Here is a 68,862-nt window from a genome sequence, read left to right as displayed (position 1 = left end):
AACTGGTTAGTTTTCAGTTAATTTGGATAATCAGTGTCCTACCGTAATTTTTTGAATTTCATATAATTTCAGTGGAGGCATTGTAACATAGTGCAATCACTGCTTTACTGTTGCCTTTTTTGAAGATTTCTTAAACAAATTTATGTATCATTTAATCATTTTTCCAAATAAAATAAAGCCCCGAGGGTGTGTTCTTGAATCTTACTTTTTGAAAAATGGTTAAGTGATGCTGAATAATGTTTCACTTCAAATATCTTGTTTAGTTTCATGTTGCTATATAAAAAAATTTCCAAACACATTTCCCCCTGTCAGAAATATAAAACTTCTATTCCGAATGGCTCCTAAATAATATTATTGTCACTCTTTTGGATAGAACTAGTTGTGAAAAATGAACTGGTTCCACAACTTATGGGTAAGTTTTAATAGTATTTTTAAATTTTAGTAACTCAGTCAAATCAGAATACCAAGATACAATCTTTGTCAACTTCTTTTACAAGTCCAATTACAGTGGACAGCCTCCCTCAAAAAATATTAAAACTAAAATATTGATAATATATGTAACATATATATATACACAGTAAAACCTTGATTTGATGGACTATCTGATGGTAAGGCTTGTCTGCTAAATCAGATTCTATTGAATTTAGTTTTACTTATAGTTTCTTCATAAGCTCAAAAGAAATACATATGGTCCCTATAATTGTCAGAATGTTATCAAAAAGTGCCATACTATGAAATAAAAATCATTAAATGTCATATAGTGACAGCAGAATCTCTTACTGAAGCTTATTTAGAGTCTGAAAACACTCTCAAGTACCCTTGCTGAAGGTTTAATTCCTTACTTATGTCTGATGTGTGACAGGCTGATGGAAGGTGATGGTGATGATGAAAATCCTGGTGCCCTGGCACTTTCTGTGATATGAATCTTTTAAAAGGTGCTGGATAAATGAATCTAGTTTTGTTTATAGTTTCTTCATAATAGCAAGCACACTAAGCAAAACTTAGGTATTACATTTCAACAAGTTACTTCAGTGATCATAAAAGAGAACAAAAATGCTTCATTCATTATATTGGATTTTCTCTCTGATTATCTGACTGTTTTGATAAATGAAAGAAAGTTAATCTCCTGATTAACTGTGACTTAAATATGCTTTATTGCTATTTAAACTGATGGTAAATGCTATCATAGTGAGGCATTTATGTCACTGGAATGTTTGTGTCAAACTGACAAAACATCTGGTTCGGCAGATGTTGTCCATTATTTCTGAAGTTTGTTAAATTGAGGTTCATTAAATCAAAAGTTTACTGTATATCATGAGAAGCAGTAGAGAAGTTATATTAGGAAAATCCAAAAGTTAGTTTTAAGTTTTAATAGTGGTTTCACATTTATATATCATTTTTTGTGATCAGTATAGCATCAGATTTCTTGAAATCATATGCTTCTCTATTATATATGCACTCTGAATCAAAAAGAATTGGTCACTACATGTTGACTGAACTTATTTGATTTCTGTTGTTTTGAGACATGTTAAATGGAAAAGGAATATTTATGAGGCCATGCCATTAATCTGTTTATTAATTGTTTTTGATTAGTTAATGAAATAAATGGAAATATATTGTATTTTTGTTTAAAGAAGGGAAAAGTAATGCCATTGTTTCTGCAGTTAATATTAACAAGTATGTGATGTTATTGATAACCTGTATTATCCATACAGGTAAAAGGGTGCTTGTTTAAAATCTTGATAATACAAGAGGTTAAAAGGCAAACACTTTCATACTAAACTTTGTTTACCTCTTCCCATACAGATCATTTTAGAGATAAATAAACAATTATCATTTTTATGGATTTTTTTGTTGTTATTATAAAGAGGAATCTTTCAGTTTTCATTGTATAAGATGACATTGCTTTGTGAATAAGTTAGCTATTTTATCGCTTCATCTCTAAAATGTTGTAATTTTTTTTTTTTTTTTTTTTTTTTTAGTTTTTGTGATATCAGACTGTAGGTTTACTATTTAAATACTTCCATTAATCAAACAGTTCTTTACCTCTGTTATACTCTAGTGACTCGTGTTATTAACTGTTTTAGAATGCTTATTGTGCCTTTTCTGATAATGAAATATTCTGTTATAAAAATATCACCTTGTTTATGTAATTGTTGCTTAAATATTTTATTTTTTATATGTTTAACAAATTAAGCACAATGTAATTAAAATATGTAAAATATAAATTTTATTTTCTTCTAGAATAGTATAGTGTGTATATATATATATATAAATATATAAATATATGTATATTGTTAAGCTGATATGTAAACTGTTGGTAATTTTATTAAATTTATATCTCAAATATGCTAGATGTTACATACTTCCATTATAGATTTCAGTAATAATAAAAATAATATCAGTATGCAAATCTTAAGTGAATCATATTTATTTTTTGTTTTAGAAATAAAAATGTATATCATTTTCCATACCTATAAAGTCAGTTTTATAATTAAAATATAGTTGTGAATATGCTGCAAACAGTTAGAATATTTAAAATAATATGATCTAAATGGCATTACATTTTTTACACTTGACTTACAAAGTTTACGACTGATATTGACCTAAAATTAAGAGCTTCATTAGTTCATACCTTGCACAGATGTTTTTTTTTTTTTTGTTATAAATAATTAAAATTTTTATGCAGTTAACTCTAAATTTCTACACATATCTGGTGAATACTCACCCCCCCCCCCCATTACTGCCACAGTTCATTACATTTGCGTGAAGGTTGACATTTTATTGATAAAAGGCTGCTTCACAAATATCACATGATTATAAAGAATAATAAGCATGCTCAGGACTTTGCAATTGCATATTATAATTTATTTACATAAAAGCAAAAAATTGAATAGCACAGTGCTATATAAGAAATTTTCAAAATTCATGAAGTGAAATATAGTAAATAGATTAATACAGCAGTGGAGGTAGAGATGAGGTGATGCTTTAGGTTGATTAGCACAAGAGCTGATATAGTTAGGCTTGTTAGAGAAAGGCAAGTATAATAGTCTGAGAATAATTGTAAGTTGTTAAAAGGAAGGGATTTGTACAATACATGAACTATATGTTTATGCAAATCTTTTTTTTAATAACCTATCAAAATCTCTCAGTTCATCATACAGTAAACCCTCTATATTCATTGGGGATGCATTCTTGGAAATCACTGTGAATATCAAAACTGAATATTTTGACCAAACTCTTATGGAAAAAAAAGGGAGATAGACCTTTCTTATAGAAATCAAGGCAAATATTTCATGATCAATAAGAATTAACATGTGGTATATGTAATAACCATGTTTATTATAACAAAAATAAATATAAACACAATGGATTTGTTTCATATGAAGAATAAATAAAAAATAAATTTTGAAATTTGAAAAATAAATCACTTAGCTCCCAATGATATCTGTTTTTGATCTGTAGACCTGATGAAGAATTTCAAGTCATCAGCTATATTATAAAGTTATTGTTATGGGATGCCAAAAAGGGTTAGAGGGTTTACAGCAAACAACACTAGAAGAGAACACCTCCTTGCAGCACTCCCCGAGAAATGGTGTATTATGCATTTAAATCTTCTTCATGAGATTATGAGGTGCCTTTTCTCCAGAACGTTATATAACATTTCCAAGGGATCGCCTTGTATTTTTAAACAGTGTGATAGCATTTGTTTAGAAAGAGCCATTATTGTCAAAAGCTGCTGATATATCTAGGAAGATAATATTGAACTATTGCTTGTTGTTGAGAGCTTTCTGCATCCAGAAAAGAGTTTCAAGGAGATTTGTAACTATTGATCTTCCAGTTAAAATGTAGTGCAAGTGCAGTGGACAATGCTGAAAGCAGTGTTTGGTAAGGACTGAGAGAAGAGTCTTCTCAAAAATCTTCAGGAAGGTGCATCTAATGTTTATGGGTCTGTATCTTTTGCATTTTTTGGTTTCTTTATTTTGGGAATGGGCCTGAATATATAATTGTTCCATAAATATTAGGAGAAAATATGTATGGTTTCATTGAAAGTGTAATGTAATACCTCATAACATAAGGGCTGCTGATTTTTGCTGTGAAAATAGGGAGGTTATCAGGGCCAACGGTTGCTCTATTTGGAAGTTCATTTATTGCTTTGATGAGGTTTTCTTTGGTAACAGAGAATGATTAATAAGTAATTTGAGTGGATATTTCCTTTTTTCTGTTATTTGGTGGAGATCAATTATTATCAATTATTCTGTTTCTGTTTTCTTGAGTTGCTGATTGGTTAGGTGTGAGAGGTTGTTCAAATGTCTTCTGGGATCACTTACCATTGGCTTAAGAATCCTTTTTCATTCCTTTGAGCTTTGAATGTACAGCTGCATAATGTGCTTGCCTTTTAAGCTATGGAAGGAAGTGGGTGTTCTCTTGTTTTGTACTAGATGTGGTCACTAGGATTATCGGTCTTCAGCTGTTTCCTAAAGCCTTTGTTTCTTTCAAAAGGCATATTTTATCTGTGGGTTGAAAACCAGTTTTTTGGTTTTCCCAGTTATCCTTATGACACTTTATTCTCCTTCAAAATTTGTGTTTTAGAGCCATTAGTACTTCCTCTGCTGGCTTCATGATGTCAGTTTTCAATTCTTGCTTTGTTATCAGTGTTGCTAATTCAAGCCATTTATATGCTCAAAGTTGTTTGATGATGATGTACTTACAAAGAAATTTGTTTTGTGAATGCCCTTAAAATTCTATCTTCCCCATATTAGTGTCTGCAACATTGAATGTAGTGTCAAAATTTATATTATTGAATAGTGACTTGACATAAAACAAAACAAATTATTATTTTAATCATGTGAGGCCATAAGTTTAAAATATCGGGACCTGGATAGCATTATATTTTAATTGGAGGTTTACAGGAGAAAGTGTAGTATAACCAAATAAATAAAGTTTACAGTAGAATTATTTTAAAGTATAGTTTAAATACAATTACCTATCAGAAGGTTACAGGAAATATACATGCAATCAAAACCAGGGACACCATGGAACTAGTTTTAATTAAAAGGGAAGGCAGTGGTCTGCTGTAATCCAAAAATATATTGGAAGTAAGAACAAGAGGGATGAATTAATTTATTGGATATTTGTTTTGATTCTAACTACAGACATTATGCTACATTTAGTTCTGTTTTGTAAATATATATACTTACTATAAAATATACATACTCAACAAATCCTTACTATTTGCAAGTTTGTTATTTGTGCTGTGATCATTCACAGATTTCCTCTCTCCCCCTTTGTTCTGTAGGTCCTTAATCCTGCCATTCACAATCCTGAAATGCTAACTGTACAGACCATAACACATATGGAAGTAACTAGGGAAGAATACATGTATATGCCATTTAGTATATGAATAATACCATATTTTACAGATGATAACACCCACCAGACCATAAGTTGCACGCACATTTTAGAAGGAAAATTTTGGGGAAAAATATTATATTGTATATATTTGAAATGCAAATTCACAAGCACTTACTAAACAAAATATCAGTTTAAAATGAAACTTTACTCATCATGTAATACTGATAATATGTTATTGCTATTGTCACAACTAATATTGTGGTCTGAACTTTCACTTTCTTTAAAGAATGCCTCATTGAATGTAGTGGCCTCTTCAAAGAGGCCATCACGGACACTCTGCTGATTCTACATTTCTTGAAAAACATGGAAACTGTTTGACTATTTATGTAACTGGCCTGAACTGTTGTGTTTCACTAACTCTTACAGATTTTTCACCCATTTGCACATCTAGGAAATGGGTGGTCACTTTACTCGTCCAAAGGGATCGAAAAATGAAAATCATGATTTGAAGCCTCCATCCCTTTGGTTCATCCCTCACACAGGAATACATTAAAGGGCTTCCTGATTGGGATGGCCAATGGCTGCATTTGGCTAAGGCCTCCTGGAATTACAGCTTACTTTGTTCAGCAACCATCCTTTTTTGTTGCTTGTTATGTGTAATCTGAAATGGTCATACAATAAAAGTTAGCTTTTTTTTTTAAAATGCCTTGGATTTTTGACCATACTCTCTGTAGTCATAGCTAAGATAAAGAAATCACTTTATGCCTGGTATACATTTAGACCATAAGATGCAGGGGGATTTTAGGCAGTATTTTCAAGGAAAAGAAAAGTGTGGCTTATTTACTGGAAGGCGCCTCCGTAGCCAGGTGGGAAGGAGCAGCAGTGCTTAGCACACGCTTCTTGATTAGACTGGGGTTCGAGCCCGTCACCACCAAATACGGAGGATGCGGAAAGGTCAGGGAATGACCACCGCATATCCCGGAGCAATATGGCCTTAGTTGCTAATGCTCCTAAAAAAAAAAAAAAAAAAAACAAATATTTACTGGAAAATACAATATATTTTTCTCTTATTATAAATTGCATATATTGCTTTCTTAGGGCATGAGCTAATGAAGTATTAGATCACCTTTGGCCTAAATCATGCTCTGACATGACATGGTCTGGAGACAACATTTGTTGGCACAATCCTCTGCCCACATTGCCACAAAATTGAGGATAGTTAGATAAATACAGTAAATCAAAATTACATTTTTATTTGTTTAAATAACTTCAAAACACATAGAAACTTAAGATATTACAGGTATATAACAACAACAATAATATATTATTCGTTTTACTAGAAAGTTCTGTGAGTTTTGATTGTTTTTTTTTTTTTTTTTTTTTGTAGCATTATTTCTTCTTTTATTTTTCTTATGTGGCCACGAATTTTTGTAAAATTTCGATATAATCTACATCATCTTGACTTTCCACAAATTTAAGTAATGTCTCTGCAGCTGTTAGGGCTTCATTACAACTTACTTTGCAAGCTGGCTGTAGTTCCTCATCATCGTCCTTGTCAGATCCTGCCTGCTTGTCAGATTCTTGCACACTTTGGATTAAGTCATCGTTGGTTAAGGCCTCCGTAGCCGAGTGGTCAGGAGCGGGAGTACAGTAGCACACACTCTTTCAGTAGACAAAGTTCAAGCCCCTGACCGGGGTTCAAGCCCCTGACTGCTGAATACGGTAGATCTGCCAACCCACACTGGACTAGTGTGGCAGATTATGGTCCATTTCCCTCAGCGTGAATTGTTGAGGAGGCTTCCATCCTGCAGTGGGTTGATAATGGCTGCACTTTACCTTTTTTTTTTTTTACCAGTTAATCATTTTTTCTTAGCCGGGTTCATTTTTGTCTATATTTAACCATTGATGATTAACATTTGTCTCACTTACGTCTTCGCATCCTTCAGTATTTTGAACTGAGTTGAAAATATCAGGAATGATTTCTACAGTGTTATTTGAGTCTCCCACTTCCAAATTATTTTCGACGTTTACAAAAAGTCAACAGGCAATATATTTTTTTTTACAATTTTATAATTGTTTCGCTTTTAACTTCCACCCATGCAGTAGAATCACCCCCCTGGTCCATAAGTTGTACCAGTGGTGTTGTGTTGGGTGGAAGATAAATGGCAACAATATCGTTATTTTCTACAGATAGTGTTTCCAGTGGAGGATGGGATGGAGCATTATCTAATAACAAAATTGCTTTGTAGGGGAGACCATTATGAGACATAAATTTTTTAATGTGAGGAACAAATTTGTCTGTCCACCACTTTTCGAATATATCCCTAGTCATCCATTCAGATCGGTGATTATAATAATCTGTTGGAATATAAGCCATATCCTTCAAACTTCTAGGAGATTTTGATTTTCCCACTATGGTTAATTTTAATTTTTCACCCCCTGAAGCAATTGTGCAGCATAAAATCGTTATGCTGTGCAATTTCTTGTGCAAATAACATGTACAGTGCATTTCTTTCTTGTACAGACACCAATGTGCGATTGGGCATTGCTCCCCAATAAAGTCCTGTATCATCTGCATTGTAAATTTCGATGGAACAAGACCCTTTTCTTTAATAATATTAGCTAATTCCTCACAGAATAAAGTTGCTCCCACATTATCTGTACTGAGCTTTCCACCCTGTATCTCCAACTCTCTTATACCATCCATGTCTTTAAATCGTTTCAACCAACCAGATGAAAATTAAAATGTTCCAGTCATTTCTAATTTGTCAAAAAAATATTTTGCCTTGCTTAAAATCATTGGTCCAGATATTGGAGTTCCTTCAGCTCTTTGTTGTAAAAATCACTTTATCATTACACTTTCAAGTTGTTCATTTGTAGCACCTTTGAGCGATTTTCTTTGTGAAGTGCAAGCAAGCATGTCACATTTAGAAACAAATTGATCTATATTGGGCTGGGTTTTAATGATGTCCTGTACAGTTTTCTGGCCAATTCCAATTCCAAATTCATCTGCAAGCATAGAAACACTTTCACCTTTTTTCACGTCTTTTAATTGCGCCTCCGTAGCCAGGTGGGAAGGAGCAGCAGTGCATAGCACATGCTTCTTGATTAGACTGGGGTTCGAGCCCGTCACCACCAAATACGGAGGATGCGGAAAGGTCAGGGAATGACCACCACATATCCCGGAGCAATATGGCCTTAGTTGCTAATGCTCCTAAAAACCAAATAACAAACAAACGTCTTTTAATAATTTCCAGTTTCTTTCCACTGTAAAAACAACTCGTTTTCATTTACCTGACATTGTTAGGCATTGAAATGTGAGATAAATATTACATACACACATGGCAAGCACAGGAACAAGCGTTTTTAGTAGACAAATGCAAATAGGTTACATTTGTATGTTATTTGGCATTAAAAATGCAGCAGGTGTTTCAAGGCACCTGAATTCGCATCTGCGGCATAAAAACATCTGATGAGATAGTGATTTCCTGTATGTACTTTAGGAATTCACTCACACAGATAAATAATATTCTTGAAAGGTTTGTTAAAATCGGAACTACATATATATAGAAGACCACGGTTAATCTGACCCTACGGATAATTGAGCCTGGATAACTGATGTTTTACTGTAGTCCAATATTCCTCATATAGCTTTTTGTTGTTTCCAGGCCATGTCATGTCAGAGCATGATTTAGGCCAAAGGTAGTCTAATATACCTTTCCGGTTTATCTCACAGCTCTTCAGTGGGATTGAGATCCAGAGATTTGGCTAGTCAGGACAGATGCTTGAAGTGTGCTGGTTAAGATTTTTTTTTTTTTTTTTATCATCTTCATATCAGCAGTTAATAAATTTAATGAAATCTTATGGTATTTGAGATGAAACGGCACTACATAGAATGCCACAATACATGGTGGCATACTTATTGACAGAAATAACAGTAAATTTTCTAGTTGAAACCAACAAGAATAGGTCTACATAATGCTTTTACTAAATTTCACTCTGTTTTTGAATTAGAAGAAAGTAAAGCTTTGCTTTTTTTCTAGAATCCATTTCCAGTCATCAGACTTATAAAGACATTACTATAGTAATCTCATGGTGTGCATCCTCTGTATATATGGTATAGTCCTTGCAGTAACCCTTGACATTGTTTCTGTCTCATATACGTATTCTATGGCTTTGGGACTGTGCTATTTACGGTCCCCTCCCCTTTACCAGATGGGTGTCTGGATAATTTGATAATTTTATACACAGCCTTTAAATTCAGCATAATGAAAGGGGAACATTGATACAAACACAAAAAAATAAATTCAGATATCAAAAACTCCTGTTTTACTGGGAGCGAGAATAACCAGTGAGAGATGTCTTGCACTCTTTAAGTGAGCCATTAAACTTTTTCTTAATTAAAGAAGATTATTTAATCATTATTTCGAAATAATAGAGTGCTCATAAAAAAAAATCAGTTTTATAAATTATTGCATTATCTTTTTATCCACAAAATAAACAGTCATGGAGAAACAGATTGATACATTTAAAAAGTTATAGAAATTGTGATAGTTTAATCTGAGAAAAATAGAAACTTTTATTGTAATGAACAAAAACCAGTTTCATATGGGAAACATAGCTTAATCAGATTTCAAATACAGCCAAAGCTCTATAAACGACCCCTAGGGAACGAGAAGAAGGTTGTTATATCAGAAGGACATTATATCAATTGTTCATAAAATGGTATTAAGTTAATGGGAAATTGGCTGGGACCAACCACATAGAATGTTATAATGTGTGGGACGTTAAAAAGAGGTCCTCTATAAAGAGTTCCGACTGTATCAAAAAAGGGCTTTGAAAGAAATAACAGCAGATGATCTGATTTTTAAATTTGCACATTTTGAGACTATTTGGCAGTTGAAACCATGCATTTTGGGATTTTACAATGTTGATAGGCCATTGCTGAAGGTGAAATATATTTAGATATCTTACTAAGTTACTTTAGGTTAATGAAAGATATGACTTTAAAATAATAATAATAAGACCAGTTGAACCTGCAGTAGTCTTTCAGTAATAACTTAGACATTCCATACTCTAGAACATAAGTACTTTACAAATTTGTGAATTTTCATGTTTAGAAAAATAAGGTCATTCTGCAATGCACCCAAGTAAGCTTTAAAAATGACTGTACCTGCAGTGAATGCAGGTTCAAAGATGCCAATACTGAAGGGGCATACTACACTAACATGTTGAGAATGCAAGCGATCAGGCAGGGGGTTTTGCTTTTTAGCTTGCACAACATGCATATTGGTCTGTGAACACATGCATGTACAGACATCATATACCGGTGAAATATGGCCTAACATACTTATGCTCTTTTAAACGAAAACAACATAATGCAAGGAATTTTCACTAATGGTAAGATTTTGTAAAGCTTAATAATAGCCACTTTGTTTTTTCACTTAACCATCTAAATTAAAATTGGCATCATCAAAAAACTACTTTGTTTGTTTAAAATGTGTGGCTTGTTCTTGAAAATGTTAGATCATATCCAATGTTGAAATTCTCAAAAATGTTTGAAATCTTATTGAAAAATATTAAATTGTGCTTTGTGAGAGATATGAAAAGCCTTTTTAGAACTCTTTAGTGTTAATCTGGTTTCATCCACTACATCATGCATGAACCACACTGTGTACTCAAATTTTTTATTGTACTTTTAACTGCAGAATTTGCACTACCATTTTTGTAGTACTTTTCACAGCGAAAACATTCGGCTCCATTTTGCAGAAAAGCATGGTTTGTATTTCAAAGTTTTTGATTTAAATTTCAAATACATACCTGGGATTTCAAATGTCTTTTAAATTTTTGGTTCCAGGGCTGCAGGGATTAGAAAAATTTATGCAACTATATAATATAGTTCTATGAATAAAAAATCATCCTGTACTTAGAAATGTTCCATGAAAATGAAGTTGTATTAGATTGATTTACCATATGGTTCTCTTTCCTGCTGGTCATAATTCAGGTATTCTTGTTTGATGGATGTGTTTGATTTTCTATGGGGTCTTGACCAAAAAACATTTGAAAGTACTGTACTGCAATTAGATTAACATGAAATTTAAAAGGCAAGTACAGAGAATGATAATTATAATTGGGCTGAACTGATTCAAAAAGGGATTCTTTAAAGACTGAATAATAAAGATGAAACTTTTGTATTATTACCTACTAAGATAAATATTAACAGTTAAAAATTTCTAAATTTATTTCATAAATATAAAAATGACAAATTTTTATATTTATGAAATTGCTCAAATTGCTGAGGCATTCATGACATATTTATGTATTTATTACTTTTTTTTTTTGTTAATAAAGTACTGTCTTTGCCTTTCTTCCAGAAGGAAATGTAAACAACTTAAGATTAAACATTGATATAATATTCATAATTCTGCTATCTGACAAAAATATTTTTCAAATGTGTGACAAATGAACTGCATATTAACCAAATAAGAAATCCTGTCCTTTTAATGATGACTGATGACAACTTATAGACTGTTTACTATTCATATCTTTAAAGGGTTTGTATTAAACTGTCATCAAGCTGAGATTGAAATGATGATAGGCAATACCCCATTTCAACCATTTTTTGAATGTCAAATGGTTTCCTTTGTAGATGATAAATGTGTTTATTACTCTATTGATTCTAAGTGATTTTCTCACCACATGACCCCATTTTAGTTAGCACAATGGTTATGATCACTATTCTTCCATATCTTTTGAAAAAGGCCAAGGTTTTATTCCTATCCAGATGGGTGGAATTTTTGTGGACATCTTTCACACCATGGCCAAGTTAACCAATCTCAGGTAAAGTTTGCTTAATTTTCCTTAAACTTTATTATTCATGTAGCAGAAACACAAAATACAGACAAAATATCCTCTCTACCTTATTTGTCTCACTGCAAATTCAAAATAGTAACAATCCTTCACATGGGGATGGAAGTGGTATTACTCAAGCTGAGTTAAAATTTGGAAACTTTTTTTTGGAAAGATGAGTAGACTAACTTCTCTCAGAAACTTAAAGCATAATGTGATTTCTTGATAACTCTACTACCTCAATTATGTTTTGATATTAATCAAAATAAAGCAAAGGATTTTATCTAGATTTAATATTAAAATTACAAAACAATATGGTTTAAATGTTTTGTGCCTAAACATCCCAGTCTGTGATTTTTTTTGATGGACTTGTGATATGTCATAGGTTAGCCAGGTATTAGGACTGGGCTGAATTTTTTAAACTTTCTTTACATGAAATTGTAGCAATTTCAGATGTTTCTTCTGTGCAGTATTCTGACATTGTTCATTTTCTTTTTAGTCAGAGAGTATGTGTCAACATGTGTAAATATTACATTTTTGCTTTGTAATAGTAAAGACAGAGAGAGGAATTCACTTAATCTCCATGAAACTCCAGTATATGAAAAACCAGTGAGGGATCTTGTATCTCTTAAATAACACAAATACATGTATAATATTGAAAAAGATATAATAGTCAAAGTCGTATAGGGTTTTTAATTCCTATTTTTATATAGTTTTTTTAATTATGTATTATGTTTATTTGTGCTCATTTGTTCATGTTCATATATATCATGCTATATTAAAAAACAATAAAGCAGGTTTCTTTGTAACTGTTATTAATTTTGCTTGAAATAAGTGATTCGTTTTGCACTTATGATGAAAATGAATTATTTATAGATATGAATTGTGTTTATTTATATGTAAAGCTTTATAAAATAAAAAAATTTTGTTAGCTTATTGAATTGTCATTAATTTCTAGTTTATTATGCACTATTAAAAGCACTTAAAAATGTTTTGAAATTATACTTAAAAACATTTATAAATATGATGTAATGGGACTTCAGCATATAATGTATCCCAGTATATGCAAAATTTCATATCACATTACTAAACAGATTTACTTTACTTTTCTAAAATTTTTACAGTTAGGATATTATTGTACGTGCAGAAGTGTATTAAAATGGCCTTTTAGCAGAACAGTACATAATCCACCCAAAGAACACCAAAGTTGACTATGTGCTTATCTGCTAATGTGCCATCCACAGTTGAAATAATATTAGAACTTCAAAGGAACAATGAGAGGGAGCCACTGTTCCATGATGATAAATGATTCTTACATGACCAACAAGTTAATGGTCCTTTTATCTTTCTAACTGTGGCCAAAGTTGTTACAAGCCTGTTGTACCATAGAAGAAACTAGCCCAAAATAAGTTTATAAATTAATTTAAATGAAATTTACTATGATTTCAGAAAAAACATCTTCCTGAGAAATGTGAAGTATTTTTAATCTTCACCAGATAAAGACATTGAATCAAAACTGTTTCTGATTGGGATGCTTGTGATATCTCATAATTATTTAAAAGCCTTTATTGCAAAGATAAAAATGCAAATTTTTCCCTTAATGTCACTTGATACAATCCTTTCCATGATTAAAATATTAGATATTCTTTTTGAAGAGATGGGGTTGGCCTGTGTGATCTCTGAGATACTTTATGAACTGATGTTTATGTTGGTAATTAGATGTACTTAATTGCCAACATAAATATCACTTCATAAAGTGTGATTAGTTAAGTAATGTATAATGTAAATTTCCCATTTTGTATATAAAACTGTGAGCTTGTAATGGTTTCTGGTATATTGGTGAAGGCATTTCTTATGTATCTTAAGAAATAAAATTTTTATGTATTTTAAATTTTAATACAGTTGATTTGAAATATATATTTTACATAATATATTATTTTACAGAATAATCTATTTTATATTTTATCTATTATGCATCAGTAATGTGTTTTAAGTCATCAGCAGTGCTATAATTTTGAAATGAAGTTTCATTAATTGTTCCTCATTGTACTCCATTTGCTGTTGTTTTGGAAATTGTTAAAAATAAAAACCTTTGAATTGCCAGTTTAATTAGCAAGAAAGTTTTAAATTTTTTAAATTTTAATGTTCGTCTTCATGAATTTATACGTGTTTAACCCATTGGCTATTATGAATGACTTGATCCGAATTTTACTGTGTATATGTATTCCCAATTCTTTTATAAGTAGCATTTTCAGTATTGTTGGCAGTTCTGTTCTTTGGCATATCTTGAGTAATAAGCTGTTTATCTGAATCTTTGTCTATTATTAAGATGTTTTAAATTCTTGACAAACTGAAAATTATAATCAGGTTACTCTGTAAACACCAAAGAATTATTCTTCAAAAAAAAAAAAAAACAAAGTGATATATATATATATATATATATTAATTTAGAAATAAATATACCCATTATTTGATGTTCATTGCTATTCATTTATTTTGCTGAGATTAAAAATTTATTGGTGTTAATTAAGGAAAAATAAATTTATTTTTCAAATTTCTCTATCTTCAAGTGGATACAAAATTTTGTGTAATCATTGTTTTAATGATCAAAGTTATAAAACTATTATTAGGAGTAATGGTTATGCTTTTAACAACTTGCTCTATATTTTAAAAATTCTACAAAAGTGACAACAGTCCTTGGTATAGTCCATCACTGAAATTCAAAAATAATACAAAATAGTAATATTAATAAAAATATTTATCCCACAAAAAATTAGCTATATTTCCCATGCACATAAGATGTATCATACAAAAAATTAAGTATGAAGTATAATTTACTAATTACAGGACTATTAGCCTAATTTCTCACACTAGCAAGATTCTTCTTAAAATCATATTGAACAGAATCTCAAGAAAACTTTAAGAAGAAATGCCAGAAGAGCAAGCAGGTTTCAGAAGGGGTAGAGAAACCAGAGATCAGATTTTAAGCCTACGACTGATTATTGAAAAATGTAAAGAATTCAATGTTCCAGTTGTTTTGTGTTTTATAGATTATGTAAAAGCATTTGATTGTGTTCAACATGGGAAACAATGACTATTATGGTTTTCCCAATCCACATAATTCAGCTGATTAAGCTACTGTACCAGGAGCAGGAAGGAACTGTGAGAACGAACATGGGAAACACGAACTTTTTTCACAATAGGTAATGGTGTCAGGCAGGGCTGCATTTTGTCACCTCACCTTTTTAATCTTTATGCTGAAGATATCATGCGTGAAGCTTTGGAAGATTTAGAGACTGGCATCAAAATTGGAGGACTGAAGATAAATAACCTTTGTTATGCAGATGATACTGTGCTTATTTGTAATTCTAAGGATCATCTTAAAGAAACTCTGAGGAGAGTATGTGAAGCAAGTAAGAAAAAAGGATTGTTTCTGAATGTGTGTAAAACTAAAATTATGGTGATTGGTGATAATCTCGATTCCAGTAAAGTGAAGGTTAATGGGCAAGATATCGAAGAAGTTGTGAATTTGATTACTTAGGGTCAAGAATAAAAATAGTGACTGCTCAAACGATGTAAAGAGACGACAGGCAATTGCTAAAACGTTGGTTGCTGATCTGATAAAATTATGGAGAGATCATGATCTGCCCCTAAAGACGAAACAGAATTGTTGATTTGTTAATTTTTCCAGTTGCCACTTATGGCTGTGAAGGATGGAATCTGAAAAGAGTTGACAGGAAGAAAATTGAGGCATTTGAAATGTGGTATTACAGGAGAATACTGCGTATTTATTTCTTGGATCGAAGAACAAATGAGTGGGTAGTGAATAAAATTGGCAGGCCTAAAATTCTTCTTCGTAGCATCAACAGAAGAAAACTCAAGTTTTTTTGGTCATATAGTAAGAAAGGAAAACTTTCTGTTGAAGAATATGATGGAAGAAAAAACCAAGGGGAAAGAGGAAAACCTGCAACTAGGTGGAAGGATGAGATCAGTGAACTTCTGGGTATGACACTTTGCAATGCTGCTTGTATAGCACACGATCGATGCAGTTGGAGGAATTTGTTGGTGGCCACAACAGCTCCTCAGAGGGCTATGTGACGAAGCAGGAAGCATAATTTACTCAGTAATCTGTTTTTCTTTCTTTTGTTTACATTTTCCCACATAATTATTCACCTTACAACAAAGTGAGCTGCTGGCAACAAAATTAAAATTTGAAAACTATTAGTAAACTAGTATTAAATGCTCTACTGGTTCCAGATAAAGCCTTTTCATTTATTCTATCCATATGACTTGCAGGACTGATTAATTAATTTGCCTTTGATTAATCATGACTTTAATTTTGCAATTTTTGGTGTGCTCTGGAAGTAAAATGACCGTCTTTTTTTTTTTTTTTTTTTTTTTTTCCTAACATAACTATCACTTCATAGTCATGCTTGTTGAACTGTTTTGTTTATTCCTACGGTACACAACACTATCCATTCTTTAGAAATTTGTAAATCATGATCTCTTAGAAAATTTGATATAACATATTTTTCACAAACTGAGTGGCCTAATTTTTTTTAACAAGTCCTTATTTTTCTTTAAACATTGTGTACCCATGCAATGTAGAATTTAAACTCAGATATTTCCTCCCCTCACTGCACCAGGTGGAAAAGTTGTAGGTTTGAATCCTGTAAATGATGTGAGGAACTTATGAATTGTTTTCACAATGGGGTTGATTTCGTCAATCTCAGGCAAAGGCTTGGGTTTTGCTTAATGCAAGTCACGAAAGAAATGAAATGAAGCCTTGTAGTCTTCATTTCTTTGGCACCTAACTCAAATCACACACACTATTCTTGCACATTGAGTGGAAAAGGACTGAGTTCAAATCCTATCAATGATGGGTTTTTATGGATTTTTCACAATGTGGCCGAATTTTTCCTCTCAGAAAATTGGATTTTTTTGTCTATCAAGCTGACCAACAAATTCATGCAATCAGACAATTTTTTGCATCATAGCTTTAGTTTCTTTGGTGTTTAACACACCTAATCTTACCTAGCAGTCAAATGTTACTCCATGAAGGTCCAAATGTACACCATGAAAATACTCCATGCACCGTTACATCATCACCAGCCTGCATTGTTGACACCTGGTGGGATGAGTCCATGGACTAATGCTGTTTTCACGTATTCTGCCCCCCCCCCCCATCAGTATGAAACAGCAGGAATTGGGATTCATCAGACCAGAAAAAGTTTTTCCAATCCTCCACTGTCCAGTGGTGATGTTCCTGAGTCCACTAACCATACCTTGCTTTCTGGCAAAACAGGATTTGAACTGCATTTAGTTGTCAGCTGTCACATCCCCATTTATGACAAGGTACAATGAATTATGTCCTAAAATGCCTTTTGGCCACCACTGTTGTACTGGGATGTTATTGGGGTAAGCAGCTTTTCTGTTACTCTCCAGAAGTGCCATCAGCCTCTGTTGGCCTATTGCATCAATGAGCTGTTGCCATTGAATGGATGTTATTGGACCAATCTTGACACACAAGACCTACCATACTTGAAACCCCAACAGGGTTGCAGTTTCCAAAATCATATGTGCTTGTCTGGTGCCGACTACCATGCCACTTCAAGTTTGCTTAAATCTTTCATCTTGCTTATTCTTACACTGAACTGTATGAAAACTCTAGCAGTAAGCTAGAGAATCTTGTAATAACTGAGTAAAGTGGAGGAGAAATTGTTGAAGATAAACACAAGAAAGGCACCTGGGGTGGATGGGATCTATCCAGTTATATTAAAGGAGGCAGCAGAGGAAGTAAGCAAACCCTTAGCCATAATTATGAGAGCTTCCTTGGACTCAGGGGAGGTACCCACAGACTGGAGATGTGCAAATGTGACCCCAATTCAAAAAGGATTATCAAAGGCTGACACAAGTAATTATAGACCTGTGAGTTTAACTTTGGTTCCAGGAAAATTAATGGAGGCACTAGTTAAAGAAGCACTGCAGGATCATTTAGACAAGACTTCAGTTATAGCTCGGACACAGCATGGTTTTGTTAAGGGGAAGTCTTGCCTGACCAATTTGATTGGATACTATGATGCAGTCGCAAAGGAACTGGATGCAGGGAATAACTTTGATATTATATACTTGGATCTTAGAAAGGCTTTTGATACTGTTGCACATGGAAGGCTGCTGCACAAATTGGAGCAGTGTGACATTGGAGGCAAATTGCTGCTGTGGATAAAGGGGTGGCTGAGGGGGAGAAGATAGAGAGTGGTAATCAATGGACACTGCTCATCGTGGACTAATGTTATTAGTGGAGTCCCTCAGGGCTCAGTGTTGGGTCCATTATTGTTTTCTGTATTCATAAATGATATTGATGATGGTATATCAAGCTTAATGTCGAAGTTTGCAGACGATACAAAGGTAGGCAGAGTTGTCAAGGACACTACTGACACATTGCTGCTGCAACAGGATCTGGAAAGGTTGAGCAGATGGGCTGAGAGGTGGCAAATGAAGTTTAACATTGACAAATGTAAAGTACTACCCATGGGAAACAGCAACCCCAGAGCAACATATCAACTCTGTGTTACTACACTGACAGTGGTAGAGAATGAAAGGGACCTGGGGTGGTTGTGCAGGCAGATATGAAGTTCTCTGAGCAGTGCAGATGGGCTGCAAGAGTAGCTCATGGTGTATTGTCAATGATATATAGGAATTTTTCTAGCAGGGATAAGGAAGTGATTATTCCCTTGTATAAGGCAATGGTCAGGCCACACCTAGAGTACTGTATACAGGTCTGGAGGCCTCATTTCAAGAAGGATGTAGAGCTGTTGGAATGAGTACAGAGAAGGGCAACAAGATTAGTGAATGGAACAAAGGGGTGCTCTTACGAAGAAAGGCTTAAGTTTTGCAAATTACAGTGTCTGGAGACTAGGCACCAGCGAAGTGATCTGATAGAGGTGTATAAAGCCTTGAATGGTTTAAGCATGCTCAATGCTGATGGGATTCTTCCTCTCGCTCAGAATAATCACCTGAGAGGGCATAAATTCAAATTGAGGAAAGACAGATGTAGGATAGACGTGCGGAAATTTGCCTTTAGCCAGCGGGTGGTTGGTTGGTGGAACAGACTTCCATCCCTTGTCGTGGAAGTTGATAGCCTAAATAAGTTTAAGGCTCAGCTGGACAGGTATTTTGAACGAACAGAGGGGTGAAGTAGGTTTTTTTTTGGCTGATGCTGCATAAGCTTGCTTTCTTGCATCAAATGCCTATGCTAATGCTAAAAACATACAGCAGCCTATGTATATATTCACCTGCCTTATATTGCATGGTTTGAACATGCGATGCCATTCATGAAAAGGGTGGGTAGATGTACCTAATAAAGTGGCCATTTAGTATAAATAGATATGTACAGTATGGTAAACCCCTGTTTAAAACAGTACAGTTTCTAAAAATTAGGGCCACCCACGAATTAATTACCTCATTAACTCGTGTATTATGTCTGTAAATTGTATGTGATGTCTGGTTGGCGAGAATATTTGCGGGATTTGAATCTGGGCCCTTTCTACCCAGTGTGGGGAAGATGGTGATTGTAACCGCTGTGCTACATGCTAAGATAAAATTCCCATTTATAGCGTTATTGCGTAATAAGTGGGAATATGTTTTTAAGTTTAAAACAGCTATTTAAGAATGATGCTATAATTAATTAATTCTGCAATAGCATAAAGTAAAAAGTCAGGTGGAAATGAAGCCGAGATCTTAGCAGCCCCAAAAAAAGCTCAATTTCTGCCCAACTTGCATTGATATGTGACATTTTGCTCCATTCTGTTGGAAATAACCCATTATATTTCCAACAGCATGGAGGTTTATAGTAAAGCAAATAAAGTGTCATATTAGGACAGCCTCTTCTCTGGTCGGTTTGACTGTATTGTTGGGCGAAAACCCAAAATTTCCAGTGGGGGGGGGACTTGTCCCTGGCTGAGACCAACCAATGCAGCCATACATTAAAAAAACCCATAAAAGTTCCTCACATCATTGACAGGGTTAAAACCCGGGCATTTTCTACCTGGTGTGAGGAGGAAAATGATTATAACCTCTGTGCTAACTGCGTGCAATCTGTAATAAGGGTCCTGGAAACTGCATACCCAATGTAAATTTCTTTGAGAATACAGAAACTCTTCGTGAACTGCATGGAAATTAACCATAGGCCAAGTACAATAAGTGTGTTTTGTCGGTTGATGTGCCTGCTAAAATAGAAATATGCTTCAATTGTAATTCACCTCAGATCAAGGATTCCTGTGTTTTGTTGGACAAATGGCTGGAACCAATTGCAATTAGCAGCACACTTTCTATTGCTACACGTTTCAATTCTTTGCACTTCAGACAGACTTCATGTCTGTCATGCAATTACATACTTTATGAAGCTGTAATTTATGGCAGAGCCACTCCTAACTGATGGTAATACTAGAAAGAGGATGCAATTGTGAAAGGATCATAAAACTGGACACGATTGGAAATGTCATACTTTCAGGCAAATCAACATTTTTTCCAACATCAAGTAGAGTTTACGTTTAATGTTTGGCAAATGCTAAGGGAATGACAAGCTTGACAGTCTTGTATGAACCGTCAAACATGGTGGAGGACTAATATCTTGTTATTCTTTAGGTCTTTTTATCACCCTTGATGGGTGAATTGCTGCCACGGATTACCATGATATTTTGAGTGAAGGTTCATCTCACAGCACAAACAGGATTTCGCATAAACAATGCCATCTTTCAAAATAGTGCTTCAATACACAGCCAGATGTGGTCAATCTTGGTTTGAGGAGCATGAAACTAAGGATAAGCATTTCCCATGACCTGCACAATCATCAGAATTAAATGTTATTGAGAGATTGTGGGCATATTTGGACACGAGAATGAAAGCAAATTTCTTCTGGCATCATCACCCAAGGAGCTTGAAACGTTACTTAATGAAGAATCTTCCAATATTTCTCTTAAGACAAGTTCAAGGTTTATTTGAATCTATTCCACATAAAACAAGCTATTTTAAAATCAAAGAGTGGCCAACACTACATTGATGCATACCTGTAACCCTTCTCACATGTGTTTCCATTATTTTGTTCAACCTTGTACTGGGTGATACTGACAGCCTTTTCTTTGTGTTATTAGCAGTTTCCTATGACATCTTGAACACTCCACCAGGTGGCAGACTTCATGATATACAGCGTGGTTTTCAAACTATGCCATAAACGTTGCTTTTCGGTGGTGCTTTCTCACTCCAAACTGGCCTTTATTATTATTATTAGCCATATGATGCAAGGGAGCCTGAGGCTTATGCTACACTTGTTCCAGTTGTTCACACAAGCCAGGACGAGTTCATTCAAACAAGGTAAGATAGGCTTGTTTGACGTAACCTCAGGTATTGCTATCAATTTTCATGTCATTTTATGCGTTAATAAAAGTTATCAAAATTATGGATTATATAGCAACAGAAGAGTAGAGATTGTAGAAGAGTACGAAGTCACTAAAATTATTTATAAAATAATATGCCAAATTAATATTATTTTCAAACTGGAAACTGATACTGTTTCATCCATCAAAACAAGCAAACCAATCAAAAATGCACGCAATTTCTTCGCATGCAAATCCACCACTGGGTTAAATGCCTTAGATGTCTTTGCACTATTCTAAAACAACTAAATCCTACGTTAATGCTTTAGATTTTCAAGGCGTAATCAAAAACACATTTCTGTTCGCTGATTATTATTTTTGAAAATTTTTATTTATTTATTTTTAATAATAATTTGGCGATTAGATAGGCTAATTTTGTAATTGTTGAATTTTCCGCCAGAGAAATTTTGTTACAATAGCAGCAGAAGTACGACTACAAAATGTGAATAATAAAAATGGATGCCACGCAACGTCCGTACAACGTTCCGAAAGATTTTTATGTTTACTCAGAAAAACATAAAGTACACGAAATGATTCAGGTAATTATGATGATTTATAATAGCAGATACTAAAATTTTTAAATATTATTATATAAATCCTTGTTTCTGAGTTAGTTTTCGTTTTTGTGGTGTCAAAGTGTTTTGAAATTTATTTCAGCTTTTACTTTATGATTATAATCAGCCACGTACGCAAGATTTTTAGCGCTTATGGCTAGGTATCAGAAATGCGCTTTTGCTTATTTGGAAAAACTCCAGATCTTGGGTCCATATTTCGACAAACTGACAGATACAAAGCAGTGATTGGCAGACGCCACTCACTGTTTTCTTCGCCCACTGTCCCAGGTTGATATGGCTAGGGTGTTTATCCTTCCACTTGTCACTGTTTTTAAATCGAGAACTCGTTTTCCGATTTTAAAACAGCGGGATGGAATGATCAGCCAAGCTAAGAACCCCCCTTCCCGCGACGACACAAAACAATCAGAAAGAAAACGCCTTCACAATAATCACCCAATCACAGAACTCGACCGTACAATCACTCCGTTCTACGACCACGCTCACTGCGTGGAGACCAGTGCCCAAATAATGGATCTTAGCCGCTTATTTTATTAGCAAATTATTATTTAAATAAAGAAATTTAATTATAAAATAAAATTATAACAGTTAATTGGTTTAATTAATTAATTAGGATGTTAATTAAAATACAAAAAATATATATATAAATTAAAAATTATATTTATAAAATTATAAAGCCTGTACATTTTATATAAAAGCTACAGGATTTATAATAATTGATTTGATAACAATCGTAGTAGTTTTTTAAACTACATTTTAAATTGAGTCATGCTGATTCTTTTCTTTAAATTCCATTCGGTAAATTGGCACCGAAGATCAGGACATACAATGGCGGACAAAAAAACTGCATCGCTTGTGAATTTGCAAATAATGTGTTTTGCTCTGCATTGCGGGTTGAGAAATGTTCGAAATGCATTTGTTAAATGGGATATATATCTCTGTGAATGAAATCCAATAAAAAGACTCCACCTGATATACTTAATTGCCATAAATATCTTCCCAAAGGGTAAAATGCGTAATTAATAGAAATATGAGAAATCATGCAAATGGCAATCATGACTACCAAAACATACATTTTATTGCATTTACATGTACTGAAATGACAAGTTAACGTAATAATATGTACAGTAAATCAGCAAAATAATTCCTCAATATTTTATTGTTCCTCCTCGAGCTGCAATGACAGCCTTGCTACGATCTGGCGTAGAGTTAATCAACTTCTGGATATACGGTTGCCCAATTTCGTGGTACGACACGCTTACAATGCTCTCCTACAGCTGAATCTTACTTGTTGGCTTCTGAGCAATTTCTGCGATATTATTATTAGCCATATGGTGCAAGGAACCCTGAAGCTTATGCTGCACCAGCCAAAAAAAAATTTCTGAATTACCCCGCTAGAGAGAGAGAGAGAGAGAGAGAGAGAGAGAGAGAAGTAAAAGGGAATCACCAAGAAAGAGAAGAATGATGATATCCAGCTCAGGACCTTATGTACCAGCAGTTTTCAATAGGGTTCAAATCTAAACTTTCCAGGCCAGTCCAACGCTAATGCCAGCATTTCTGAGGTATGACTGCACCTCCAGGGAGAAAAACGAGGGAAAACATTGCTGTAAGTATGTTTTAAGCCTTGTGAGACAAGAAGACAAACTCATCATTAAATCTAAATGGCTTACTAATTTTGCTGTGTGGCAAGGTGCTGAGTCCTGTTGAAAAATGCAGTTTTGGACGTCTGTGTGGCGATCCCTAATAACGGGTTTCACGCACTCCTCCAAGATTTCTGCATTCACCTTTCCTTTAATAAACTTAATTTGCCCCACCCCTTGCTTGTTTTGCATCCCCGGGGAACTTTATAGACGGTGTTATGCAGTCAGGATGGCATGCCTCCGATTTTCGTGTTCTGACATATCGTTTCCCATTCGAGCCATGCAGGTTGAATTTCGATTCGTCAGAAAAGGTGATAGTGTCCCATTGCTCTTTTGTCCATGAAACGTGCGTTTTAGCCCAAGCAAGTCGCTTCTTCCTCATTTGTTGGGTCAACAAAGGCTTCTTCTTGGCCGATAGGCATGCATACCACATTCAGAAAGCCGTCTTTGGATAGTTCGTGCACTTGTTTCAACACCATAGGCCATCTCAGGGGCTCACATCTGGTGAGTATGGGCTTGGCACACCCAGGGTCCTGAGCTGGATATCATCATTCTTCTCCTTCTTGGTGATTTCCTTCTCTCTCTCTCTCTCTCTCTCTCTCTCAGGGTAACTCGGGAATTTTTTTTTTTTTTTTTTTTTTTTGGATGGTGCAGCATAAGCCTCAGGCTTCCTTGCACCATATAGCTAATAATAATAATAATAATAATAATAATAATAAAAGTCCATATTTGGATCAGGAGCACTAGCACGGCGATTACGAAGGCGTAGCCGTTTCAAATATCGATCTTGGGAAGGCGTAGTCACTCTCTTACAGCCTGATCCAGGCCTTCTCTTCACATCACCGGTTTCACGTTTTAATTTCAGCACCCGTGATACTGGTGGCAGCCTATTTTATCATCGATAGCACGCGTAGAAAACCCTTCCTTGGACAGAGCAACAGCTACGCTTTTTTTTTTTTTTCTTGGTGTCAACCGAACGTACGGAGCCATGGTTGCACCTCCATAAAACAGGATACTAATCAGCGTGTATACTCTTCCAATGCCGTATTTATAGAAACGGCTGATGCAATAGAAGCGTTATCTGACGCAATACCTTTGCGACAAATAAAATGACTAATCAAACTACACTGGTGTGCAAAACTTAAGGACCAACACTATTTCTAAAGATTACAACCACAAAATCTTTACTTAAGGTACTCTTTACTGATGTAGATTCAGTCTACGTCAGTCAAGAATCTACTCAGTCTGCTGAGACTGAGTAGATTCAGTCTCAGCAGCGATTCTGGACGTCATCTAATCGGGCGAGAGGTTGGCACACGGTATTACCCCGCAAACATCACTAAAAGGGATCGATATGGCGGTCGAGGTGTTCTCGTCTGTGGAGGCGTTATCTTGGATGGACGTACACAATTCCAGATACTGGAAGGCGGTACTTTGACCGGTGCACGCTACTGTACTGAGGTAATCCTTTCCCATGTACGTCTGTTCCGAGGTGCCATTGGCCCCAAGTTTGTGTTTATGGATGGTAACACCACACCCCATCGCACTGCAGCTGTTGATATGCTTTTGGAAAGTGAGGACATTGTTCGTATGGATTGGCCTGCCCGCTCCCGCGATCTAAATCCTATCGAACACATATGGGACGCTCTGGGGAGACGCCTAGCGGCACGCCCACACCCACCAGAAAATGTTCACCAGCTGCAGATGGTGCTGACAGAAGAATGGACGATGTTACTGCAAGAACTTATCAACAACGTTGTTCTAAGTAAGGACAGGCGGTGCAAAGCCTGCATCGACATTAGGTGTGGCCATATCTCCTATTGAGGACTACCTCTTCCCTTTGAGCCATCTTTAGTAGTGATGCATCTATATCATGGCAGCCAGTGTTGCCATTTTTGAATAAAGTCCCTCTGTACGGTTTTCTTTCCGTTGTTGTGTCGGTGTTGTTTCCTTCATTTCTGCGCCTCAGGAGTTTCCTTTGTCATGCTTTTCCCATATCCAGGTCACTCCTATGAGAAGCTACAGGTGAAAACCTGACTGATCCTTATATTTTGCACACTGTACCTTATACGTATCACTACAAATGTTATTTTTTTTTAAGGTGATGCAGGTTTTTTGTCCGCCACTATTTGCCTTACTCCAGCTACACCACCAATTGCGATAATTAAATGATTAACATCAATGAATGCATATACATTATCACTGGTGTCATCCATCCAGTTCGTATCTAGAAGCAAATAAGCGCCTTATTTGCTTCTAGATCCGAAATAAAATCTGTATAAAATAATGACTAGCTGTAGGATAAGGTTTGCTATCCCTAGTTGAGATAAAGAACAAGAGCTTAGGTGGAATGAAGTATGATTTCATCCCTATAATAATAATTTGTGACTTATTCTGAGCAAATATAACGGAAACTTGGTAGCGTAGTAGTGTATTGCAGCGTGACTGGTGTAGCGATAAGAAAATAAAGGGTGACATTAAGAACATTCGAATTTTAATTATATATGATTAATGATGTAAACTTCATAGCATAACCCGGTGCATAGTGTTATTACTGCTTTAGATGTATTTGTTTAGTGAAGTATTTTTAATTATATTGAATTTGAATGAAAATCATTCCTCAGATCACAGCAGCAAAGCAAAGGACTCAAGCTAGTGGGAATGCTGAGGCTCTGGGGGAGGGGGAAGTTGTTCTTCCAATCACACCTTATGAGATGTACGGCTTGTTTGATGTTTGCAGGGCTATCAGGAACGGGAAATGATATTGCAAAGGGGATGTCTTTTTGGGCGCAGGATATAAGGAGTGCGAGGATATTAGGCGCCAACTCAGCATTGTTGTGGATCTTTATAATAGCTTGAATAGGGTGGATGCCCTCGAAGGAATTAAATTTGGGGTTCATCTCATCAAGCTCTCAGCTGCCTACATCAACGCCAGAGCTTGCACTTGATCATCAGACAATACAGCGGCAGCCCCCAAGGCACAATGGGATGGCCCACAGGAGCTGGTTATTGTCGGTAACCCTGTTCTCGGGTAAACGGGAAATATATTGTGCAAAAAGGATAGGTGGAACAGGTGCCAGGGGTTAAAGTCGATGACATTGTGGAGCAGATATCGTCTTGTGCTCTTAAGGGAACAAGATAATATCTGCTCATATATTTGTATCTGTACTTGTTTAGTGTACTTATAAATGTACACGTTGGCACTAATTACATTAAGTAGCAGGTTTGTAGGCATACTTAACAAGTACAGGGCAATGTTGTAAAGAAAGTCGCGAGTTAGGGTTAAATTTTAAAGTGTCTGCAATTCTGCCAGACTCGATAGGAGGAAATATATAATTAGAGCTTTATCAATCAATTCGATCCTGGAGAGATTGTGCAAAGCGCATGGGGTAGAATTTTTCTCAGAGTGTCTGTGCTTCTAAACAGAAGAGACTGCTGCTGAAGAGACTGAAGCTCTGGAGGCATTGTTAGTGGTCAGAAACTGCTAGCTTGGGAGGGGTTAAAGTTATTCTTGCACTGCTTCTATTGGAATCAGCGGCAGCCTCGAAAGCAAGGTGCTGGGGATTTCAAGAACTGCTGGGAACCATCATGAAACAAGTAAATATATGAGATGTATTAGGTTAACTAAGAGTGAGAACAGGTGCATACATACTCGCATGTAGACCAATGTTAGGAGTATAGTAAATAAATTTGATGAATTTGCTAGTTAAGACATCAAATGCAGACTTGTTCGGATTTAAGAGATGGGTACTCGTATATAAGGGATGCAGAATTTGAATCTGGTGAGTACAATGAATAGAGAAACAACAGACAAGAGGGGCTGGTTATGCATTATTTAAGAATGACATAACATCTACGCAATGCATCCAATTAACATGGGTGGCCAGTGCAATGTTGAGGCACTTTGGTATGACATACGCACTAGCAAAGCAAAAATAAGAGTAGGAGTGTGATATAGACCTAATGACTTTGATGAGTACAACGAACAGTGCCCTCATTGGTGTCTGTGCAGGGATCACAGTGGTATCGTTACCCTCCTCCCCACACCGGCTGGGAAAGGCCTGGGTTCGAATCCCGTCGAAGGTACGAGGAACTTTAATGGGTTTTTACACTCCGTGGCTGAGTTTGGTCTCAGGTGTAGAAAGCAAGTTCCCCACCCCCCCCAGAAACTGGGTTTTTTTTCGTCCAGCAAAACAGGCAAATCGACCAGAGAACAAATGCAATTTACAGACGTACCTCAGGGGCTCACATCTAATGAGTATGGGCTTGGCATACCCAGGGTCCTGAGCTGGATATCATCATTCTTCTCTTTCTTGGTGATTCCCTTCTCTCTCTCTCTCTCTCTCTCTCTCTCTCTCAGGGTACTTCCTTGCACCATATGGCTAATATTAATAATAATAATAACAATAAATGAAAACGGGTATATGTAAGAAATTACGGGTGGCCCTAATATAATAATTTGAATTTGCCCTCTTGGGTAGCACAGTTGATAGGATCGCCGTCCTCCCCACACCGGGTGGAAAACACCTGAGTTCGAATCCCATCGATGACGGGAGGAATTTTTGTGGGCCTTTTTCACAATGTGACTGAGTTAGTCGGTCTGAGGCGAGGGTAGTATGGTTTTGTCTGCCGAAACTCGGGTTTTTCATCCAGCAAATAGAAAACAGACCTCAGAACAATTTGTAGACAATATACACGGAGAAACATGGCCTTAGTCGCCGATGCTTCTAAAATCCAATAACAACGAACAGCTGTACAGATGAACAGAGTAGGCCAACTCAGCATTGTTGTGGATCTTTATAATAGCTTGAATAGGGTGGATGCCCTCGAAGGAATTAAATTTGGGGTTCATCTCATCAAGCTCTCAGCTGCCTACATCAACGCCAGAGCTTGCACTTGATCATCAGACAATACAGCGGCAGCCCCCAAGGCACAATGGGATGGCCCACAGGAGCTGGTTATTGTCGGTAACCCTGTTCTCGGGTAAACGGGAAATATATTGTGCAAAAAGGATAGGTGGAACAGGTGCCAGGGGTTAAAGTCGATGACATTGTGGAGCAGATATCGTCTTGTGCTCTTAAGGGAACAAGATAATATCTGCTCATATATTTGTATCTGTACTTGTTTAGTGTACTTATAAATGTACACGTTGGCACTAATTACATTAAGTAGCAGGTTTGTAGGCATACTTAACAAGTACAGGGCAATGTTGTAAAGAAAGTCGCGAGTTAGGGTTAAATTTTAAAGTGTCTGCAATTCTGCCAGACTCGATAGGAGGAAATATATAATTAGAGCTTTATCAATCAATTCGATCCTGGAGAGATTGTGCAAAGCGCATGGGGTAGAATTTTTCTCAGAGTGTCTGTGCTTCTAAACAGAAGAGACTGCTGCTGAAGAGACTGAAGCTCTGGAGGCATTGTTAGTGGTCAGAAACTGCTAGCTTGGGAGGGGTTAAAGTTATTCTTGCACTGCTTCTATTGGAATCAGCGGCAGCCTCGAAAGCAAGGTGCTGGGGATTTCAAGAACTGCTGGGAACCATCATGAAACAAGTAAATATATGAGATGTATTAGGTTAACTAAGAGTGAGAACAGGTGCATACATACTCGCATGTAGACCAATGTTAGGAGTATAGTAAATAAATTTGATGAATTTGCTAGTTAAGACATCAAATGCAGACTTGTTCGGATTTAAGAGATGGGTACTCGTATATAAGGGATGCAGAATTTGAATCTGGTGAGTACAATGAATAGAGAAACAACAGACAAGAGGGGCTGGTTATGCATTATTTAAGAATGACATAACATCTACGCAATGCATCCAATTAACATGGGTGGCCAGTGCAATGTTGAGGCACTTTGGTATGACATACGCACTAGCAAAGCAAAAATAAGAGTAGGAGTGTGATATAGACCTAATGACTTTGATGAGTACAACGAACAGTGCCCTCATTGGTGTCTGTGCAGGGATCACAGTGGTATCGTTACCCTCCTCCCCACACCGGCTGGGAAAGGCCTGGGTTCGAATCCCGTCGAAGGTACGAGGAACTTTAATGGGTTTTTACACTCCGTGGCTGAGTTTGGTCTCAGGTGTAGAAAGCAAGTTCCCCACCCCCCCCAGAAACTGGGTTTTTTTTCGTCCAGCAAAACAGGCAAATCGACCAGAGAACAAATGCAATTTACAGACGTACCTCAGGGGCTCACATCTAATGAGTATGGGCTTGGCATACCCAGGGTCCTGAGCTGGATATCATCATTCTTCTCTTTCTTGGTGATTCCCTTCTCTCTCTCTCTCTCTCTCTCTCTCTCTCTCAGGGTACTTCCTTGCACCATATGGCTAATATTAATAATAATAATAACAATAAATGAAAACGGGTATATGTAAGAAATTACGGGTGGCCCTAATATAATAATTTGAATTTGCCCTCTTGGGTAGCACAGTTGATAGGATCGCCGTCCTCCCCACACCGGGTGGAAAACACCTGAGTTCGAATCCCATCGATGACGGGAGGAATTTTTGTGGGCCTTTTTCACAATGTGACTGAGTTAGTCGGTCTGAGGCGAGGGTAGTATGGTTTTGTCTGCCGAAACTCGGGTTTTTCATCCAGCAAATAGAAAACAGACCTCAGAACAATTTGTAGACAATATACACGGAGAAACATGGCCTTAGTCGCCGATGCTTCTAAAATCCAATAACAACGAACAGCTGTACAGATGAACAGAGTAGGCCAGTAAATCAGAATATCTTATAATGGGAGATTTTAACTTTCTAGATATTGACTGGAACTTGTGGGTTGGTCATTAACACTCTAGCAAGACGTGTGGATTTATTGGATAACTGTTTTCTGTACAGCAACGTGTTAGAGAGGCAACCAGAGGGAGAAATACTCTTGAATATCAGCAGTGATTATTCATGCATTAAGAATCAGCAGATAAAAAAACCACTAGGTGGCAGTGATCACAGTGTATTGATTTGGGATTTAATTAATGATGTAACTACCATCAAGGGAAAAGGGAGTAGTTTTGTTTCACTAAAGATGACTAAAGTTGTCTCAGACAGTTTTTAATTTCTATATAGTATGACCAAACTGATGATGTTACCATCAGCAAATTCAAAATGGGAAGCATTCGAGGAATTAATCACAGAAGCTACTACTAGACTTTCCATGCCAAGATATAGGACTAAATGGATGTCAGATAAACTAATGAAATTCGTGGAAGAAAAGAAAAATGCATAGTATGTATGAAAATTGTCAGGTGACATGAAGCCTGTGTTAGTATAAACTAGTCTGTAATGAAGTCACAAAGGAGGTTATGCAAGCGAAGGCAGATTACGAGAAATTTTTCGCAAAGGATGTAAAGAAAAACAACAAAAACAAACTCTAGTCGGAAGGGGATGAATCAAATTGTTCCACATCATATATTGATGCTTCTACTGTTCATCACGCACATCAACAGCCGACAAACTGAATGAGTATTTGCCATCTACATTCACATTTGAGGAATTCTTAAGGAAGGGAGTGCCAGAAGTTTATCAAGCTCTAACAGGGAGCTAAATGATTTTGTAATAACTGAGAGGAAAGTGGAAGTGAAATTGATGAAATTAAACATAAAGGCATCTCGGATAGATGGGATCTATCCAGTTATATTAAGGGAATAAGAAAAACGAAGGAAGTAAGAAAAACGCTCTTAGCCATAATTAACGAGAGCATCCTTCGATTCAGGGGAGGTCCCCGCGGACTGGAGATGTTCGAATATATCCCCAATTCACAAAGGGGGTGGGGGATCAAAGGGTTACACGAGTAATTGCAGACCTGTTAGTTTGACTTCTATTCCAGGTAAAATAATGGAGTCACTTGTTAAAGAAGTAATGCTGGATCGTCTAGACAATATCAGTTAAAGTTCAGACACAGCGCGGGTTTGTTAAGTGAAAATCTTGTTTAATCAGTTTGATTGGTTACTATGATGTGGTCACAAAGGAACTGAATCCAAAAAATAATTTTGACATCATATACCTAGATTTCAGAACAGCTTTTGATACTATTGCACATAAAACACTGCTGTACAAATTGGAGCAGTACGACACTGTATGACATTAAGGGCAATTGCTGCTATGGATAAAGGAACAGTTGAGTGTGAAAAGACAGCGTGGTAATCATGGAAACTGCTCTTCTTGGATTTATGCTATTAATTGAGTTCCCTACGGTTTGGTGTTGGGCCCATGCCCATTGTTGTTTTCTATATTTATCAATGATATATTGATGAAGGTGTATGTAAGGTGTAAGGTGTATTTAGTGTCAGACGGCACCAGGGGTTTCCCCCATCTCCGCGTAGTTTTCATTGTGGGTGTACCAGTTCACTGGAAATGCCAGAGATTTAAAAGTGTATGGATATTGTATATGTGTAGTGCCGTGTACCGTTGTTCATCTGGTCGTTTAGCCGCTGGACCCCTGCTGAGGCCCAACGTTGCCCCACCTTAGCCCCGTGGAGGCAGACCAGGAACCCAGTAGACTTAAGTTACTCTGGCAGGTCCTGCCACCTAATTTCCTGAGATTTCAGTGGCTAGGACCTAAAAAAAAAAAAAAATAAATAAATAAAAAAAAAAAATAAAATAAAATAAAAAAAATAAAATAAATAAAAATAAAAAATAAAATAAATAAAGAAATAAAATAATAATAAAAGGATAAATAAACGTTAATCGTGGGGTTGACGTCACTTGAGTTGGGTGCATATATGCGGCATACAAGTACATATATACACACATGCACATATATGCACATATATGGACGCATATGTACACACAACGTGCATACACATACCAATGTCAATCGTGGGGTTGACGTCGCTTGAATTGGGCCAGAACGTGGGTGAAGATATTTTGGATGTATTTAAATTTAGGTGTGTGGGACTTCGCTAGCGTGAAGATAGAGAGGGGGGGAAGGCTGAAGACTGGGGGGAGAAAGACAGAAATATGGAGCCAATAGGGAAGACAGCCCCAAGTTTAGTGTGGCATGCCCATGCCCCACCAGAGTGGAAATGAGGGGAGGGGGGCGACGAGAGAATCGTCTCCCCTGGGGAGTAGGGTTTAAAGGTGAAGGGGGCTAGGGTGCCCTCTTCAGGCTGCCGTGAGGCTTTGGGAGCTAAGCTGCAGTTTGTTGTTTGTTGTCTCTATTCTTGTCCACTTGATTCAGATTGGGACACTCATGAGGCAATCCCTGTCCCCCTTTTTTTTTTTTTTTTTCTCCGTTGATTCTCTTTTCTTCTTCTTTTTTCCTTCTTTTCTTTATTCCTTTCTTTTCCATTCATTTTCTTTTCTTCCACAGTTTTCTTTTCCAGGAATTGTCTCTGTCTTATGCGATTTATGTTACTGTACTATCAGTCTCGATGTATGGCAATTAACACCCTTCTCCTTGTGAAGAGGTCCTGTGCATACTGGGAGAACGCTCGGTACTCCTCTTCCGTGTCAATGAAGTGATGTTCAAGTCCTTTGGGGAGGTAATGGATTTTCGTGATGAGGGTGCATCTGAGGTCTTCGTATTGTGGGCAGTCGTAAAGCAGGTGGTCCCAGCTTTCGACCTCCCCGCACGTGCAATTTGGGTCATCGACGAGGCAGAAGCTGAACAGTTTCTGGTTGAAGGGTCCATGTCCTGTGAGTAACGAGGTCAGGTGCAAGCCCGGGAAGAACCAACCCGGTTGCCTTGGGTATATTTTGTTCAGTTCTGGAAAGAATTTACGAGTGATCTCGCCCTTTGTCGTCTCTGTCCATCTTTGCTGCCACTCCTGAAGGAGGTAGGTCTGTAGTCGGGCTCTTTCCGTTTTTTGACTGCTTGCTGGGTTGATTGTGAAGTCCTGATGATTTGCGGCCACTCCCTTTGAGTGCAAGTAGAGCAGTCCTGCTTTCACAGCTTCTAAATCCAGGGGTAGCGCGCCAGCAAGCACCTGCAGTGCAGGTGTGCTTACCGTGCGGCAAGCTCGTGTGGTTGTCAATAGGATGGTCCTATGTGTCATATCCAGGATTTTCTTGTTGGTTACCAGTGATGTTTTGGTGTACCATACTGCAGCTGCGTAGATTATTGCTGGGATGAAGGTTGACTTATAATATAGCAATAGGGTTCGTTTTTTCAGTCCCCAATCCTTCCTCGTAATCCTAGCCACTAGGGCTGAGTATCTTCTTATTTTCATTCTTATGTGTTTCAGGTGAGGTATGAAGGATAGGTTATTATCTAAGATAACTCCTAAGTACTTCATTTGCTTGGTGAGTTTGATGGTCAGGCCATTTATTTTTATTTGGGGCGGACGCTGTACCTGAAGAGTTCCTTTCAGCAAGATGGTTATGGTTTTCGTCGGTGCAATTTTTAGCTGGTTTTTTGTGGCCCAGTATTGTAATTTCTGCATTGCCTGATTGCCGATGTTTTCCAGTTGGACTCTGGAATCTGCCTCAATAGTAACAATGAGATCGTCCGCAAAGGCCTGGGCCTCAGCCAGCCCCAAGTCCTGGCACAGGAAATCGTCCAAGACCATGTTCCAAATGAGAGGACCCAAGACAGACCCCTGCGGACATCCCCTATGTATGTTTCTTGTGATTTTTTGATAATTTGTATTTATTTCCACTCTTCTGCCTGAAAGGTAGTCTTCCATTGCTTTGTATAAGTTGATTGGTACTGCAGCTTCTCTCAGTCTGTTCAGGACGCTCGGCCACCAAAGCGAGTCGAACGCCCCGGCAAAATCGACTGAAATGACCAATAGATATTTTTTCCTGCACTCTTGTGCTTTCCTAAGCAGATCTCCAAGGGCATCCACCGTAGAGGATCCTGGCTTAAAGCCAAACTGATTTTTAGCTGCCAGGCCTGCCCTTTCGTAGTGGTTCTGTATCCGCAAGTGGAGTAGCCTCTCGTACAATTTACTGACTACTGAGAGCAGAGCGATGGGTCTGTATGATGATGGACATTCTGGGTTCTTAGTAGGATTTTTCAGAATTAGCTTGGTGTTTGCAGTTTTCCATGCTGCAGGGAATTTCCCTGTTTCCAAACATCTGTTGTAGAGGGTGAGTAGGATTTGCGGAGCAATTTCTACTATTTTTTTCAGTATCTCCGGTTCGATCATATCAAGTCCCGGGCATTTGCGGTTTTTGATCCTGGTAGCAGCCGCGCCGAGTTCCTCATGGGTGAAGGGGGGCTCGAGCGCAGGGGTGATATATTTTTCATTTTCTTCGCAAATCTTATGTTGTTCTTGCAGAGTTAGGGTCGCGGGTTCCTTGAAAATTGTGTCGAGTATATTACCCATTGATTGCTCCCAAGTGGTTGTATAGTCTCCTTGCGAGGTCCTGGTGGTGCTGATCACCTCCCCCCTGGGCAGTTTGTTTGTAGTCACCTTGTAAACTACACCCCAGGGGTCAGTTCTTCCTGTCGTGGATACTAGACGCTCCCAGGAACGCTTCTTGCTTTTCTGTATCGCGTCCGTATACTGATTTCTGACTTCTCGATAGCGCTGTCTTAAAGCCTCCACTTCATGTGCAGGCCAAGTCCTACGGGCTCTCTGGAAATCTTTCCTAGCTTTTTGCATCTGGCGTCGAAGCACGGCTATTTCTGGGGTCCACCAAGGAACAGCACCAGGTTTTGGGTTTTTTCTTTTGATTGTTCGATCGCTAATGGTTTGTATTAGGTCTGTAGTCCCCCTCAGAAGGTCATCCGGGTCATTTTGTGGGTTTATACTGGCTGGGTTGCTTTCTATGGCTGTGATGAGCAGGTTTTTGAATGACATCCAGTCTGCTTTGGCAACTGCATATCTGTTTTTCTGTTGGTTTGTTCGTGTTACTGTTGTCAGTTGTCTGATTATTTTAAAGGTGATTGCACGGTGGTCTGAGGTAGTCCATGCCTCCTCCACCTTCCAGTCAGTCACAAATCCCGCCAAGTTCCTAGTAGCTAGGGATACATCGATCGTAGCCTCCCAGAGGGTGTTGCAAAAGGTTGGCAAGTGGTGAGGTTGATTTAGCACTGTCAGTTGTGATCCTGCCAAGTAATCCTCAAGGAGTTGACCATTTTGGGTTCCACGCCTGCCAGGGGTAGTACTGTGCCATGTCGGGGATCGACAGTTCACGTCAGCTCCTATGATGATTTTTTGGTTTGGTAGGATGTCCTGCAGGCATTGAAGATATTCGATTGCAAAATCTATCTGTTGTCCTGGTCTACAATAGAGTGCCACAACGTACAGGTTCCCTAAAGCTGTATTTAGCTGGGCACAGGCGGCCCACTCCGTGCAGAACTGCGTGATTTTAGTCACTGTGATATTGCTGTTCCTTACCAGGACAGCAGCCCATGGGGTGTCTTCAACTGTGTGTATCACTTTGTAGGTGAGCGGGTAGCCTACAACCCGTTTCCCATGCGAGTATGGCTCCTGTAATATGATGACATCGACGTTTTCCTCTTCAGCTTTAACTCGGATCTGGTCGGCTACTGCTCTAGCCCTCTGCGCATTTATTTGAATTATTTTTAGTATATTTGTGTTGTAAGCTTTAATTTTCGTCCCCATAGTTAATCCTACTTTGGTATAAACTCTTGGCTCGTTGGTACGTGGGACACATGGGGTCTCTCAGTGAATGCTTGTACTCTAGCTTTAAGTTTTTACTGTTTACGCAGGTAGGTCCCACATCTTTGTGGGGACAGGCATTATATTCATGGCCTTTTTCTGAGCAGTGGCCGCATGTTGGGGTGGTTTGTGCACACGTATGCGTGGTGTGACCGAACTTGCAGCAGCGGTAGCACTTCGGAACGACCACACGTTCGTGATATCGGTAGCAGCCCCATTCTATAAACACCCTTGTTTGGTTCTTCAGGGTTTGCCAGGCTTCCGGGGTTAGTTCTACTACCCAGTTTTTGTTTATTCCATCCCTCGCTTTAATGGAGTATTTGGGCATTGCTATCTCTTGTGGATTTTTGTTAGGGATTTTACCCTGTAGGTTTCTATGGTAGAGTTCGTACGCTAATTGGTTCGGTGTGATGTCTTTATCTACGTCGTATATTATTATGGCTGGCCCTTTTCTTTTGGGTGGTTCAGCTGTTAGACCCAAAGTGGCTATTTTCGGGTTTTGTATTATTCCTAGCATCTCTTTCTTTGTCTCGGTTTCTATTACCAGTCCTATGCTCCTCATCTTGCGTATTCCTCTGATTTGGGTTTGTTTGAGGTCTTCCTTCATGGTGCTTATTAGTTTTGCCTTAATTTCTTCACTTGTTGTTATTTCCCCGGCATTTTTGGGCCTTAGTATTACCAGGTTTGGCGTTGGGAGGAGTGTCTTTTTCTTTGGCTGTTCGTTTCTTGGCATCTGTGTCACAGTTGGTGGATTACTCAGTGCACTTGCATAGGTAGGTATGCGCTGTTGCATTTGTTGTGTGACCCTACATTACTGGTAGGCCTCCAGTTTGGCTGCATTTCTTTCTGCCTCACTGCGAACCTTGTGGAAGACCGTCTCCAGCTTGGTCCATATTCCTACAATATCAGCCCTAAGGGCAGCTGAGATTCTACTTGCGGAGTCTTTCAGTTTGTTTTCAAGCTCCACCCGGAGGGCCAAAACCTGGTCCAGTACCGTTCCATCCGGCAATCTGGGGTCTATGGTAGGCTGGGGCTGCTTACTTAATTCTTCGATGTTCTCTGGTTGGGGGTCCTCATTGTTTTGCTGGTCTTTCGATTCACTTTGCGATCTTGTCTCCATTCCCGTACTCGGGGCGACATATTTCTTGTATTTCTTTTTTGAAGTTTGTTGTGGCTGTGCTCCATCGTCGTGGTCATTCTTCTCTATAATTTGCAAATCATCATTTTGCTCTAGGATAGGTTGTTGCCTTCTTCGTTGGTGTTCATCTTCTGGCTGAAGTTCAGTCAATTTGTGACTATGGCTAATCATTTTGTCTCAGGTACGGTTTATCGAGACTAATCCGGTTTATCGAGGTAGGATCCACACACTCAAGAACCGGCTAGGAATGTTTACAAATGTTGCCGATCGTAAGTCCGTGGCACAATTTCGGGCCTAGCAGTGGTCAATCTAAACTTTTGATTCCCCACCAATGATTGGGGGGGGGGGTTTCACCCAAGTATAGTGGGAAAGTTAATGCTGTGAAAAGCAGGTGGTCGCTGCTTTTTGTGGCGATGACGAAGCTACTGCCGAAGGCTGTAGATGGCAACCAGGAGCTCTCGCTAATAGAGGCTTAAGCATTTACACACATGGGGGTCACCCTCCCCACTCAATAATGCAGATCACTGTAGTCACACCCTCCAGTTCAAGAACAATGGGTGAAGCAGAATGTGTGTCGTCGCAGGCCGTCCCAGTGTAGCACGGCGCAGTAAAAAATAGTTCTCTACACTAAGTACATGTTCGAAGCACACGATTTTACAAAATTCGGCGGTTTACGGTACAGTTTGGTGGAGCGGTCTTTCAGCTCAGTTTTAAACACAGTTTGGGCAACTCCCCAGTCAAGTGTAAACTACCAACGTGGCTTCTGCTTTACATCAGTGCCTCTCTATGGCCCTTCTGCCAGCCACATGGTGACCATTGTAGTCTGACAACAAAGGACACAGATAGAAACGCTGGTAATTTACTAAATTCCCAATAGATATTAAAACTAATCTCACCTACGGAATCCTCCAGATAAGCTCTTTCAGGTGGAACACTTTTTTAGACTGATTTAACATTTTAAACACTTCATTTCCACACAAATTCAGGAGCGCGAAATAACGTGTCCGGTCGTAACGGCCGGCCAAGGTCAAGTCCCCATATTGATGAAGGCATAAACTTCAGCCATTATCAATCCACTGCAGGATGGAAGCCTCCTCAAAGATTCACGTTGAGGGAAATGGACCATAATCTGCCACGCTGGTCCAGTGCGGGTTGGCTTTAGCAGTCAGGGGCTCGAGTCCCGATCTATTCAAAGTGCTGGCGCTACTGCACTCCCGCTCCTGGCCAATCGGCTTCTTAATGCCAAGTTTGCAGATGATACGATAATGCATATGGGTAGTAGGAACCTCAGAGTAACGTACTAACTGTGTGCTACTACACTCGGGGTAGTGGAAAATGAAAAGGACCTAGGGGTAATTGTGCAGTCAGATATGAAGTTCTCTGAACAATGCAGACAAGACTGCCGGGTCAGCTCATCAGGTTTTGCCAATGATATATAGGAATTTTGCTAGCAGGGATGAGGATATTTTTGTAGTAGGCTTTTGGGAGCATCAGCGACTAAGGACATAATGCTCCTTGTATATTGTCTGTAAAATGCGTAGTGTTCTGATGTCGATTTTCTGTTTTGGTGGACGAAAAACCCGATTTTTCCATAGTAAAACCATGCTACCCTTTCATGAAACCGACTAACTCGCTACATTGTGATAAAGGCCTATAAAAATTCTCCTGTCATCGACAGGAATGGAACTCAGTTCTTTTCCACTCGGTGTGGGGAGGACTGCGATCCTACCAACCCACGAAGGCAGGTATGAGGAAGTGATTGTCCCATTGTATAAAACAATGGTTAGGCCACATCTTGAGTACTGCACATAGGTCTGCGCGGTTAAGGTATCGTCACCGTCTTTCCCACACCGGGTGTAAAAGGCTCGGATTCGAATCCAGTCGACGGCGCGAGGAATGTTTATGGGATTTTTTCACTCCGTGGCTGAGTTAGCCGGTCGCAATCGTAGATAGCAAGGTTTTTCGTACGACGAAGTAGCTAACCGACCATTACACGCAGCTTATAGACACCGAACATTGCGCCTGTCTTCTCGGGTAGCACGCTGGTATCGTCACCGTTCTCCCCACACTGGGAGGAGAAGATCCGGGTTCGAATCCCGTCAATGACGGCGGAACTTGTTGGCTTTTTTCATTCCTTGGCTGAGTTATTCGGTTTCAGGCGTAGATAGCAAGGTTTTATCTCTGGAAAAATGGGTTTTTCGTCCAGCAAAGCAGGCAAATTCACCAAAGAACACACGCAATTTACGGACACAATTCTAATGGATAGATGAAATAATTTCCAGGTAACCATAATGAAATAATAAATTGTGCCTCACACACACACACACCCACCCACACACACAGTAAACTTAAGTAACTAATGATAACATATAGCTTTGTCCTATATATAAATGAATAAATGTACTGTAATTACTTTAAACTTATATAACGGATAATCGAATAACATTATGTTATTATTTTTGATTGTACAGTTCATTATTGAGAAAATAATCGTAGAGAGACCAGAGGATCCACTACGTTTCATTTATGAATTATTGAAAGGTGGCTATCATGATGGTATGTTTATTTCTGATTCACAATTTTTTCACATTTAAAAGCGATTGTTAACCTCTATTAATAATAATAATAATAATAATAATAATAATAATAATAATAACGGAGGGAACACAGTTAAAGACATAAACACCTAAGCAGTCCCAGAGCTAACATACTCCTTCGGGATCATAGATTGGACTAACACTGAGCTGGAGAAAGACAAGATAAATCATTGTTCTTGTCTTTCATGAGAAAGACAAGAACAATGATGACCAAGAGCCGGCAACACCACCCGAAATCTGCCATGGAGAGACTGACAATTTCCCGGAAAGAAGGAGGAAGGGGCCTGATAGACCTCATTGAGCTAACAGAAGACAGCGATAGTTAACCTGAAGGATTACTTTCAGAAACACACAGCTGCACTCCAGCTGGCCATAAGGAAGATAGACAAGCGGTATACCCACTCAACATAAGGGAGGTGTCCCTCCCAACCAGGAGGCACAAACGAAGCTAGAAAGATGGGCAGAAAAGACGCTCCATGGTAGACACTACAATGATCTCCATCAAGATCACATTGTTAGTTAGTTATTTGGTTTTTAGGAGCATTAGCAACTAAAGCCATATTGCTCCGGGATATGCGGTGGTCATTCCCTGGCCTTTCTGCATCCTCCATATTTGGTGGTGACTCGAACCCCGGTCATCAAGAAGCATGACCGGGGTTCGAGCCCGTCACCACCAAATATGGAGGATGCAGAAAGGCCAGGGAATGACCACCGCATATCCCGGAGCAATATGGCTTTAGTTGCTAATGCTCCTAAAAACCAAATATCACATAGATAAAATTTCTTCCAATGCATGGCTCACGAGCGGGACGCTCTTCCCCGGGACTGAAGGATTCATGCTCGCCATCCAAAACCAGGTAATCAACATCAGGAACTATAAAAAGTACATCGCCAAGGAGCCCGAGGTGTCCGATGAAACATGTCGACGATGCCGCCTGACCTCGGAAACGATCCAACACATCACTGCGGGGTGCAAGGTGATACACTTATAGACACGACCAGGTAGCCAGGATAATACATAAGAAGCTAACAGGGAAATACCAGTTGATCGAAGAAAGTGTACCGTACTACAAGTACGAACCACAGGTCGCACTAGAGACCCCAACCCACAAGCTGTACTGGGACCGCGCCGTAATAACGGATAGGATAATCCCACACAACAGACCAGACATAACGCTTGTGGACAAAAAGGAAAAAGCTACCTATCTGATTGACATAGCGGTACCCAACACTGGACCTGCAGAAAACCCATGAGGAAAAAATCAGGAAGTACACGAACACGACAGGAGATCGAAGAGATGTGGCATATGCAACGAGTAACAACCATCCCGATCATCGCGTCAACCACAGGTATGGTGCCAAACATAATAGCCTAGGAGCAATAGGTCTCCCAGCGAACACCTACAAGGAACTCCAGAAAGTCGCAATCCTGAACACCTGTAGCATAGTCAGAGAGTTCCTCGACCAACAGTGACACCAGACATAACAACAACCACCCTGTGCACTTCGTAGCAATACTCATCACTAGGTAACCCCCAATCAGCGAGAAATAATATAAGAGCAATAATAATAAGTTCGTATTACAAGTACGAATTTATTACCCCAGGCAGTACTAGAGACGCCAACCCACAAGCTGTACTGGGACCGTGCCATAATAACGGACAACAATAAGTTCGTATTACAAGTACGAATTTATTACCCCAGGCAGTACTAGAGACGCCAACCCACAAGCTGTACTGGGACCGTGCCATAATAACGGACAACAATAAGTTCGTATTACAAGTACGAATTTATTACCCCAGGCAGTACTAGAGACGCCAACCCACAAGCTGTACTGGGACCGTGCCATAATAACGGACAACACAGGCATGCAAAACAGACCGACAAGAAGCAAAAAGCTGCCCGTCTGAATGACGTGCAGTGCCCAACACTGACGATTGCCAGAAAACCCATGAGGAAAAGATCAGGAAGTACACGAATCCAAGACAGGATATCAAAGAGATGTGGCATATGCAAAAAGTAACGACCATCCCGATCATCGTGTCAGCCACAGGTATGGTGACAAAGACCCTACATAACAGCCTAGAAGCAAGAGTTCTTCTCCCAGATTACACTTACAAGGAACTCCAGAAAGTCACAATCCTGAACACCTGTAGTCAGAAATAGTCAGAAAATTCTTCGACAAACAGTAATACCAGACATAACAACCACCCTGTGTACTTTGTAGCAATACCCGTCACGAGGTGGAACTCCGAATCAGGGAAAAATAATATGGACAATGATTAGCATTAGCTAATCATTGTCCATGATGCAAGAAAGAAAGCTTATACACATCAGCCAAAAAAAAAAAACACTTCCCATTTCACTGATCCATTCATTCCAAATGTTTCTCTAGTTCTGCCTTGAATTTATTTAACTTATCAACTTCCACAACAACAGATGTAAGTTTGTTCCAGCAATCAACTACCCGCTGGCTAAAGGAAACATTCCGCACATTATTCTGCAGCTATCTTTCCTCAGTTTGAATCTATGCTTCCCTCAGGTTTGTAATCTGAGCAAGAGGAAGAATCCCATCAGCATTGAGCCTGCTCAATCAAAAGGCATTATACACTTCATTCAGATCGCCTCGCAGGTGCCTAGTCTCCAGAAGCTGCAATTTGCAGAACTTAAGCCTTTCTTAATAAGAGCACCCCATTGTTCCCTTCACCCTTCTCTGTACTCGTTCTAGCAACTCTACATCCTTCTTAAAATGAGGCTTCCAGACCTGTACGCAGTACTCAAGGTGTGGCCTGACCACTGCCTTATACAAGGGGATAATCACCTCCTTATCCCTGCTCGCAAAATTCCTGTATATCATTGACAATACCCCGTGACCTATCCTGTCACCCTATCTGCACTCCTCAGAAAACTTCATGTCTTACTGCATAATTACACCCAGGTCTCTTTTGTGATGACCAAGAGCCGCCAACACCACCCGAAGTTCGCCGTGGATGGACTGACGATAGCTGGGAAAGACCGAGGAAGGGGCTAGAGCGACATCATCCAGCAACAGAAGAAAGCGATAGCAAACATGAAGGATTACTTTCAGAAAAACACAGCGCCACACTACCAGGCCATAAGAAAGACAGAAAAGCGGCATACCCCACTCCACCTAAGCGAGGAAACCCCCCCCTTCCTAGACGAAACAAAGGAAGCTAGAAAGATGGGCAAAGGAGACACTCCATGGCAGACACTGCAGTGATCTCCATCAAGACCACATAGATAAAATGGCTTCCAACGCATGGCTCACGAGCTGGACGTCCTTTCCCCAGACTGAAGGATTCATGCCCGCCGTCCAAGACCAGGTAATCAATACCAAAAACTATATAAAATACATTTCCAAGGAGCCCAGAGTAACAGATGATGCCTTGCCTCAGAAACGATCCAATACATCACGTCCTCATGGGTAGCATAGTTTGTAGAATTGCTGTTTTCTCACACGGGTGGAAAAGACCTGAGTTCGAGTCCTGAGATGTGAGGAATATTTATGGGCCTTTTTCACAACGTGGTTGAGTTAGCCGCTCACCGGCGAAGGAAGCGTGGTTTTTGATTCTGGAAACTCGATTTTTCGTCTAGCAAACAGAAAATCGATCACAGATCACGTTCAGTTTACAGACAGTATATACGGAGCAATATGGCCTCAGTCTCTAATGCTCCTAAAACTCTATTACCACAACTAATACAATATCACTGCAGGATGCAGGGTGATCACCTAGATAGAGTACACTCTGAGACAAGACTAGGTAGCCAGGATAATATATGAGAAGCTAGCGAGGAAATACCAGTATATCAAAGAAAGTACGTACTGTATTACAAGTATGAACTCCAGGCCGTACTAGAGACCCCAATCAACAAGCTGTACTGGGACCGCGCTATAATAACGGATAAGACAATCCCGCACTACAGATCGGACGTAACCCTCGTCGGCAAGAAGAAAAAAGGATATTTACCTGATCGACATAGCGGTGCCCAACACTGGCAACCTCCAGACACCCACGAAAAAAAGATCAACAAGTACAGAGACAAGACAGGAGATCAAAGAGATGTAGCATGTGGAACAAGTAATGACCATCCCGATTATCGTCTCAACCACCGGTATACTGCTAAAGACCTTATACAAGAGCCTAGCAACAATAGGTCTCCCAGGGAACACGTACGAGTAAGTCCAGAAAGTTGCAATCCTGAATAACGATTGTAACTTGGTTTTAGACCAAGTTACTATTGTGTGGTCGATTTGCTCTTTGCTGGATGAAAAACCGAGTGTCAGAGAAAAAACCATTCTACCCTTGTCTGAGACTGACTACCTCAACAACGTTGTGAAAATGACCCATAAAAATTCCTCGCGTCATTTACGAGTCTTTTCCCCCCAGCGTTGGAGGACGGTGGTATTGTTGTCTATTTGTTTGTGGCTACCTTGCTATCAGAAAGCAGTGATCACGAAGAAATCTATTTTTCAGTACTTGTTCACACCACGAGGAGATGGTGCACAACTTGTATAGTCCCATCCAGGAAAGACGAAACAGAATCCCATAATCCACTGGACGTATTGTAAGATCAGTGGATGCCGGCTTAATCACGCGCCACCGGGAAACTAAATTGGTGTTTCCAGCAAAAAATTAACCCCTCTCCATCAGAAGGGTAAATCCAATTATGACGACTCCAGCACATCCTGTGCTATGAGGAACCCAACCGGATGGCACCAGCGAATCATGTCCCGAATAGCCAAAAAAATGAAAAAGAAAAAAGAACTTTTGGAACTAGTGGAAGAGAAGTTAATTGCATGGGATGATTATAAATTAGGGAACAGACGCCTACAATTTGTGATGGTGTGTTTTAAGGGCCAAAGCAACTAAGGTCATGAGGCGTAAGTATAGTATGTCTGTAATGGAATGTATTCTCCGTTCGGTTTGCTATTTTTGGACGAAAAAACCGGAGTTTCCGGACGAAAAACCCGCACAATTGCTTGAGACGACTTACTCAGCCACATTTCAAAAAAGCCCATAAAAATTTCTCATTTTATTCACGGGACACGAACTCGTTCATTTTCCACCCTATGCAGGAGGAGGAGGATAATTATCCACTGTGCTAGTGCGTAGTGTATGTGTGCTATTACGTGAAAACAAGTTACGAGAGCAAAACTTCTTAAGTTAGTCTGTCAATTAAAACTAAAGCGAACAGTTGTTATATTTGGGTTTTAGGAACATTAGCGACTAAGGCCATACATGTCTGTAAATTGCGTGTGTTCTGTGGTCGATTTTCTGTTTTCTGGATGTTACCTTCGCTTGAGACAGACTAACTCAGCCATGTTGTGAAAAATGGTTCATAAGAATTCCTTACGTCATCGACGGCACTCGAACTCAGGTCTTTTTCCAACCGACGTGGAGAGACAGCAATTCTACCAACTGTGCTACACACGAGGGCAAGCGAACGGTCTTTTACTGATTAATTCATGGTGGTTATAACGATAACCGTCAATTTTCTTGGAAATTAATGTATCCAATTACTTTTTCCAATATAAATAAAACTTATCAATTGTTCTATTTTCTTAATGTTACATCCTGTTGCTATTCTTAGTCACTGTCTGAATATTTTAATATAGAAGCGGAAAAAAAAATCAAAAAATATTTTAGTTCTTCAGGTCTTTGTTCTTGGTCCTCCAGTATCGGATCGCAAGCTGTTATGTTCTGCGTTATGTGTATCTTTACACACTGTCCACTTGACATGCAACTCCCTAATGGCGACATCTCAAACAGACCTTCAGAAGAAGATCAGAAGCTATTCTAATGCGCAAAAGGTAATTATTTTATTTCGTTAAACAACCAGAATTAAAGACTATGACTTCGAAAACAGTGAAACAGTAATCCGGCGCTGTAATTAATAGCCAATATTTCTATTGTGTGGCGCTTTTTATAAAAGATAACACTACTCTCTATTTTGAAAATAATTCGGTGAAGTTTTCTCAGAAAAGGGTGTTTCTGAATAATTTTTTAATGCCGATTTCAAAAATGACTTTCGGTTGTCTCCGTCACGTCATGTTTCTTCAAAAATCACGAAAGAAAATGAAATTTTTCGCAAATTTTTATTAATTTTGGTAGAATTTATGCACGGAAATTATAACAAAATGCTACCTTTACTAGACTTTTATATTTAAATACATGTCTAAATCACTATTAAAAGTGGCTATGTGGTAAAACGTCCACTAGACACTCACCTCTCATTTTAAAAACTTATCTACGATGGGTCAAATTTTCGTTTCTTTGATTTTCTTGCAGATCCTTCTACTTTAAAGTCCATCTTCAGCATCCAGCAATAGTCAACCATCACGTTGACATCCCACCTCCCCATCTTCAGGTCTTTAATGTTCTGATGAAACCTCTCGCCTTGTTCGTCACTAATACTTCCTAGATTTTTCTGAACAGTGGTCGATGTGGGAGCGTAAATAAAGCAACTCGACACTTATGTTGCAACCCAGCGTGAAGTTTGCCAACATATTTTCAACTGTATTCTTGTTGTCTATATCCTTGTTGTTATCAAAGTTCTCAACAACAGAACTGAAGCTAACCCATGCCTGTTTTTCTCTTAAAATCTCAGCCCCTCATCAGACAACAAAAGTACCTTTTTTTGCTTCTCTTGAGTGATCGATGTGAGTTTAGTACAAAGGTAATTAAAGCAGGGACCTTCCTGAGGTAAAGCTTTCACAAAGTGTTTCATCTAACCCAGTTTGATGTGCAAGGGTGGAAGGAGGTCAGTTTTGGGGTCTACCGGTGGTTTATAAAACTATGTTTCTTTCAAATGCACCTAGTTTCACTCCAAAATAAGCACAATACACGTTTTTTACAAATTCTGTAATATTTTGTCTTTGAGGACTACATAACTTCCACAAATATAACAAAATAAGTTCGGATTGAATACTTGCGTGAAGACATTTTACTCACTTTTCAGCACGTTTTACACGATAACTTCAAAAATAAACTGAGCCCATGCTGATAATCACTGCTGCTTGGAGCTCTCAAAGTCAAGAGACAAGTGAATGAAGGCAGTGTTGCCAACATGTGAAGATTTAGTTCAGAAATTTCCAGCATTTACTCGTGATGTAATACATTCGGAAATACAACTCATAACATCAACTTAAGTGAGTTGTAAAAAAACGGTACGCGATAGAAAAAAACGAATACAATTTCTGAATTCAGCGTAAAAAACTGAGTTAAAGCTGATATTAGTTTACAAGCATTGAAAACCATGCAGAGTGGTGTAACAGTTGATACAGAATAATAGGTGTTCAGCCTTTTGAAATGCGCGAAACATAAATCATATTTGTTACATTTTTAAACATACACAGCTCGACAAAATTAACAGATCAAATTGTTTTTCATGAATATTTTATTGTGAACAGTGTCCATATAATGTATTATATTTGATATAATGGGCATCCTGACATTCATATTCAGAGTATCTAATAGAAATCGATCTACCACTTTACAGAGCCACACATTATGCAAATTATTCATGCCTATAAAAACACAGGTTGCAACCACATTACTTCATCCCGTTTTCTGGCTTGCTCAGAGAGAGAGGGAGCTACATCTCCAGAACCTTAGCATGGCAAGTCCTCGTGGTTTAGATGATTCTTTAAGATGATGGACCGTTGGGCGACATGAAGCCGGGCAGTTGCAGGCGGTGGTGGCATGTTGGCTTAATGTGTCACGCAGTGTCGTCTCGGCACTTTGGAAGCAGTTTCAGGAGACAGGAGCCATTACAAGAAGAGCTGGCCGAGGGCTACGTCAACCAGAACAGACCGCTATCTGGCTTAATCAACAAGATGGAACCCTATGGAACCCTACACATAGAGCTCAAGTGATGGAGGAATATCTTGAAACTGGAGATATCTAACGATTGCCCTGGCCAGCACGATCGTAGGCTTATATCCAATCGCATGTGTGGGAAGCTCTTGGGCGTCGCATTGCACCGTCAACAGCCAACGCCTTGGTCACTTTGTGTGCTAAGGTCTGCGCTGGTGGAAGAATGTGATTTATTGCCACGGAATAGATTATGATCTTTATTGTAAGGTGTGTGTGTGTGTGTGTGTGTGTGTGTGTGTGTGTGTGTGTGTGTGTGTGTGTGTGTGTGTGTGTGTGTTTAGGGTTAAACGGCACCAGGGGTTTTCCCCATCTCCGCGTAGTATACATTGTCGTGTGTTACAGTTTAATTGCCAGAGATTTAAAAGTGTATGGATATTGTTAAGTGTAATATCGTGTACGGTTGTTCATCTGATTGCAAAGGGTACACGCAGGTACTCTGACTTTAGAAACCCTTCACGGCACTAAGCCAGGGGTTAACAAGCGTCATAGATACTATCCCGCCTGAAATATCTTATAGACACCCTTATATCGAGCATGATTCACTGATGTCAGACCTGTTTAGCCATTGGAGGATATCATACGTCGTACTGATGTCATGTGACCATATTTTTGAACGTCTTGTATCGACTTCCATAATGTGATTTTTTGGTAATTCTTATACAACCCCTATAAATGTTCCTTATACCTGTCCGAAGTTCCTCGCTGCCTCCTCATTTCATCATTATTATCTGGTACACCACCATACCAAATTTTGTCCCGCTTAATCCCAAGCTGCACGAGTTACACCACGTTTTCTATTAATTTTTTCGATCAGTGTAGATGGAACATATATCTGCACGTGACAGACTTAGTATTAATTTGTATACGTAGAAAATTCTGGCGAGACTATTTTAAAATTATGCACACATAAAAGACGTCTCTCCAGATTTAAAGTTACTAGAATTAATTAATGCAGAGATTCTAGGGTCGAGCAACTCTGCTTTAGTGTGTGTAACACAAGTATTGCTGGTGTATCATACATTTATGAAATACCACTGGTAGCAAATATGCTAATGAGTGATTTCAAAATCCCTTCTGAAATAATTTTAACAGTGCCAGAACTGGAAGGGCAGAACCTGAATGATCATCCGAACCTGTATGCTACTTAGTGGTGTGCCCCTCTAAGGACACAATTTTAAAACAGCCTGTTTTTAAACCTAATCTGTTGTGTTCTCAAGAGACATCAACCATACCAAATAGTAAAAGGGATGAGTGATAGGACACGAAAAACTCGGAAATTGCTCTAAGAGTTTCAACCTGGGTTAAGGCCACCACAGACTTCCAATAAGTAAGTCTGGTGTAAGCACCAATGTCCTCCGCGACAGGAATGGTCGATTTGTTATTTGGCAATCGTTGAGAAAGATCTGAATTGAAGTCCATCAGAGGTAGACGGATTCTTAAGAGAACTTTTCAAATCGGGATTATAGCTCGTCGGTCTCACGCGGAAAGAATAGTTTACCGCGTGAGTTACTCCAGGTTTTTTTTCAGTCTCACAAGCTGTAAATTGATCCATTATAACAAACAATAAATATTGCATCCAGTATCAAATGAATTACCACATTATATTGATCACAGTCTTATTCCAACTAGTATTGCCTGTTGCTACTGAGTCTAAGCTTTTCTGTGTGTGGAAACCACACCTTGACCATTTGTCATCTGAGTGGTCTCCTCCAGCATGCTAGACATCGATAACTTAATTTCTTTCATTCTAACGAGAAAGACATCCGGAGAGAAGATACTAATGGGCCTAGACTCTTGAGGCTTGGTTGCCATATTTACGAAATTCTGCGCAAACAGCTCGAAGAGAGAACCTTAGATAGTATCAACTCCATCAGCGTTTAAAACTGTCCACTGCGAATCAGGTACACATTGGTCATGTTTAACTAATGTACACATACCTGTAATCCCTAGAAGAATACTTGTGAAATGAGACTAATCATAGGAGGTGCCACTGTCTGCTTCCTTTTAGTTAGTTCCTAAATGAAAGGCAAAATATCTGAATGTCCGAGGGTTGTATAGTTGTATATTCTTTTCATCTACATAGAATGGCCTAAAAGTGCCATTCTATGTAGATGAACCACTCCAGAATAAAGGCTATTATTTCAGAGCAGAGATGTTTATTTTATTTTTGTTTTTTATATGTTGGATAAATGTCGTGATGTGGAAAAAGACACAAACTCTATATTCGTATCTGATCGCCTGTTATAACAGTCGCAATTTGAAGTTGGGTAAACCAAATTGGGTTATACTATTTTCCGTGGAACCTTTAATTTATGATCGTTGAATTGGTGTCATTTCTTCGCAACATTATTTTTATTTATTTAATAATTTATTTCTTTACGTTTTTATTTATTATTATTATTTATTATTTTATTTATTATTTTTGAATAAGGTGCCTGCAGAACTTTGGGGACAGATTATAAAAGCCCGTATAAATAAACCTGACTGCAGAAAAAATGGTTGGATTCTGGAGGGATTTCCTTGGACCCGTCTTCAAGCATTTATTCTTCAGTGCAATGGCATCTTTCCTACAAATGTTGGTATGTATTACAAGGGCCAGTAATACAAGTGTAATGTAGAAGTATGATGATTCAAATTGTCATCAAACAATTATATTAGCATTTTATTATTACAGCGGGACCTCGATTATCCGAAGTGCAAGGGATATTTTGTATGAAATTAAGTACAGAACAACAATATGCATAAAATATACAGTATTATATGTAATGTGCACTGAGCTTAATTTAAATTTTTCTTACAGTAATTAATATCACCTTTTGAAAATGCAAACTATGTTCTAAAAGTAACGGTTGATATCCAGTTACTTCACTTTTTACTTTTTTTAAAATTACGTACTTACTTTTCAACATTTTCGAAGGTATTATCGATTACATGTTCGAGTACATTTGTAATTATTGTACTGTTTTTCCATTTTTGGCTTTGATCTGCCTGCTCGGTTAAGAGTGACCTCAGTTGGTTGCTAAACGAACACTGCGCATTATGCAAAAGAGTCTTCATAAGAGTATCTAAGCAACCCTCCATTTTATGATCTGCCTCCCGATTCTTGAACTTTTGAGGTTACACGCATTGAGCAATTAGAGGACCGTTCTGACCGTTCACCGTATGATTATAAATGGTTGTCTTCTAAATTCTTAGCTAATGCTGGCATGCCCCCAACGTTCCGTTCCGTTTTTTTCTCCCTCTCTCTTTTTTATCCAGTATATTATGGTCTTTTTTTATTTGTTGGAAATCTCATCCATAGTTTTGCTGATAATAATGCACTACGTGCTATTTCAGCAACTCTCCTCTGCAAAAAGCTACTCGAAAATCCATCACTAATTCCTTAAACGCTGATTCTCAGGTAATTCTCCATTAAGGAGAATAAAACTTAGCTAACTCTAAACCCTCTAAAACACAACCTTAAGTTCCTCTTACCTTAAAGATAAAAGACATGCATTACCAAATTTCTTTAGGGACACATTGGCAGATCTCTAGTTTCCTAGAAACGGGATTTTCCTTGTACCAACAGGTTTGGATTCCCCAGTGGTACGGGATCTCCTAGAATCCTTTTTTTTTTCTGTACTTATAAATAATTTTAATTTTAGCCTCAGTGTTACGGAAGTGCTGGCATCCATAGGTCTTTACACTGCTACCGATGGATACGGGATTGCTGGCACCCATAAAACTTTTAATGCTACTTATGGGTGCGAGATTTAATCCATTCAGGACGATACGCGAACCGGGAATATTTGATAATAAAATATATTTTTTTGAAAATTTGAATTTTATTAAAAAGATATTTGAGAACTTGTGCTGGTAAATGGTATGAGTTAGTACTATAGTTATAAGTTTGGTATTATTTTCAGAAAATATACATACAAGGCACTACAGTATTTTAAATCTTACTCGATGGTATGTAGGGCTAGTCAACTTGTCTTTCTAATTTTCTTTTGTCTCTTCATTTCTGTTCCTTGAAATAATATCTTGCTTACATATTTCTTGAAAATTAGTCTACAGAAATTGAAGTCTAACACGTCAGCAAGAATCTTTTGTCTTTTTACCCTTCACTCCACACGCAGAACTAGTGTAGATTCTAATATTTTTCCTATTTGGGCACCATTGAAAGAAAAAAAAAAAACTGTAATAAATTGTCCTGCATATCCCGTTTTTCATTTTTTATCATCCTCATTATCATAATAATCATTATGCCTAGCTAATACATATATAATGATTTGTTTACGTCCCTCCGACCCCCCTATCCAGAACGCTCTTTGAACTTGAGTAACTCAAAGACTAAAGCTTTTGACCCGATTTAGCTACCATTGAAACTAACTTTACTTTGAAGAGAATACAATTTCATAGCCTTCGTCATTACAATCAACAAATCTCAGGATCTTTCTCATGGACAACTTTACGTAGCAGTTTTCAAGTCCAGATAATTTTTGTCCAATTATTATACTGTAATTTTTTTAAAAGTTTGATATAGTTATACATGTAAAAAATTATCAAATTGCATTTTTACCCGAGTCCGTCCCACAGATTTGCTGCTAGCTAGGGAAAGATACCCTAGTTAGCAGCAAAGGGAGCCTAGGGAAAGATTTTTGTATTTACTTCGATATTAATCTTTACTTCTTCTCTGAAATAGTTTTGACGAAATATTCGCCCCGTACTTTTTACCTGATTCCTTTTGAAATAAGTTTTATTTAGCAGTAAAATTTTCCGACCGATTTTCAATTTTTTTTCCCCAACCGATTTTCAATTTTTTTTCCCCAAACCGATTTTCAAAATTTCCGTTATTTTATTTTTAATTTTTAATAAATAGAAAATACCAGGAGAAACTGCTTCTCAAAGACGTCGCGGACAAGCTCAAGAACGAAAGAAACGATATAGAGCTCGGCAGAGTAATGAAAAAGCAGTGAAATAAGAAGAAAAAGCGGCTGAAAGTAAAGCAAAATAGGCGAAGGATTGCAAAACAGAAAGAAACAGATTGACAACGTGAGCTTGAAAGAGAAAGATTTGCAAACAGAATGTCTAACGAAACTGGCGAGCAAAATCAAATTAAATTTCAATGTAGTGCTGAAAGGCATGTACGAGCAAGAGTGAATCGTAGATAAGAGCAACAAGAAGTGTCCATAATTGACAACAATGATAAAATTGCATTTTTAGTAATTTTATTACTTTAGTTCGTCCCACTGACATCTTAGCTAGCAGCGAAGGGAGCTGTGGGAAATGTTTTGCAATTACTTCGATATCAATCTTTATTTTTTTGAAACAGTTTTAGCGAAATTTTGCCATGGGTTAGTTGTTTTATAAATGCTCTTTTCTTTTTCAGTGGTGCTAAAAGTTCCAGGCTACCTTTCGGATGATGTAACTGTTATCCCTTCATTAGGTAAGAAATTCATTACCAATGCGTCATTTCTGTTTCTGCAAAGTTTTGTGTAGCTACCAACTTGATTACAAGTTATGAAATGATATGCCCTTTGAAATATGACCACCTACGTGATGGCTTGAAGTCATCAAGTTTCAGCCACATCCAGCGATAGTGGCCTCCTATTCTGTCTGCTGAGCATCCTACCATTGTCCTGTAATGGTCTATAGTAGATCCACACGTCGTGCAGCCTGTTTAACTTCATTGTACAGGTATTCAACGAGGTTAAATTCTTTCAATGAGGTTGGGGAGGGGGATTGAAGTCTGGAATGTGCTTCAACCCGCACTTGTAAATGTCTAGTCCAGAGCATGTTATATTGCCGGGATGGAAAATGCCATTGACATTCAGGAACAATGGAAATATTTTTATGTGCTTGCTCTGCAGTAACGTTAATCTTGAGTTAATCACCGAGTGTTAGAAGTTGTGCTCTTATCAGAGTGCATCAGAATCCCAAAATGAAACCACAAGCATTATGGAAAAGGACTGCCATGAAAGAGGTAGTTTTGTACAGAGTTTAGCACGTTCGAAGAAGGAACTGTCACTTCTATAAGATATAAAGTCGTTAAACCCTATGTTAGAGATTTTAGGATTGTTGTGTTCCCCCAGTTTCTTCTAATGGAGAATAAAGTTCTCTCGACAGAGCGCAACTGGGGGAGGAGTTTTTTCATTGAAGATGCTTCCTGAATGGCGTGGCGACCGAAGTTTCTGCACCTAAATCTCATCGAGCACGTATGGGATGGTCTAGGGCAGTTAACTCTTTCTTAAGAAAGGTAGACGAAAATGCCCAAAATTTTCACGGAAACTCAATATCTTAAACAATAATATATAGAAATTAAAAAATAAAAATTGACAACAAAAAAATTACGAAACATATACAGAAACCCACCGGATTCTGCAGAACACGGGTGGAAAACCTACGTTCGGAAATACGAATCACTTTTACTCGAGAGAGAGAGAGAGAGAGAGAGAGAGAGAGAGAGAGAGAGAGAGAGAGAGAGAGAGAGAGAGAGAGAGAGAGAGCTCTCAAAATGAGTTCACACCCCTTCTGAGAGGAGTGTACTTCAACACTGCCAGGAGTTGAACACTGTCATTAACAGCACGAGAGCACATTGTGAGTGTCATCTAGCCGTCAAAGGTTAACAATCTCCTGATTTGCATCATATTGCAGACATAGCGTGTTTTACTTATCAGTTCACATGGGGATGTTAATTGTTGCTTTGTAACATAATGTATAACCAATTTCATTTATCCTATTTTCCAGACCATAAGATGTCTATTGTCTCCCACGCCATTATAGATGTTACTGAACTTTTCCTTTCTTTAAAAAGAAAGCACCTTCAGAAAGCACATCATCATCTTCAGCACCATCAAGAGCATTACTAATTTCACATTTCTTGAAAGTTTTGAGGTTTCATAGGTCAGAACGTTTACAACTAATCATTGAGTGGGCCGCCGTAGCTGAGTGGTCAGCGCGCGGATGCATAATTACACGTGCATTGAGTGATCGGGGTTCAAGCCCGTGACTGCTAAATACAGTGCTGTTTCTTGTCTTCTGTCTATCTTGTGAACTCCTCTGACCGTTTGGTCGTCCCAGAGTATAAATAGAATATTTATTTTGACGATGAATGCAACCATCACGCGTATTTAGCAGTCACGTGAGCTCGAATGACGGTCACCTCAAACGCGTGTGGTACTGCACCCTACGTTGACCAATCGGCTACTCCAGGCCTTTTTGCACCCTTACAGCTCGGCCCTAGGTTGCAGGAAACATTAGGAAATATTTTTTCAGGAAAGAAAAGTGCGTCTTATGGTCCGGAAAATACGCTGTTAAATTACTTTGTAAACTTACTCGTATGTAGGGAGAAATTGGTCTCGAACTCCTAATGCAAAGAATTTCTTAAAAAATAAATTGCATTTTTTTAAAATTCGGTTATATAAATGAAATTAACTTTACTTCACGCCCAGCTTCAAGAACTATATTTAACTATCCTCTAGAGTGGTACTTTATTAATTAATTATTTAACATTAAAATAAATTTTCTGTTTTATACTCCGGGACGACCAAACGGTCAGAGGAGTTCACAAGATAGACAGAATACAAGAAACAGCACCGTATTAGCAGTCACGGGCTTGAACCCCGGTCACTCAAGGCACGTGTACTTATGCACCCGTACGCATGACCACTCGGCTACGGCTGCTTTTTTTTACATAATTAATAAATTAATTATGTGAAATTGTAATTAATAAATTACATTTTGAATTGAATTTTTAAACTTCAACTTTGGATTTATTTCGTAATTTAATTATTAAAAAAAAAAAAAACGTACGGTGTTTAATGGATTTGGAAGAAAGTGTGGAAAAAACAAACAAAAAAAAAAAAAAACCCGCTGAAATTACAGTAAAATTATTTCTATATTTTAATTTTGTGCAAGATTATTGTTCTTGTCTTTATACCCATAGCTCAGAGAGAAGAAATCTCTATGTTTACCGAAGAGCAAAGAGAGCAATTGAAGCAATACCGGAAGGAGATAGCAGTCATAAAGGACGTTTATCAGAAGGTTTACATGCAAGAATTTGACATGCCAGACATAGTAGAAGAACTGATTCCTAAAGGTAACCAATTGGTGTAACGTTAAAATTAAACTATTGTAATAATAACAGATATGCATTTTCTTATTAAGATCTATTAGCGTTGTCCATTTTAAAACGACTGCGCAAATTTGAGTTTAATGGTTAATTTCTTTCTTCTTTTCTTTGACATATCCTATAAATTATAAAAAGAAAAATAATTAAGCAAATTTTAAAGTGTATGGAAATAAATCTGGTATTGAGAAATCCAGAATTTTCAAACATCCGGAACTTTTGAATATTTCTCCGAGGTAGTCGACTATACAAGGGCAGAGGGGAAATAGGCTGGCTGGACTTATAAAAAGAAAAAAAGCATCGCAGTTGGCGAATTTATGCATTTTGCATTTATGCATTATGCACTATTCTGTATTACGTATTTTCTATACTTGTCATTGTTACTATGTATTTGCAACGTATAAAATCATTCATTTTGAGAAAAATTCAGTACTAGGTTTTAAGACTATTCAATTGCCGAAAGTATAAATATTGCGTTATTTATACTTAATATTAAAAAAATATTGGACAATCGCAACGCCTATACTGGAAATAGTATTCGAACCAGAGACGTTAATTTTTTAGCCAATTACGTTACTCACTGGCCCAATCCGGCAGTACAGGGTAATTGTGGTTGATGTTGGCGACTATTGGATATTAGAAGTTCTCAAAGAGTGGGCAGGCGAGTTGTTTTAATGAAAGACTTTTTGTTTTTTAATGGAATATGAACAACCCATCCCACTAATCCAGTTATAAAGCGTAATTCATTTCAATCGTTAAGATTAAAAATATTTAAAAAAAAACATGTATATTCATAGCTAAATTTTATGTCACATCCGTTTATTTGCACTTGTTTTGGAGGATGGGGAAGGCGTGAATTTAATTAAATATTTTAAGCGGGCGGTTCAAGGTATAAAAATTTGGAAACTTCTGGGCTATGTGCATAACCTTCAAAAAAAAAAAAAAATCAGAATTTTTAAAAATTCGCCATATAATAATATAATTTTTAATATTTTCTAAAATATTAAAAACTTTTTACACGATATATTCTATTTTATACAGTGCTAGAATTCATACGGAGCCGGCCCCGTTCTTTGACTCCATACGTCCCCCGTGTCATAATATTAGGACCACCAGGAAGCGGGATTAATACTCAAGCCGCGATGCTGACGGAAAAATATCATTTAATGAGAGGTAAGAGTAAAGTATTTAAAATTTAATAATGAAATGCATTTTTCTTACAGAAATTAGAGTTTATTGCAGGGTTCTTCAACTTTTTAAGGCTTGGGCCGCACTGCCGAAATGCATTAGAGACCAAGGATCGCACCATGTGTGATTAAAAAAAATTCATATTTTAAAAATTTGTTTTTTGTTTTTTTTAAATCTGGTAGTAAAAATTTGTGATTAGTATATAATTATTATATTCTTATAAAAATGTTATTAAACAATTTTACATTTTATTACTGATAGTACAACTAACACGCTTAATATGAAAATAATAATCAAAAAATTTCATCTCCCATATAAATGTAAACTATCAGCATTTTCATAATTATTTATAAAATAATTATAATAACCACCACAATAGAGGAATTTGCTTGATTTGATGTCATTGTAGATATCATTTATTATGTGGCCCGCGAACTTTTTTTTTTTTTTCCTTCTGAATTGGTTCTCGTGCCAAAAAGGTTGCCACCACTGTCCTTACGTATCGATGTTCGTTATTCTTATTATCCTGACCTTAGGCCACTGGGTGAAAACTCTTGGTTTAGATCATTTGTTAACTTATACTATTTAAAACCTTTGTGTAATGAATTTTTATATCCTTATGTAGTGAGGTTTGAGGAAGTTGTGCAGCAAGCAGTTCTTCAGGAAACACCCCACGGAAAAATGATAAAATTATGCCAGACTTCTGGACAAGATGGTATGAATAATAGAATTATATATATATATATATAGCCTTTCTCATATTTTCATTTTAGTGATGATTTTGAAGAGTCAAATATATAAATAATGTAAATTTTTTTTTTATATAAACTCCAGAACAGTCGTATGGTTGTGATGGCTCGTAATACCCCATGAAAAATTTTAAACAGAGTACGATCAGCGACACAGCCAGAGAACGCATTCGCCCCCTTCAAATATTAAATTAAAATGGAAAGTAAATATGAAACATTTTTAAAATTTTAATTTAAATGAAATTTTATTTTGTTTATTACTATTATTGAATTTCATTTTATTCGAATTTTATTGTTTAACATGGCCCAATATTTGGTGGTTGGCACTTTACAATGAATTATAAAGCAATGTAATTATCGGCATGCAGGAGCTGATTAAGCAAAAGCAGAAGAGGAAAATGTCTGCAAACTGCCACTCGTATATTTTCGATTATCTTATTGGAAAGAACGAATGTGGGAGGGATATTAGTACGGCAGTTGAAATCAATATGAGACTTCAAATAAAAATGCTTTTACATTATGATTTAGTTACGTGATCCTACATCATGAGACAATAATACAAAACACACAGAGTGCATTAATTGTTTCAGCCAGAATCGTGAGTTTTTTAGCTTTCGATGTCGAAAAATAATGAACAGTGTAAAGTGATATAAAAAGCAATTTTATTCACTCAGATTGACAGAGTAGTCGAGGAAGTTGTCTGCGTAAATTGTTTGTTTTAAACGGGGTTTATAATTGTATTGTTTACTTTCCATTTGTAGCTTTAGGAAAATTAAAACTACACATAAAGAAATTATTGCAAGCCTTCCAAATCAAAAATATCGTCATCCTGATCAAGATTTTTATCCTTTTAAAGCTGCTAAACTAATCACCCTATATAAAAAGGTTCAGTTTATATTTAAAAGTTTCTTTCATTTTTTTTTTTCTTTTTATTTTATCATTTATTTATTATATATATTTTTTCAGTTTGCTGTAACTACCAAACAAAGATCTAAGTTATCTCGACTCATTCTGCTATGTGTTTGAATATTATATAGGTCCGAAGAAAATGATGCATTATATCCTTGGTGGCACCAAGTTTTGCAATGCAGCATACGAAGCCTATGCATACTTGTGAGTGATTAAGACAAACTGTAGTCATCTCGTTTATTATCCCTGAGGTATTTTTATGGGCCTACACACATACTCTGTTGTGGTAGTTTCAGTTCAACGTTACAGAGATGTCGTTTTGGGGTAAAAAAAAAAAAAAAAAAATACATATATATATATATATATATATATATATATATATATATATAATTATTATCTGATAATTAAAATATCAGCCTCTAATGATAGCTACATAGCCATATTTATTTATTTTTATTACTTTTGCCTAATTTTACCTTACATAATATATATATATATATATATATATATATATTTTTTTTTTTTTTTTTTTTATGTGAACCCCAAACACGAGAGGTATTAGAACCTATAGTACGTAGTACCGTGCTTGGGTTCGAGGTTGAGAAGATGAAAGAAGATATTTGTTGACATTGGACTTGAACTTCTGTAGATTGTAATTTTCAGGAAATATGTATGAAGGAAGGTTGTTCCAGAAAACGGCAGTTGAATGAATAAATGAGGAAGATGAAAAGTTGGTTCTGTGGGTTTGAAGTTGGACAGTAAATGGATGTTGGCTGGTGGCGGCACGTGTTCGGACTGTTTTGAAAGAGAGAGCGGGAATTATAGAAGCCAATTCACAAGAACAGTACCCATGGAAGTATCTGTAGAAGAGGCATGCAGCAGAACCAGTGCGTCTATGAGACAGCGAGTGGAGAGACTCTGTTAGAGATGAATCATTAATTAACCTAACTGCCCCCTTCTGAATGGAATCAAGAAGCCTGAGAGAGGTTTTGGGGGCACCACCCCAGATATGGGAACAATATTCCATGGCAGGGCGGATTTGCGATTTATACAGAGTAAGCAGCTGTTTGGAAGAAATGTAATGCCGAGAGCGAAAGAGAAAACCAAGTTTTTTAGATGCAGAGGAAGCAATATTTGTAATGTGCTTCTGCCAAGAGAGATTAGAAGTCAGGGTAATCCCCAAAAGAGATATATCCTTTTGCCTAGAAATCGGAGTGTCACTAAAGATAAGCATAGGAGCAGAAGAATCGTTTTTGCGAGATATAAGACAAGACTGAGTTTTAGAAGGGTTGAAATCAACTAAATTGTCGTTACCCCACTGGAGAATTACCTGAAGATCGGCATTTACGGCATTTAAGGAATTGGTAGCAGATTTTCGAGAAGTTGAAGCTGATTGAGCGGGGCAAGGTTTCTCAAAATGGAAAGTGGAATGCAACGTGCTATCATCGGCAAAACTATGGATAGGATTCCAGTCAATGGAAGAAGGTCATTAATATACAAGAGGAAAAGAGTGGGAGAAAGAACTGAACCTTGGGGGATACCGGCATTAGTGGAGAAGTTAGAAGACATCTACAATCACCCTCAGTGAGCGATCAGAGAGAAAACTGGATAACCAATTACTAAAAACAGTTGGCAAACCATAAGATGGAAGCTTGTTTAGAAGACCTTTATGCCAAACACGATCAAAAGCCTTTGAGATGTCAAGAGCAACTACTTGTGTTTCACCGAACCTTTCCATTGAATTAGTCCATAAATTGGTAACATAAGCCAGAATATCACCAGTGGATCAACACTGACGGAATCCATATTGGTGATCGTTGATCAGACGGAAGGTTTCTAGGTAGTTTAAGAGTTGGCGGTTAAGTGATTTCTCCATTACTTTAGAAAGAGTAGAAGTAATTGCAATGGGACGATAATTGGATGGGAGGGATTTGTCACCCTTTTTAGGAACTGGCTGGATATGAGCAAATTTCCAAGCAGAAGGAAAAACAACTTTGGAATAAGAAAGTGAAAAAAGGCAGCAAAGAACAGGTGTAAGTTCAGGAGCACAGGTTTTGAGAACAAGTGGAAAAATACCATCAGGCCTGGAGCTTTCTTAGCATCAAGATTTGTCAAAATCCTTCTGATATCCTTTTGACGGAAGACCACAGGAGGCATTGAATGGAGCGTGTTGGGAATGGTGGGAGGTGTTTTACCAAGATCATTAATACATGAGCTGGAAGAAAAATGGGATGCTAGCAGGTCAGCTTTATCCTTGGCTGAAGTGACAACAGAACCATCTGGTTTGGACAGAGGTGGGAGCAGAGATGGGCAAAAGTTGCGGCCAGTAGCTTTGGCAAGAGACCAGAATGCTCGGCTACCATTAGGGCAAGAAGCAAGTTTTCTACTCTTAGCCTGTTCAAACTCTAGTTTGGACTGATTAATAACTGCTTTACAATTGTTGCGAGCTTTGGTGTAGGCAGAAAATGAAACTGAAGAATTAGAAACAAGCCAATTATGATATGCAACATTCTTCTCTTGGACAGCCTTAGCACATGTATTGGAAAACCAAGGTTTAGATAAAGGACGAGATTTTAAAGTGGAGTGTGGGATAAAGGATTCCATTCCTGCAAGAATAATTTCACTGACGTGATCTGAGCAACGTTGACATCAGAAGTTTTGAAACAGTAATCAGACCAAGGAAAAGAAGAAAAGAAGTCTCGCAGGTCATCCCATTTTGCATTCTTGTAATGCCAAACAACACGAGGTTGGGAATAGCCATGAGATAAAGGTTCCATTGGAGAAGAGACAATCACCAAGTTGTGATCTGAAGTGCCTAAAGGACCTCTCACTTCGACCGTGTACTTAGAAGGGTTGTTTGTGAGAAAAAGATCAAGCGTATTGGCTGTGTGATTAGGATTTTCCGGTATTCTGGTAGGTAAATGAACACTCTGTGCTAGGTCATTAGTAATTGCAAAAGCCTCAGCATCTCGACCTGCTGGGTCGGTGTGACTAGAAAACGGAAGCCAACTGGAGTTGTGAACATTAAAATCACCAAGGAAAATTACCTCACTGTTAGGAAAGTTGGACTGGAGAAAGTCAAGTTGCAAAGAGAGGAAGCCAAAGAGCTCCAAGTGATTAGTGGAGTTGGGAGAACGGTAGAGACAACAGATGAATTTGACACAATGAGGTAGAGATATTTTAAGCCAGAGAAGATCAAAGAGAGGAGATTCCAAATTTCCAAGTCTCTGACAGGGATTATCAGAACAGACATAAATATATATGTATAATAATAATAAAAATAAATAAATCTGTTTTTACTGCTGGATGACCATAATACGGGCAGAGGGGTTCACAAGATAGAGAGATACAATAATATTACCGTATTTGGTAGTCAAATGAGCTTTAACAACGGTCACTTAAAGCGCGTGTACCTCTGCACCCTCTCGCGGGTACATGCCCTTTGCTATACCTTGAATATGGAGAGAACTCTTGTGCAAACCATAATTACGACTCTTACTTTTGTGTAATGGAAATATCAGAATTTAATGTGTGGATCGAAAAGCTGTTGTTGTTGTTATTTGGTTTTTAGGAGCATTAGCAACTAAGGCCATATTACTCCGGGAATATGCGGTGGTCATTCCCTGACCTTTCCGCATCTTCCCTATTTGGTTGTGACGAGCTCGAACCCCGGTGTAATCAAGAAGCGTGTGCTACGCACTGCTGCTCCTTCCCACCTGGCTTCCGAGGCGCCTCGAAAAGCTGTAGTATATCCCAACGTACCATATTCTACTATCAGATTCATCATTCAGTTCTGGAGACGCAACCTTCCGGAGAACAGTCTTCAGAATTGGATGATGAATCTAGTGAACAGATTCATCTTAAGGATTAAACCCTAGAACAGGGTAATTGGGATTAAGCCTCAGAACAGGATAATTGGGATTAAGCCTCAGAACAGGATAATTGGGATTAAGCCTCAGAAGAGAATAATTTCAGTTAAACCTCAGAACAGGATAATTACGATTATTGGAGAAGAGAATGGTCGGCTAGAATTGAGTTACAGCCTGGTACACACAACGTAGTAAACAATTCCTTGGTTCCAAGGAACAAAGTTATGCTTTCCGAACTCCATATCAAGCTGTACTCCATATCGATTTCCATATCAACCCCTATCTGCTCAAAGAGCGTGTGCTAACGACCACACGCTCTTTGAGTAGACTGCGGTTCAAGATCCTGACTGCTAAACATGGTCGATCTGCCAACCCGCACTGGACCAGCGTGGCAGTTTACGGTCAATTTCCCTCAACATGAACCGTTTAGGAGGCTTCCATCCTGCAGTGGATTGATAATAGCTGCAGTTTACCTTTTTTTTTTTTTAAGTGGTGTTGACATACCACTTACTGTTCAGTATTCTTCTATTATACTGTAATTTATTTATGTTGTGTAAAATTGTTTGGCGGTGCTCAGAATTTTTTTAAAAGGCAACTGCAGAGTCCAGACTGGAAATTCTACTTTCATGGAGGCTTATGTTAACAGTGATAGAGAAGTATCGTGAACTCGAATAACTACATTTATATTAAGTGAGCAATAAAAGAGTAATTAACTAGTTAGGAATATATATTGGAATAACGCGAAATAGCAAAAGCAGATCTGAGGTGTCCTGATTAATTAACGAATTCATACACTGAGTGGATGTTAAATTAGATTCTCAATATTCTCTGTTTTTCAGTTCCAGATGCTGTTCTGTCTTCAGTTGTAGCCGAAAGACTGCAGAAAGATGACTGTGTTGGAAATGGTTGGGTACTCTGTGCCTTTCCTTCTACCCTTGATCAGGCACGTGAACTGACATCCCAAATGAAACACTCACATCCAAACAGGTATGTCTTTATTTATTTAAAAGTTTCATAAATAATAAGTTAAAGGTACTCATGTACTGGCTTTAAATATCAGAAATTAATTAAGTGCTTTGCCCTAATGCCTAAATTTATTCCAAAGTAGACGTTTCAGGATCCTCGCCGGCTCCCGTCATCAGACCATACAGGACAACAAACAGCTCCGCATCCTGGCTTGTCTGGGTCACACAAGCCAGGGTAAGGTGCTGTTAATAGTCTTCTATGGTCCGATAGTATTACAGATATATTAGGTATTGGATATTACAACTGAATATCAAATATCCGTACGAAATATTAAAGAAAAATAAAAAAAACGTTGAGTTTTGCAAAGAGAAAAGATTAATAAAACTTATAATCTCTCTCTTCATCACAAAAGTACTTGCGTCATTTAAGTCATAAGGGTAAATGAACAGAGCTTTAAATATAACTTAACTTAGCGATATGTGCATCTTATTAATGCTATTTTCTCTTGAAAGTTATGGCATATTTAACATTTTGACGGTTGATCATAAATCATGACATTTAAAAATTTAATTGTACTATTCATTACTCATTAAACTGCGATTTATGATGATGTGAATATATTCCACAGTAAATTTGAATTGAATCGTTCTTCTGTATTAAAAATTCAAATATCTCTGATAATGATCGCATATTTCAGATTTTAGTGGTTTAAATTCACTGTTATTCGCTTATTACCCTTTTAGTTATCTTTTATTCATTTTGGCAGGGTGTTGTTTTTAGATGTTGATTCCGAAACATCCGTCCAGCGTCTAACTAATCGCAGATTTGATCCAATGACAGGTGCCTTATATAATCTTTCTTCTTTGCCAGTCGATATTTCTCCTTCACGCCTAGTACACCATCCTGAAGATCAAGAAAAACAGATTTTAGCTAGAATTGAGAAATATAACAGCACTTTTCAGAATCTTAAAGAGTACTACTCTCAAGAATTTGGAGATGATTTAACTTCAGCCATACCGGCAGCTGGTAGTATCGATGAAGTATTCGAACTTATCGAAGCAGTTATCTTGAATCCAGCTATGAGAAAATTAAGGAAGGATACCTAACTCGAACTATATTATATATATTTTTAAAATTCTTTAATTTTTTTCGTTGTTTATTTTGTATTAATGCAAATTCCTTGTTATATATTTGCATAAACAGATTGAGCATCCGAAATATAACTCCATTTCTCGACTGGCTTTAATTCGGTTTAAATCCAGTAGACATTTTCATACGATTCCGTAGTAAAATTATTTAATTAACTTTTTACTGGTTAATCAGCAAATTCGTTAATTAATATAATGAAGATACTTTTTCAGTTAATTAAAGGCTTGCTGAATGAAAAATACTAAACAATTGAACAAATAAAAATTTGAGGGATACAGGTACAAATTTTAGATCTTTTGAGTTGATTTTCTCTATTGCTGGGGTGCTAATTGTGTTACTGGGTTTGCGAATAATATTTATTCTGTAAATGAAAAATTGAGTAGAAGAAGTGTGATAGGGAAAATAAAACAAAACAAGTTTTTCTGGTTAAAATTTAGAACAAGGCTCTTACCCATGGATCTTTGCGATGGGCAGGTCTCCACCCACTGTTTGCAGTGATAGGCAGGTCTCCACCCACTGTTTGCAGTGATAGGCTACTAATCACTACGATAGTGCAATAGAGTGAATGCTGTTTTGCAAGCGAGTACAGACGTTAGGAATACGAAGTACTGCCGGGAAACCTAACGTTTGTTTGTAGCAGACTTAACAATCTCGATACCCTCCCCTTCTTTGATGAGGGATTATTCAAGCGACAGAAGTGCAGTTCTTTTAATTGACTTTCATTTCGACTCGTGAAAAAAGGGTCAGGTTAGTTTATCCACGAAATTGAGACGGATTCAAGTGATAAACGCAATCCAAAAAAATTCCAAGAAATGCTGCTCCAGCAAGACGAAGCACGTCCTCATTTCCAGAAAAAATGTAACTCTTTGAGTGAACTCCTTCCGTTAAGTGGTGTGGCAGAAGTGTCCTGATTGGTTGTTCACCCTTTATCTGGAATTTTTGTTTTAGTTTAAGTGTCGGTAGGACGTATGCCACACCACTAATAGGAATAATAATAAAATGTCCGATTAGAGTTATTCGAGAACAACATCATCCGCCCATGTATTATGTCCATAAATTTGCGTACGTTCGCTTGTCGGTTTGCCTGTTTTGCTGGACGTAATTCTTCTAACACGGATCTTTTTCTACCCGGTGAGGGGAAGATGGTGATTACAACAACTGCTACCGCGAAGACAAGTTAGGAATCATAAGGAAATGTAATAATTATCGCTAAAAGGATTTCAAGTTTTTAGGATCCGGAAAATCGTTTCTAATTTTGTTTTGATAATAAAAAAAAATAGCCCTAAAAGCGTGCAGTTACTTTTGAAGACCGGCATTCATTTTTAAAATAAAATACAAAAAAATGCAGAATAAAGGTAATGGATTGGAGAGTGTTGGCTTAAAATTAAAAATTAAAAAAAAAAAAAAAATAGAAGAAAAAAATCCTGATGTATTCTTTCATTGAGTTTTCAACGATCTTTGCTGCTCGTTCCAATTTTCTTTTAAATAAAAAAATATAGAGAATAAAGAAATATAAATACTGTAGATATAATATCTTGGCTGTGAGATAATACGCGCATGACAAAGTTAAAAAATGGAAAGCAAAATTGACTGAAGAAGACTATTTAATGAGGTGTGGACGGAATACAGGTACATAGGTAAACTAACGATAACAAATATGACTTCATACTAAGGTAGACAAGTAATGGCTGCCGGAGAGATGAAGAATATAATTATTGGAATTCTGAAACGGAAATGTAGGAATGTCACCAACAGTGACTGCCTGTAAAAATAGATGTCGAAAATAGGCTGATTAAGTTTCTGATAGACTTCGGAATTTGTGTGTTCTCCATACCTGCTTACTGTTTTTTTCCTTTCTCCCCTCATTTCTCTTTGAGTCTGCATGACGAAGTTGGAATCAAGTACTGTATATCAGAAACATCGAATAACATTTAATCAGACTGTTCTCGATAATGTGTTACAATTTCTTGCAAGAGACAGTTCTGTAATATTCCTACGTTTTTCAGCATTCCAGGAATTATGTCGGCAGCTATTTTGTCTCATTTGTTATCATTCGTTCAGCTTTGTAACTATTTTCATCCAAACAGTTCCGTGCCTTTTCTAATAATTTATAAATAAATATAAATAAGAATGAAGATTTGATTTGAAACCACCCGCCATTTTGATTTCTGTTTACACAAGTGTTTAAATCACTCACAATTATGCACCTCGTGTGAGGGGTTTTTGAAAAGTTCTAAGACTGCATCTGTTATTCAGAAGAACTGTTTGGAACAGTTTCCTTCTTGAAATGGTGACCTTCACCTCACTTTTAGCAACATTCTATTCATTTCTGAAACATGTGCAGGTCATTTTTCGACATGATCTTCAATGACACATCGGTGGCACTTCTTTTTTTTGCCTCCATATATTTTGCAAATTTTTATCCTAGCTGACCTATTCAGTGAATGTTCTAGTGGTGCACCCCCGATCGCTATTAGTGTCTCGTATATACAAGTAGCTTATTTTTATCCTGGAGCATAAATCATTGCTTATTTTTTAAGTTCCAGCTAAATCTGTCTATTTCGAGTAATTTTCAGCGGTGTCTGTTTATGATATTTTGTTTTCTTCCACACAGGCATTGCCTGCTGTGTCATATGAGTGCGTCTTATTTATTTTTAATAGTTATTGTCGCAGACTTGTATTATCCGGAATACAAGTCTGCGATCTTCATATCTGACAGACTAACATATCAATAAACTTTACGCCATTACAACTATTATAATGCCTAAATATCCCACATAATCTTAATGCTGTTTGCAGTAATCCGGTTGCGACAAATATCCACGGAATTAGATTACTTATGAGGAATCTAAAGAAAATTATTCGCATTAATCTGCTGGACGAAACGACTGGTTTGACTTTAGTGAGAACTGAGATACTGAAGTAGTTTGTGATACTAGAAGGAAACAGATTTCGACCGTTAAGTAAAAAGGTAGTGTTACAGAAAACGTCAGAGTACAAATTCCACAAACATTTCTGATGGAAATTCTTTCATCTTCATCAGTGGAGAAGAGGGTTAGAGGTAGGCACGTTGCAAGATGGCCGTTGTTGTTGTAGTTAGGGTTTTACGAGGAGCATCAGCGACTAAGGCCATATTGCTCCGTGTATATTGTCTGAAAAAAATTGTGTGTTCTGTGGTCAATTTTCTGGAAAAAAAAACCCTGAGTTTACGGAAGAAAAAACTCTTGCTGCTCTCGCCTGAGACCGACTAATTTAGCTACGTTGTGAAAAATCCCATAAAATTTCTTCACGTCATCGATGGGACTCGAACTTAGGTCTTTACCACCCAGTTTGGGAAAGACGGCGATTCTATCAACTGTGCTACCCACGAGGGCTAGCAAGATGGCGTAGCATACGGTAGAAGTACTGGTATTCACCAATGTTAGATTTTGATAAATGGTTATTACAGTGGAGCAAGTCCACAGCATTCTTTGCTGTGATTGACAATAGTTGTCAACCACTGCAAAGAATGTTGATGGTAGCTACACTACGATCTAAGCTGAGAAGCGATGTTGTTGATGACAGCTGTCAGACCAACGATTGACAATAGCTATCGAGCGTTGGTTTGACAAGATAAAATAGCTACCACCATAGTGATTCTTTTCTCAACACTGCTGCAGTGAGAAAATAAGAAGGAAATAAAATAAAAACCTAACTACGAGGGCCGGTTCAAATTAAAACGAAATTTCGATTGTCTAAATTTCATTTACACGGTGCCACGGCTTAAATTTAGATATTGGTGTTAATGTTTCTATTGAAAAAATAGAACATGTTGGTTATGCTCTGGGTGTGTGTGTGTGTGTGTGTGCAGAGAATGA

At 37.7% G+C, this 68,862-nt stretch overlaps 1 protein-coding gene across 1 annotated transcript; it reads left to right on the top strand.

Moving 5' to 3' along the window:
- The first annotated feature begins 45,940 nt into the window (after positions 1-45,940).
- Positions 45,941-64,962, top strand: LOC150087956 (adenylate kinase 8-like). The gene is made up of 8 exons (XM_090369979.1): positions 45,941-46,000; positions 50,497-50,644; positions 53,437-53,493; positions 55,993-56,145; positions 57,217-57,348; positions 57,989-58,078; positions 63,730-63,877; positions 64,623-64,962. The coding sequence occupies exons 1-8, from the start codon at positions 45,941-45,943 to the stop codon at positions 64,960-64,962; spliced, it is 1,128 nt and encodes a 375-aa protein (XP_090226105.1).
- Positions 64,963-68,862: the final 3,900 nt, after the last annotated feature.

Source organism: Mastigoproctus giganteus, chromosome 3 (assembly GCF_048544385.1).
Source record: "Mastigoproctus giganteus isolate SK-2022 chromosome 3, ASM4854438v1, whole genome shotgun sequence".
NCBI lineage: Eukaryota > Metazoa > Arthropoda > Arachnida > Uropygi > Thelyphonidae > Mastigoproctus > Mastigoproctus giganteus.
Note: the sequence above shows the minus strand (reverse complement) of the source record. Positions and strands in the feature narration are given on the sequence as shown.

Bases quoted from the DNA above. Each gene is read 5' to 3' on its own strand.
- LOC150087956 (XM_090369979.1), top strand. From the start codon at position 45,941: ATGGCGACATCTCAAACAGACCTTCAGAAGAAGATCAGAAGCTATTCT. The intron at 50,645-53,436 runs GTATGTATTACA...TTTCTTTTTCAG, and splicing joins CATCTTTCCTACAAATGTTG to TGGTGCTAAAAGTTCCAGGC. The intron at 56,146-57,216 runs GTAACCAATTGG...TATTTTATACAG, and splicing joins AGAAGAACTGATTCCTAAAG to TGCTAGAATTCATACGGAGC.